Below are 72,089 nucleotides of genomic sequence, written 5' to 3'. Positions count from 1 at the left end.
CGGCCAAACCACCTCCGACGGAGGTGCAAGAGGGAATCGATATCTAGTAGGTATTCGCGGGCGACTCTCGTCGACGAGTAGCATCTCCGATTGTTGGCCGGTTAGGGATGGGTTCAAGTTCAATATACACTCACCAATCCGAAGCAAAACCAATAGCAAAGTTTTGCTCCATGGGGTTCGAGTGCTACTCGCGGAAAGCTGTTACTACACCTATTATACTTGCAAAGTACTCGGTCCAACCTAAATGGGGTTCTCCGACGCTTCGACGAACACTTCCGGGGTTCGAAAATACATTTTTTTAACGCTCAGATGTTACGCAACATCGAATCGAGTATCTAGAGTTCGATATAGAAAGTACTGTACCTGTTGTACTACAAAGTGCTTGGTCCAAAGTATGGTTTTTCGAATACCAGAACAAACATTTGCATACGTAATAAATAGTCAAAGCTCGTCGAACAGCAAATCGTCGGGTGGATCGAGTTGTTTCGAGTCCCTTTCCGTTCGAAACGTTGCCCGGAAGCTGTCAGTTCCTTGACTTCCGGCTACCTGATTTCTCGATTCGTTCGAGACGCGTTGCAACGACGCTGTTCACGGCTGCCAGATGATTACAGAATCGCGGCGATTGATATCGCGAGGCAGCCACGGGATAGTTCGGGCGAAAATCACTTAAATGGATCAGAAGGCGATCGATCGTCCGCGCGCGCCGCCCCCGGGAAAGAGGGTGGCACGGGGGATGAAAACCGCTCAAAGCGGTCGAACTTTATAGCGCGTCTGGTCTGCTACCGACAACCGGATGTCAATGCAGTCGGTAGCAAAGATCACGCTAGGTTGCGCCCGAGAAACAGAAGATATCAATACGCTTATCGGAGCAATTGTTGGCCGGCTCTGTGCTCTTTCCACCCGTTTGAGACTCTGATTCGCAAACCCCTCTGGCCACGTTTCTTCAACCGGATTTCGAATTAACTTCTTCGGTGACCAGCACTCTGAAGTTTGTTTACGAGAACCCTGACAGAACTCTGCAAAATGACAGTACACCGTTATCGGAATTTTTTTTAAATAAATTTTCAATCGCTAAACGCGATTTCACCACCCAGTTGCCGGCCGTTGCCACGCGTACGTGATTTACGTTTCGTTTATCGAACTCATCGAGTCGCGAGCTCGTCGTATTCTCAAAAATAATGTGACCAAAAAAATTGTTGAAATTTATCCCCCCTGGAATGTATTTAAATGAAAATTCGATCTTCACGCTTTCGTCCGGTGTAATCATTCCGAGCCAATCCCCATATCAAAAGTTTTTGATTCCGGCTGTTTTAAGCCAGACGAGCGGTTCAAAATGAACTCGCTGAATGAACTGTGCTTCAAACGCCGAGTCTGAATACGCGTGAATAAAGTGCCCCCCGTACTTTTGATGCCTCCCAATACGGGCGATGCGATAGTCCCCGTTATGAAATTTAAATCCGGTCGTTCGAGGAATTACCTTCGTTTTCGCCGTATTTTTCTGTTTTAATAATAAAAAGTGCAGCGAGTTGTCCGGAACTAAGTTCGTTTCAGACTAAAATGGCACCTTTGTTTTTTCCTAAAAGCTATTTACCACTTGGTATTTATATAAATCAACTAGAACATTAATGTAGAAATCATTTAACTTTATTTAACATTTACTATCTTTAATTTTAATATTAGTACACCTTATTTGGCACGTGGCTCCAAGTTTATCTAATGATAGTAAACTATGTATAGATCCCCAATGGAATCTCCACAGAATAGATAATTGTGATAGATACTCAACAATTAAGTTCGCAATTCTCGATGCTTCTTCATCTTGCGATTTTTCTGCCGTATTAAAAAGATCTTGAAGACCATCCCTCGTGATTTGTGGCTACACGAGGTGCAATAATAATTAGGGATGCAGCCTGAGCCGGGTCGTGACCTCCCTCCCCCCCTGCGACGCCGATGACACGAGGAGGGAGGTTAGACGGAAAAGGAGGAACGGCGAGACAACGCGAAGGGACGGAAAGGAGGAAAAGAGGTCGGGGGAAGGCGTGGGTGGACGAGACGGAGGTTGTAGAAGCGCGGATCGATGTGTCGCCCGCGTGTCCAGCGGTCACGAGCGCTTGCGCCCTGGCGTTCCCTGTCCTCCAGGACGTCGCCAGGCTCCCTGATTCGCCGAACTCGGTGACAGTCCTCTCTCGATTGTCACTCTCGGCGCCACCCACCCTTCTGCTTTCACCCTCCGACCGCCGGTTCCCAGCTGTGCTCCCCGTCCCTTGTCGCCTAGCAGCCTCCTTCCGGTCGGGGTCGTTCTGTCAACCAACTGCCGCCGTCGACCTGCCTCGAAACTCAGCTCGCGACAGATTCCACGCAGGGTCGCCGCCCTTCGTGGGTGTGTCCCCCAACGTAAAATCGTTCCTTCGTCCGGCGACCTTTTTACCTTCGGTTTTCCAATATCCCCCAACCGCTGCTTTCGAATCCCGTGGCCGCCATATTTGTTGCTCGAGTCACGTGGCGTTTGCATCGAATGCTTCGCGAGCCATCGCGAAGGAACAGAATCGTTTCGCTGGCAAACGATACTTACGAGTTCCGGAACTCCAAAATGGAGTCTGACTCCAACTCTAAACGTACCGTTTTTATTTTCGAGTATTGTATCATTCTAGGATGTTACCTATCCCCGAAACGGAAAAGGAAAGTTGCCCGTGGGGAATCTTCGCTTCGTGGAACGTTCTCCATGCGAACGGATCCGTTCTCGTCGAGTCGGAATATCGTGCTGCGTCTCCGCTGCAGGGCGACACCAGCGACAGCCGCGATTGGCCGCCCGAGGGGACAGGGGCGTGGTTAACCTCCATCGCTGTCTTTCGATAATTGCAACGCGTTCGCCTATGCGTCGACCTTTTCCACGTCGTCTATTTTTCTCACGACTATCGCTGCCGGCCTCGGTCCGCTATCGCCTCGATGACTTATTTTTCGTTCGTTCCGCGTCTCCGACACGCGATCCAATACCACGATCGGAAAGGAGACGATCCCTCGGATAATATTCTCCCATCGAGCTCCGATTCTGTCGAGACTTCGAAATAAAATTACTCCGAATTCGTTAAAACAATCGATGTTGCAAGGTCCTCGTCAGAAGTTAAAATTGAACGATGAAGATTTGTTCGAATTGTCATCGAACATACACGGTTGCAAGTGTTAATTTGGTCTCTTCCGTTTGATTCCCAATTGTTTCACCCATGGCGCGACGCTGGAAAAAGGGCAGCCAGGGGAAGAATGGCCACGGTGGATTCGTATCGCGGTGGAAAACCAGGCGGTTAGGTGAACGGTAATTAAATGAGAACCACGGCGTACGAAACGCAGGAACGCCCACGCCATGCATCAACCCGTGACGTGGATAGGTAATGCTGCTGCAGATGGAGAAGATGGTCCTCGAAGATATAGCCTCGGTTTCTACCTTAGTTAGGGTCAGCTATCTCGCGCGACCCATCTCCGCCTATCCAATCACACACCGCACACCGCAAGTATGGCACGCAAGCGATAATACACGGTGTCCCAATTATCCCGCGACACGGCAGGGTCCACTATCTCTCTCTCTCTCTCTCTCTCTCTCTCTCTCTCTCTCTCTCTCTCTCTCTCTCTCTCTCTCTCTCTCTCTCTCTCTCTCTGGCCTCGTGAGAGAGGATTTTCAACACGCCCCAATCGCCCCCACCGATCCACTGCACCTCGAGATCCGACCGCTTACCTGAGACAGGACTCTCTCTTTCCTCTCGAAGGTCCTGCGTCCGGAAAAAGAGGCTACGTACGAGAGGAGGCGCAAAACTCTACTCACATATACAGACACCATAGCTTCCAATTGTTAAAATGAATATCATCGCCGCCATTTCAACGATCGAAAGCTTCCACGGCCACGGTACCACGAGTTTTCTACTTATTAACAGTTTTTACATATAAATAATACGAATGTGAATTGCGAATTAATGGGAATGATTGGTCGAATGTTGTTCGGGCCTAAAAATTTGAGAATTTCATCAAATTTCGTCGCTGGTAATCGAAATAGTACTGCAATATCAAGCAAAACTTCGTTCCAAAAAAGTATCCAAGTAATTTTCTTCAGCGTCCCGCGAGGAAGATTGATTGTTCGGCTCCTCGAGCGCGTCGTTACCAAATAACGGAAGTTCTATTGTAGTTTACACGCCCGACGGTACCCCGGATTCCCGAGAACCGGGTAATTGCGACGCTCGATGTCATAATTTCTTCTTTTCGGTTTTCAGTTACACCTCGTGTTCGAAAGAGAGTCTTCGTGTCTTTTTCTAGCATCGCGGATCGGTGTGTTATTAACAGCGTACCCGGAAGACTCGCGATTTTCAGAACAGGTATCGGATGCAACGCGGGCAACCGGGTGCTAATTAATAGTATCGTCCCGAGCAGTAATTACCTTTATTTCCAGAGTATCGACATCCGCTGCCATTCTCTCGCAACAACCATCGATAGTGCCGCGAAATAGCTAAACAACGAGCCAGCTATCGATTGTTCGATCACGTATAGGCAGCACCTAACGACTTGATAACAGGAATTATCGAAAAGCACGGACCGTTATTTGCGGGAGCGCGAAAAAATTCCGGTTGCGTAATCCGCGTTACCCGCGAATCGTCTGTCGCGAAAGCGCCAAGAACTCGGGGGTTAGGAGCGCTTTGGGTCACTGGTTCTTAACCTTTCGAAACGTTTCAGGCCTGTCGTACACGGGCAATGCACTTACATTGACTTTAAGACTATCGTCTAATGGTAGATAATTAATTTCTGAAAATATCAAATGGCACGTAAAACACGGAAACCGCGTTCCACGTACACTTTCATCCGTTTCTAACGATAATCGATTGGAAATTCGACGAGTACCATAAAAGGATATCGAAACTGAAATTTCGATCGGACGATTTCTTGAAATTTCTTTTTTACGTAATTAACAGTACCCTGCCCCGTAATTTCTGCAATTTTTCTTCGCGTATTACCCCGTTTAAGATGTTCAATTATTCTTAATTGTACATCGTTCCAATACTGTTCACGTGATGGCGTATTTCCTCGGCTCGAACACTTCGCCCTTTGTGTGCAGACTTGTCTACCGTTCGCCACCGGATGCATTCGTCGAATCGATAAAACCTTTTTACAGACTCTCCGCCGATCGAAAATTCCTTCCCAAGCACCGTTTCGTTCTCCCGTTCTGTTCCATTCCTAAAGAGATCATTCGAAGCAACCGAATTTCAAGTAACAGATATTTTGATTATCAATTGTATTTAGAAAACGCCTTAAAAAACGAAGTTTTTGGAACCTATGACTCTTTGATTTTCAAACCTTCCAGAAAGAATCCGCCAGGTTTCCACCGTGCATTCTCTCACGCCTCAATTTCCCATAATTCGACGTAATTCACCGGTCAGGTTACTCCCAACAACATAATTCAACGGACTCGATCCCTTCGCGATTCGACGCGCTTTTATCTCGCGTCGATTCTATATTGGACCAGAACTAACGTTATTTATTTCCTGCGGGATGATTGAAAGCGAGCGGGACAGAATGAAACGTGGCATAACGATGCAAAGAATTAACCCCTTTCGAGTCTAATGGCAGATAATATATTCGTATCGAGAAATTCCATGCTCGATAAAATCACCGATGGAAAAGACAAAGCTAGATTCGATTTTGGTAACGAGGCGATCGAGGATCTTCCACCGAGCGAAAGATCATCGTTCACAGAAGCGAATTACACGTTTCGCTTTCCTAGAAATCACGCTGCTTATGATATTCACTCAACAGTTTTCAGATTAACCTTTAACTGGCCGTACGGCAACGTGTAATTTGACAGCCGTTTGACTCGCACCTAGTTGCATCGTGACAGGAAATTTGCAAGAAGACAGCATCCTTAAACGGCTGTCTTTTTACTGTCACAAACTAACGACGTAAATACTTACATTGCAGCGATTTGCCAGATACTATGCAACCGTTCTCTGCTACCTCAGTTGACGAGCAATATTGTAGATGGAATAAACTAAATTCGAGCACCTTGAAGCATAATAGTAGACGAGATAAATTGTACAGGTCCTTTGGAATATTATTATTTACGATCCTTACTTACGTAACCACCCTTAATCTCTTAGGCGCATTACACTCACAATTACGATTTACTTACGTTTTAATAAACCGAGCCGAAGAACAATAATCGTAGCACGCGATGAAATAATGGAATTTCCTGGCTAATTAGCTCTTTGAACGGAAAATTCGATTTCGAACAGGCAATGATACAATAGCAGCCTACACTAGAAACATCTCAATTAATTACGTAAGTTGCTCACAAAGTTTTTGTTACGATAAATTAGATTATATTTAATTAAAGCTGTGAACAATGCGGGAGTTAAACAATGTAGCGCGAACAATGTAGGAGTTAAAATTAAGCAATCTCGAAAATGGGAAAAATTGAACAATGATAATATTTACAACGAAAATCTGAAATCCTGGGAGAAAATATCGCCCGTATCAATGGCGACTGTTTTCAAGCGACGAAGCAAGAATTTTGATCATTTCCGAACATTTCTGGAATTTATCAAACGCACACTTAACTCAATCACGCCAATAAAATTGCATTAATGATATTTTCATTTGTAAACGTACATATTATATTCAGCAACTATATGTTTCAACTGTATGCTTCCAGTTTATTTAATTGTTGCTGTATCAATATGTCATTAGGAACCGAACCGAAATGCTGATAATCGTGTAATTGATACAGAGCGATTATGTTTGCATTCACTAACGAGTATCCGCATCAACGAAGTTTCAATTGCAACGTGTAAATATATTTTCGAACCCGTTTTGCGTTCTCTGGATACGCGAACTGGCTTCGAATTTCTTATTCTACAGCAATGTACGGGTTATTTCATAAATAATCTTTAATTTAAGAAAATCGAAAGTCATCTTAAGCCGTCGACAGACGGGGGTGGAACAATATACCACCGAGTCAAATTTAAATTCCTCGACATGTCCGAATAGCAGGAACTAAAATTAATAAAGTAAAAATTTGTCCCGATGATCCTTTTCTCGACGCTCTGGACGTGCCGTGTCTCGCATCATCCCCCAATTTCAGAGAAGGTGAAGGACCGCGTGGCCCGACAGAAAGAAAACCGAAATTTCCCGTCGTTGCGAAGGATAATCGAGGGTGTCGGGGGAGGCAGAGGGAGGACACGGTCGATTATAAATCACGAGGTTCACCGGGACCCTTTGACGACCCGACGGTCGCACACCCCACCAGCACAATGCTCGTTCCACACACGGCGCAAGGACGTGTGCGTACGTAGCATCCCTACCTGGCGTAGGTACGAGCACGCACATACGACACGAGGGGAGGGACGAGAGGCCTCATTAACTGGTTATTAATAGCTTAGCCGGCTCATATTAATGACAGACGCATCTGCTTCTTATATATCTACCTGGCTTATCCGTTCTTTTCCCCCCTGCCTCCCGTACACGAGGGGTCAACAATTTTTAGCGGTCGTCGAGTGCTCGACGAGGGGGGCGCAACTCGGTCTTTTTGCGTCCAAGTGATTTCTCCGTGGCGTTTTCAGGGTCGATTTCGGCCCGGTCGATCGCTAGTTCCATCGTTGGATACAGGATCGACGAAACAAGGCTACTAATAATATTATCACGACGCGTTTTTAATTTTTACAATCGTGTTGCATATCTCCCAGCATCCTCGTTAGGCAACGACCGTAAAAAGAAAGCGACTCGAACTCCCTGGCGCGCGTAGATCGCGAGCGATCGATATTATTAAAAGTATACTTAACTTCTGGATAATGCAGCAATCTTGGTGTCGGATCGGATCGGTAAGAATTCTCGCCACTTTCGCCGATTCGCGAGTTCCTCGGAACGCATCGTTCAGTCACGCTCGCATTCTTCGGCCCCGCGAACGATTCGCTCGAGGCGAGCTGTCCGGGATATTACGAAGAGCTTACGTGGATTTAGCAACAGATCGTTCGACGCGCATCAGCGTGGGATCGGGCTTCTTTCGCTTGCCACAGGTCGATTTACGAGTTCCTACCAAATACGAGCAACTTTTCGACAACGGTATCGGAAGGAACAATTGTCAAAAGAGTATTCTCCGTTCGGGTCTCATTAAACATTCGTTCGTAATAGGTGCAGCGAAGCTTAAGACACTAGTAGATCTTGCCAATGATGGATTTGGGGGCTTTGCACGCCTTTTCATAAGGATTTAAACATCTGTTACCTGTTGTATACCCAATTTTAGTCGACTCGATCTTCGTGCGTCCGCCATCTTGGTTATTCTACTTACAGAAGTCTCCGCGAGTCCGGTACCAAACGAATTCGCGTTTACCAAGAGCACCCTCGATCACGCGTTGCTAACCCGAAAATTGAAGTTGATCGAGCACGCGAATGCCTGACAATCCCGAGCCTCAAGAAGAAACAAATTGCGTTCATCGAAGGCGAAGCCCGGCCACGCTAACCTCAAAACCCAGGCCGATCGAGTTGAAAGGGTTCACGGACCCAGCCAGGGGCGAGCCAGCGGGAAGGGGCCATCGCGAGTACGATTTTCACGTGAATCAAAGCACGGATTCAAGACGTCCGTGGCGTTTCGGGCCAGTGATAAATCGCGAGACTGTCACGATCGCGGCGGCCATATCAGCAGCGATATTCAGTAGCCTCTGACGGCTGGTTCCCCAATTTAAGAGGTATTCAAGGCGACACAAAGAGGTCCGGTGGCTCATATGTCATCGTGGCAACTCTATGGTCCACGCTCGGCTTTGTCGAGCAGCTCCCGACGATAGATCCGCGGCCATTTATGCCGCGCTCCTTCCTCCTTATTTTTTTTGTTTTCTTCACGCCTGTTGCCCCTCGCCGCCGTCACGCCACCGACGAGCTGCCCCGCGAATGCTAATTGATGTTAGTGACTTCGAGTGACCCGGCCCTCGTGTGTGGTCCTCGTCCACGCTCGCCTTTTATCGGGAGCTTCCCCGTCGAGAAAACTAGGCCATTTGCAACATTCGCTGGTACTGCAAAATCGAACTGACTCTCTTCGATATATACTACAGTCCTTGGTCTTGAAAATCCATTCGAGAATTGCCGAAGAATAGTCGAATTCAAGGTTTTGTAGCTTTATTGATACGAACAGGCGATAGTAATTTTTTGTTGGTAGCATCGAAAAGTACGATCCTTAAAAAATAAGCGAAACGCCATTAAAAAAGCATGATTTTTGGCAAAGTTGCAGTTGAAATCTCCGAAGTTTCAGTGATTTTCAGAGAAAAGATTCGTCAACTGTCGTGTTCGAGTCAATAATATACCAATATACATAACCGAGCTCTATACTCGATATCCCGAACCAGTTCGCGTCAGTCAGACTCTTCGAGCAGCCAAATGAAGTTGATTCTCGGTTCTCCACGGCCTCGAAGAGGCGTACACGGGATCACGATGATCTTACCGTGACCGTGGACCGTGAATATCGGCGAATCGAGGGCCGAAATTTCCGTGGATAACGACGTGGCCAGAAAAAACGAGTACGCAACGCGCGGACACGCGCTGTTCCGATTCACCCTGGCCAGGCAGTCGAACCGAAGATTACAGATCTCCCCGGTAGAATTAATACCAAAGATCGAAGAAAAGAACGGGTGGGTAGGGACGGGGAGGGGGGAGGGGCGGCGTCTTGTAGGAAATGGCAGCTGTTGGAGAAACGCTACCAAAAGCTCGGGAGCTAGCCGTCGTCTATGCGCGAGGCGTGCTATTATTTTTTTACGACCCAGAGGAACAGTAAATCGCGTCTAATTCGACGTTTAGCGATTTAAACGTTTGTCTGTGATCACCAGGAGACGCATCTATAATCTGCGCTCCGGTTGTTCGGACATGCAACTTACCAAAACGCAGCTGCTCCGAAGGGAAGAGACCCATCGAGCTCCTTCGTTCGTCCTTTTTTCTTCTATGGGAGCCCTGTTTACCTCGGACGGTGTCGATCGACGATCCTTTCATCGATCGCGAGATTTGGACAAGTCGTAAGAAAAATTGCAGGGTACACGCTTCTTTACGAGGGTCAGAACAGACCCTCCATCGCCAGTAAAGTATTAACCCCTTGCCATGCAATGACTCGTCGCAAGTTCTTGATGTCAAGTTTCACCATTACGAGGCTACTCGTCATCTACTCTTTGTCGTGACCATTTCTTGTACGCGCAGACGAAATTAAACAGTATGCGTTTGAAAAATTACATTAAAATCGTACGTCAAGGGGTTAACGAAACAAGACCATCACCTCCACCAACGAAACTCGCGTTCCGCTGATCTCGATGGCGCCGAGAAGACACCCGAAAATCTCAAGATCCGTGCTCCAGTTCCGGGGAGGAGGGGGAGTCTGGGCAGGCGTTCTCACGAGAGAAAAAATCCGCGGGGCCCGAGCGAGGCGGGGGTCCCGTGAGAGAGTGCGGTAACTTTTGGTCCCGGCGTTTCGAGGCGTTTCGTGCACTATGGTGGCGCGGAACCTCGAGTTCCTGGGGACCGGGGCTGGCGTGATATCCTTTTTCGAGCAACGACCACCTCGACCGCTATCACCTGCGCCCTCCCCGTCGCTGGTGAGCGCGATCTCCTCTCTCGCCCTTCGTTTTTTCGCGCGTTTCGCTCGGTCGGACGGGGCCGTGATTACCGCGAGGGGAGCGTTCTAAGCTGCTGACCGTGGAGGTGGTGGTAGTTGGCGTTGGTCGTTGCCCAGCGCGAAGGAACCAAGCCACACGAAACGCGAACGTAGGAGCGAGAGAGCGGAAAAAATGAAGTCAACTGAGGAGGTAGGGGTAGGAGGTGGCCGTCCAGGCGGAGGGACGGGGGTGTACGAGAGAGCAGAGGTTACTTTTAATGTCTCGCGTCACGCAGCCCAAGGCACCGTGAGCCTCGCCTCGTCCTCCTTACTAATTTGGCGCCAATTTCCAAGCAACCTCCCAAGCAAAAACTAACCGGACCATACACGCCGGGACCCCCCTATACATACGTACACTTGCGCGCCGTGTGCACTTCAACCGGTGGGCTCTGATTAAATGCTACCCGCCGTCGCTCGCCTTCTTCCCCTTCCCGGCCTCTACCGGTCGCTTCCTCGTCTTCTGCGGTTCGTTTTTCTCGTTTTCCTTTGCTCCTTTCGTCGCTCTCCGCGCCGTTTCTCTCGTCTTTCGACCTGTGTTCCCACACTCCATGGACGCGTACCGCACGAAAGACGATCGCATCCCCGTCGCCGGATCCGCACGCACAACTGCTTCTGCGTGCAAACTCCCGGGAACCCGAACCGCCCGCTACGTTTCCATTTTTCTCCTCAAGGTCGGTGCCGGAACGATCTCGCCATTTTCGGATAGTTACTGTCACCAGGAACGCGTTAAATATCGATTCGATACGCGGTGCATTGAAATTGAGGAACCGCTATGAAAGTTTGACGATATTTGAACGGCTGTAACTTTGTCAAAAGTAATCGTACGCAGTTGTATCTACGTTTTTTGTAAGGCCAAAGCCTCCCCTTTACAATGACCTCTTAAAAGTTGGTGTACGACCTTTTGTTGTCAAGTTATTGCACTTTGAGTGAAAACCTGCGACACTTCTCTTTCAGTTATTAGTAAAGAATTTTTTTCTCGAAAGTGCATAGGATTTCGGGGGTATGTCTATTCACCAAAAATGATTGTAATTGATCCTCAGAAATAGAAATAATTTTTTCAGAACAATTTGAAAATATTTTTTTTCCTCCAGGCTTCAAAACTCGAGGGTTGAACGGATCTAGGCCCGAATCCTTCGGCCATTTTGGGACTTCCTAGTTTATTTTGCGTATCCTCCATTGAAAATGTCCTCCGTAAACGAAAATGAGGAGGGGAAAGGGTGATTCCCACGCGGGTCGCACTGAAGGCGGCAGCCAGTCGCGAGGACGTCGATAGGATCGGTCGTACGGCGTTGGGTTATGCAAATATAAGTCTCAGCGGGCGTCAATTTAATGGCGAGGCTGCAGGTTCGGGCATCGCGAACCGCGCGGGCCACGCATCTTTGAGAATGGTCGGTAGTGATGGACATTCGATTCTCTCTTGCGAGCTTTCGAGCAATTTAAATAAAATTCACGCAACGGAGGATGAATTTGCAGAACGTGGAGGATCCTCCAGATTCCCATTATTCTTCTTCTTTAGTAAAATAGGCACCATACAGAGTTGTTGACAAATCAATACTACACAGTGAGTTTACAACTTGTGTCCACAACAACGTTCGTAAATATAGCGTTAAGTAGCAGGTTGCAGTCCATTATTAGCAACGAAGTATTCGAATCTCTCGAGATCGATCAATTTGGGGGTCGTAGGAGCACTTAAGGCTCTTGAGACTCAATTTTCTGACCCGTTGGGACGTTCGAGGACGACACGGAGCGTCTTGAGTCCGTCACTGGCGGTCAACCAGACGCTTTGGTAGTCAGCCGGGGACCAGGTCGTCGAACAGAGGGAGTAACGGGGGAGAAAGAGGTCGGTAGGCATCCACGGGCAGTATATCACGTCGCAAGGATAAGTTTTTGATCGGCCCTCGCTATACGGATGACTCCCTGCTGCTTGACCTCATCACGCCACGCTATGGGGGTCTTTATAAACCACCATCGACTGCGCGTATCCTAATCACCTTTTGTCTTAAGCCTGCCAAACTATTCTTCCGAGGTCGGTCTGCTTGGTTCCTGGCTGAAGATCCGAGCCACCCGGTTGCTCTTTCGTCACCATCCTATAAAAGTAGCCAATAAGGGTCAGCAGGAATAGGTGGTAACAAAACAATTCAATTTCAACTTTAATAACTTTTATTTGCACTCCTACAATTCCATCGTAGGAAAATATCTAGAACTAGTATCGACCACTTCGTTCGTATTATTAATTTTATAATTTTACTTGGAAACTTAAAGATGCTAATAGAAACACCCCTATATGCGTACTACCATAATTGTAAACCAGACCGTAGACAAATGTCACGGAGAACAGAATCTTCAATTGTTCCTAGCCTGAAATCTCACGCCACTTTCGAGGTTACTGTAATTCCAAAGCTGAATAACAATGCTCGAGGGCCCATGGGAGCCCAGCTGGATCTGCGGAAGCAAGATCGAGGAGATCGTCTGCATCGGCAAGGACGTCCTCGCGTGGTGTACAGGCGTGCACATCGTGTTCTTCAACGTCCCCCTGTGCAAACAGAGCCTCCGTTGGTGCTGGAACCACGAATCGGGGGAGGGTGCCCACTGTCTATCGGGTCACTCCAGCCTGTCGGTCTTCTGCTTTGCGGAGAAGATCGCCCATCCCAGAATACTGGTCTACTCCTATCCTTCGATGACGAAGATCTCCGAGTGCAGCGGCGGCTGTCGAACCGGATACCTAACCACGGAGTTCACGGCTCGAGATCATCTAGTCTCCCTGGGTCTGTACCCCCAGTTTCCGCTAACCGTTTGGTGCTGGAGGACAGGAGAGGAGCTCGTCTCGGTGAGCACGTCCATTCGTGACGACGTTGGCCAGATCCTTCGCGTCACCCAGCTGGGACCGATAGTCGTCGCGCAGATGGGCAGAACCTGCGGAAGATTGTTCACGTGGGAGCTCGACGTGGCGGGGAAGGTCGTGACTTTGAAAGGTAAGAGACTTTGGGGGTCTCCCAGAGGCGTCCCAGCTGTAACTGGACTTCAAAACTTGGATTCCCAGATCACGAGGTGAAGCTTCCAAAAGGGGAGTCGATCATGTGGGTGGACTGGTCTCCGACCTCCAATGATCCCCTGCTCGCGATCACGGACCAAGATGGCCACATCTTCCTGAGTAATTACGACGGTAGCAATGTCTATCGCATAGTGTTGTCCCAACGGTGCGGAGTGTGTCTGGACATAGAGCTGCCGATGGTCCGTTGGTTTCGCGAGGGTATCGTGTTGCGTACCACCTTTTGTCAGATCCGTTACTTCAAGTGGAACGCAAGAACCGACAGGTGGCAGAGGGAGTGGTACGTCAAGTCGACTACAAAGCCGTGCTTCCTGGTGACCCACCCCTTCAGGAACGAGTGGCTCTTCTATCACACGCTGGAGGGCTACTTGATGAAGATCGATTTCTCGAAGGAAACCAATGTTCCCGCGATCGAGAAGTATCTGGAGTACGGCGCCGTCTATCGGTTCGTCGACTTCGTGTACCCTTGGTGCCATCATCTCGTGGTCACCGACAATCCGAAAGAACTGGTGGTTCTGGAGAGTTACAACGGGACCCCCGTGTCGATGATCGATCCAGAGATCGAGGGCGACATCAGTTGTCAAGCCTCTCATCCCGATTACCCGGTGACCGTTCTGGGGACCTCGCAGGGCGAATTGGTCTTCGTCAGCGTCGCTGACCCTTACGAACCGAGGATCGCTGCTCGCTTGAGGCTGCAGAGGGCCCCTCTGGATTTGATCAAGTTCTCGCACAGTGGCAGGTACGGGGCTCTGCGTTAGTTAAATCGCAATTCCATCCTCTATTGTTCTCCCCAGATCCCTGGTAGCCGCCGAGAAGAGCACCGGTAACAGCTATTGCGTCAACTTGCAACGCGACAAAATGTGCAACGTGCAGGCTCTGATCCAGCCCCGTCGAGAGATCAGTGACGCTTTGATCTACGAGGGACGCAAAAGGCTGAACGTGCTGCTGCTCCATGTCGGGGCGAAGCCGTACGCCGTGGGTCAGCAGTTGCTCCTGTTCATCGTGCCAGAGGATCGAAACCTGGTCACCGACACCACCGCCATTTTGGATTTGCCTGGTGTCTACCGTACTCTGTGGCAGGTCCCCTCGAATCCCATGATACTCGTAGGATCGCCCTATACGACGAGGCAGTTGCGACTGCAGATCATTCAGGACTTCAAGGACGTGGTCGCGGTGGATGGCATGGAGACGGGACACCACGTCAAACTGGCCAATATCTTCGTCGATAGACACTGGATAACCACCACAGCCTTCGACGGGCTGGTCATCGTCAGAGACAAGGGCGTCCAACGAATATTGACGCATTTTATGACGCACCACAGGGCAGACTTTGGCAGCGTCAAGGCGATGGTGAATAGATCCGGGAATCTGGTTGTCTGTTTGGGGTACAATGGCTCCCTGGTCGCAATGAGATCCGTTCATAACCATAAAAAGGTTCGTCTCTTTCTGTTATTGCGTTGCAGTGTGTGGCGTCACCTCCAGTACTCGCCATGAGAGGGCTACGCTCTTGTGTCTCTGGCAAGCGCTCGACTCATCCCTCCGTTCCTATATATATCCAGTATTTCGTCGTCTAAGGCAGGGGCTGCATCCCGAAATCGAATTCACTTAACTTTTTTTTGCCTCCTTTCATTAGCGTAGGAGAATCCACAGTCGCCCGATGCCCACGACGCGAAAACCATCCATCGAGTGGACTACACTTTCTACGAGAAGCAGAAGAAAAAGATACTCTCCGACTACGCTAGCTTGGATCCCGCGATCAAAAATCTGTTCGCACAATCGAGGATCGAGGTCCCCGGACCCGAGGAGGGCGACAAGACTTGGACGGAATGGAGGGACGAGATGCAGACGAAAGAGGAGGAGATCCAGTGCCGGGAGAAGAGGGCAGCTATTCTGAGAGACTTCGAGGTCCTGAAGGCCAAAGTGAAGAAGCTGCTGGACGCCAACGAGACCTGTCCAGAGCTCGAGAGGCTCCCCGTCTCGGCTTTCGATCTGGACATAGCCGGCCGCGATCACAAATTGAAGGCTGGTCGCGACGAGTGTGAGAACATTCGCATGGAAATCGAGCACAACTGCAACGAGATGAGAAAGGTGACCAATTGGATACGAAAGAATTTCTGGGATCCCCAGGTGGTCGTTGGGAAGTCCCTGGTCTCCATCTATGGTACCAAGCAAGTGACCAATTATCCTTCGGTGGCCGAGGACCCTCTGGACAAGGACCGCTTAAAGTGGGCGCATTTCTGCAAGGAGGCTGTCCAGAGAATCATGCAAGGCGAGACTTTTGAACCTTGGCAGGTGTATACCGAGGACGAACTGCAGGTGGAATTGAACAAAAGATTGACGCTGTATCGGGAGGAGGATCTGAGGATCGATTTGTTGCTCGACGACGAGGATGATACGGACGTCTCCGAGGAGGAACTGACGAGGCAGAGAGAATGGGAAGGTGAGGGAGTACTTGTTTACCTGGAAAGTCTGTTCAAACGCATTCTTCTCTGCTCAAAGGTACGATCGCCCACCAATTCATCGAGACGTCGCCCTGCTACTCCCAACTGGAGTCGTACGGTTACGATCACGTGACGATAAACAATCGTTTCCTGATGCGCGACTGCGAGGAGCTTCGAACCTACTTCAACAAATCCTTCGACGAGGTTTACGCGATGAAAGAGAGGGAGATGAACGTGATACAGGAGAGAATAGAGAAGATACGTCACATAAACTCAGAACTGAACGTCATGTTCAAACGATCCGTGCCTCACGTTCCTCCCAACCCCGAATGGCATTGGCAGGTTATTCTACATCGTCGATCCAAAGCGTTTAGAGTTTATTAAGGTTCTCTTCTGTGCGCAGGAGAGGCCGGAGAGCATCATCACGGTCCAGGATCACGAGGTCGACGTGAAACCCTACGTCTCGCCGTCACAGCAAGAGCTCCTGGACAAGCAGGCGGCTGAGGAAGAACGAATCAGACTGTTGATGCTGGCCGACGACTTCCGCGAACGCGCGCTAATGGCGATGATGGATGGCGTGCTGGAGATTCGATGGGAGGACACCATCAAGATAGACGTTCCTAAACCGGCCTGCATGCTCGAGAAAAATCCGAAGGACTACACCGCGGAGGACATAGAGACTGTGAAGCAGTACGAAAAGGATGTTCAGTTCCTTCAGGAGGAACGCGAACGCTACCACAGGATGCTCACCGTCGAGTACATCAAGGTCAAAGAACTCCTGCAGGAGGGAGTCGACAAGTTCAACGGAAAACTCGACGAATTGTTTCGCGTAGGTTCATTACTCTATCGTTCACAAAATTAAAATCCACGCGAACTCCACGTTTTCTATCTTCGGTTAACGAAATATCAATCGAAAGCAATGATCCCCATTATTAAAGTTTCCGCCGTCGAAACCAATAATTCTCAGCGATCCCACAGCTGAAGATGAACGTCGAGTCGGCCATAAATCAGATGCACCTACGATACGTTCGCGGCTGCTTGCGAAACTATTATCGAACGAAGGCCCTGCACCAGGAAGAGGAGGCGCATGAACGAATCGCGGAGAAACGGCGATACGAGGCTACCTTGAAGGCCCACGAGCAGACTTTTCAAACCGTTCGTCGAGAGCTCCTCGTTCAGCACGAGGCGCAGTGCAACCGGGAGAAAACGTTGCCCAGAAGGTTCAGGACCGAGCTGTCGATGTTGACCAAGCTGCAAACCGAGCTCATGGAGCGCCAGTACAATCGTCGACCGAGAACCAGCCTGCAAAATCTCGGATCGTACGATTTCCTGGACCTTGGTGGCCACGTGGTCGCTCGAACCAGACCAGTGTATCTGCCATCAGAGTGCACGGACTATCTGAGAGCCCTGGACCACCTGGACGTTCGACCAAGCGTCCTTCCGCCAACGATAGAGACCCACCACTGGGAGACGCTGGTCCGACTGCGTCGCCAGAAGATCAACGCGGAGCTGAAGCTCAGGGCGAAGAAGACCGAAATCATGGACGTCGAGAACATTATTTACGGGCTGAAGCTGAGGAACGACAAGTGCAGGGCCGATATAGACGAGGCGACGAGGAATTTGGAAGACATGAGGAAACGTCGGAGGATCTCCGAATTGGACGTCGAGGTTCAGCTGGTGCTGAAGATGGGGCAGGTCGAGATCGGTCTTACGGGGGACTTGAACGACACGGAGAACGCGATTCTGGTCTCACGGACCGAGATCGAGGACGTGAATAAGCTGATCCGGGCCGCTGGGGAGTGCAAAATAGATGCTTTGTCGCGTCTGTTGAACTTTAAAAGAGGTATGGTTCTTATCTTCCTAGGAACTTGAATGAAAGAAATATAAACAGTGGTGTCGAGTTAAAAATACTTATTATTTATTTATAACAGAGTCTCTGAGAGAAAGGACCTCTCGTTTATATGCTAACTATGCGATTTCCAGGTACGGCGATGAAGGAGTGGGAGCACGAGTGCGAGAAGAAGCGTATGGACGACTTGGAGGAGGACTTCCGGTTCCTGGGGTCGGTGGTGGTGACGAAGGAGATGCAGGAGTACCTGAAGAGGACGGCCAGAGGGTGGCCAGACGACAAGACCGCGGAACGGATGGACGAGGAGATCGAGGCGACGAAGCAGCGATTCGGTAAGATCATCGCGAGCCACAGGTCCCGGCTGCAGTCCATCGAGAACCAGATCGAGATCACCAGGAGCACGAACGAGGATCTCGATCGTCGGATCTTGGAGATGAACGTGGCGAGGTGCGAGATGGAGCAGCGTCGCGATCTTATCGGCGAGGCGAGGCAGCGGGAACACACAGAGTGGAAGATAAGGATGGTCATGAGGCGATCCCGTCTGATCAAGAAGGTGCAGGATAATTACGCGGAGATACTGATGCTGCAGACGGAGCACGAGCTGCTCAAGCTTCGTCGTTACCCGACCCTCCACTTCAAGACCTCGGACGACACGCACGACGAGGAGGATCGTCCGGCTCGGCGCCATTTTTGTCCCTGTTAATGAACCTAGGCGAGCTGTTTCCTCACGTGGGATTCTTTTATCGCCGATGATCGATTCAAGCGACTTCTTGCTTTAAGTGACGCGTTCGTTAAGACGTCCGAGATGGGCTGGGTTCGTTAAGATACGAGCAGCGTTAGAACTGGTTCTAGCGGTGTCCGGGGCCGACGAGACGAGCGGGCAAAGCGTGAAGCTGGAAACGATACTTATCATCGCGTCTCGCATTTTTATTGTTCCTCGTGTTCCTCCGCGGCGAGTTGGTTTAACGAGACTCGTCGCTTGGGAAACTTTTTCGATTTATCGTTTCTATGTTCTGAAAATTCTTTTTTATACTTATTACTTCCGTGTTGTTCAGAACGTTCGTGGATCGCAAAAGTAAAGTGAAATAAATGTAGTAATGGCGGTGAAACGTTATTCCGCAACCAGGTCGATGTAAATCGCAAAAGAAGTCGAATGCAGTAATTTCGATAATTACGCGGGAGCGTTTGATCGCGATAGAACTGCGCCATTTAGGGAATTTTGTAAACTCCCGCCGGTTCGAATTTGTTCAACGGCCCGGAGCGATAGATCCGCTGAATAGAAGTAGGAACGAAGTGCGCTGTTCGGTGAATTCCGGACGTGAATGCGTTTATATCGACGGGTCTTTATTAGCTGCAATTAAATTACCGCCGTTTCGATCGAAAGGACAAACTTCCGGCGGCCGAAGAGACTTATCAACCCTTTCCGTTCGCTCGAGCTAAATGGCGGGCGAGAACCGAAGCACCGTAGGAATTCCGATCGCCGCTTTTAAATTCATTTCTCGTATTTCATCTACGCAATCAGCGATCGACTGATTACCTTTCAGCCCTCTGGTTGGCATTCTGTCGGGGGAAAATTCATGAAAATCGTTCGAACGTTGCTGTAACCTAGTTCATACGTTTCACGTCTTTAACCCCGATTAAATATTCGTTTTAATTCAGCTTTCGAAGAGTTCCTCTTTTCGAACGATAATTCAAAGACTTACAAAATTTCAGATTGATGGTTCAGGTCACGGTTCGCGATTGGAAACTATTTCCCAACGTCGATGAACTATAAACGAGACGATTTCCAGTTTCCTGGAGCACCAAGCTCCGCCACCCCTCTCGTCGAAAAGATCTGAGCGTCGTTAAATTACGGACGTCGAAAGGATTTTAATCAGAGTCGCTTTGCTGGCTCTCACAAAGGACAAGCGGCAATTTGCAGCGGCGCATAAATCACACGGGGGCGCCGTGGTCCCGATACATAATAGGCGACAGCGATCTATACTCTTTTTCACCATAAATAACTGTACTAATAGTAGAGCAGGGAGATGAATGATGTCCACGGGAACGCGGGATTACCTTGTGATCGCCGCGAAACGCTCGAGTACGAATCAATTTCGGTCTGAGAAGTTCCCAGGTGGACCCGTTTCCGAGTCCCCGTCTTCAAAATCCAGAAAAAAAGAACTCCAGACTCACCCTGCGACGATTAGACGGACCTTTCGTACGCTTTGGCCCCCCTCGTTTCACTCTCGACTCATTTTTTACACGATTTGCAAATATCCATCGAACGATAAGTGTTTCACAAATTACATTAATTACCCCTTTGATCTTTGGTGTCATATCAACAGTTACCATTTCTGTTATATTAAGTCTGTCGAAACATCGAAGTTTATCTCGTGCTCTTGACCACTTTTTGCATAAATACAATGGCATCGAATCTGCGCCGATCGAAGGACCCAAATAAAAAAATAAGGGTCGAAACAGAGAGAAGAATAGGAACTGAACGACGCAATAATTAAATATCGCGTATAAATTCCGCGATAGTTGCAAAGTTAATTTTTCTAACGTAAAGATTTTACGGAAGAACTCGATCCCGAATTTCTGGGTTGGAGCGATATTTTTTTAAACGCTTTGTCCATCCGTTGCAGGAGCATCGGTAACGCGATATTCCGAGGTGGTTATTTTTCCCACCCCCGTTAAGAGGGAGGCGGGAAAGCGGCGGCGCGGAGGGGAGAAGACGCATTACCAGATTGGCTCGCGCCGCTCGCATTCACCAGTCTTTTACATTCATGAAGCTTTTATTCGGTTGATTTGACTATACGCTTCGTATTCACGGCTCTCGATTTGATTTGCATTGATTGGAGTGCCCGCTTCCCCGATAACCGGCCTGGCCTCGTGTTGTGGCACCGCTACGTCGTTATCCGGGCTAATTTCACTCGCGAAATCCGCTCGACTTCCGCCTAAATCGACGGTGCCGTCTTTGGAACGAAAGACACCCCCTTTACGATTTTTACCCTCTAGCAAGTTAAAAAGAAACACGAATCGTTCGTTCTTCGGTGCACAAACTTTATGAAATTAATATTTCATTACTACTCGATGATCATTGGATAGGCAGATCGAGTTTGGTACCAGAATTGTTGCATTTTTTTAAAACGAGGACAGTATTACCTCGATGTCAACGATGATTAATCGATCTCCGAGGTCACTACTGACGGCAACAGAAAGAGGAAACCGATGAATAACCTTTCAACCGCTATAATGTTTGGAGGGGTAGCCGCGAGAATCCCCGTCGTGCTCATTAATAAAAATCACACGATCGTTAGAGCGAAAATATTTACAGTGACCTCATGGGCTCCCATATTTTTCTCGATGGCAATTGTGTAACGATCGTGGAACACTGTGAAAAGAAACGATCGAGTAGTGACTCCGGAATCTCAAGTTCACCCGCTAGAAAAATAATCACGCTCTAAAGCTGCGTCCCCACTGGATCGGCACGGCTCGGCATTTGCCGATAGCTGCGTCCCCACTGGGTCGGCACGGCTCGGCATTTGCCGATCGGCACAGCGTTCGGCAAAAGGCGGCACGGCCGTGCCACTGCTATGCACCGCGGCAAAGCCATTTCAGTACACAAAAAATGTACAGTGACGACGAAGTAATAACTGGTGCTGCTGCAGTTATAGTAATAGCAAATGCAAAAAAAATGCCTAAAAAACGAAGATTTTGGATGCGTCCGAGTTTACGTAGCAGAAGAATATACAGGGTGTTCGGCCACCTCTAGCAAAAATTTTAATGAGCGATAGTAGAGGCCAAAATAAGACGAAAATCAAGAATACTAATTTGTTGATGGAAGCTTTGTTAAAAAGTTATTAACAATTAAATTCAAAAATTTCAAATCGTTCTGGAAAAATTATTTTCGGTTGCGGGGGTCAACTACAATCATTTTTGGTGAGTACACATACCTCCGAAATCCTATCTACTTTCGAGAAAAAAAATCGAGTAGGTGCTGAAATTTTTCGGCGAAAAAAAATTTTTCAAATCGTTCTAAAAAAATTATTTTCGGTTGCGGGGATCAATTACAATCATTTTTTATCATTACACATACCTCCAAAATCGTACGCACTTTCGAGAAAAAAATTCCTTACTGAAAATCCAATTAGGTGTCTAAATTTTTCAACGGAGAAAAAAAATTGCAAATCGTTGTGTATAGCCATAAAACAGCTGTCAAACACGCGCGGCCACTCGTCGCGTCCTAATCCGGAGTCCCGTTTTTTCTTCGATAAATTAACGTAGCCTTCGACTTGGGGAGAAAACCTCGGGCACCCTCGTTCTGGGGGTGACCTGGAAGTCTTCCTCCACCACGTTCAGGTATGAGGAAAGAGTTTTCCTCCCAAACGGGGTGTGAAAATGGGTCCTCCTTCCCTTAGTCGATGACCAATCGGTCGAGCTAAAAGTTAATACCAAATTCGGTTGACACCCCCAAAATCGCGTATCGGAGGAAGAAACGGGCTCCGGAAACATCGACTATGCAAAAATATGGGCACGAGGAAAAAATCTTTCGCCTATGACCATATTTGGTTACAAGACGGGGCTTTATGGCCCTGCCTGGGCCTTTCAGAACTGGAGGTAGCAATCGTCGCGCTGTGAAATTTTCCGTTCGATCGCGAAAGAATACCAATTTGTTGATGGAGGCTTTGTTAAAAAGTTATTAACGTTTAAAGTTCCTGTATCTTTGTATCTCGATGATGGTTTTGGAACGAAATTGACATGAAACTTTCGTGCTCTCGTGTCTTGGCACGATCTCTTTTGATGGTTACCGACATCGTGCCGATCGACTCGTCGGCATGCCGGTCGGCTTTTCAAGCCATGCTATCCAAGACGATGCAGTGTTTGGCTTTGCCGAGAAGTACTTAGGGTGCCGATCGGCCGTGCTAGATGACAGATGCGGACGCAGTGTAGACGCAATTCTCGGCTTTTGCCGATCGGCCGTGCCGAACGGCAAAAGCCGACCCAGTGGGGACGCGGCTTAACGTTTCACGTTTCTCACGAAGCCTGTAAACTATACTTTTTAAACTGATAACATCGCAGTCTCGAGTTTACTTCCGCAAAAAGTTTTGCTCCTCCGGTCACTGGGGAGGGGGTGCTTAGATCATCCACCCTCCGCTGAACACTATAATATATGCATCCCCAGAAAAACTATGCGAACTTCCTTCAGTCAAACGTCCTTACTGTCCAATCGCCGCGAGTCAGTACTCGGTACTTAGAGTCGGTTACTGTCAGTCTTCGTGCATTCCTTGTTTTCAGGACCACCTACCTTAAACATCGCTACCTAAAAATCTTCAGTTCAGTGGGATGTATATCGAAACTAACGATTTCCCTAGGAAAATTGAGCGATACTTTTTTAAAAATTAGAAATTCGTAAAAACAACGACTCTGAAGCAGAATTAGATTCCATCTTGCGCCATCTTTTGAAAAACCGTAGCCGGGTAGAGTCGAGCAATTCTCAAAAACGATTGCGGAGGCATGGCTGTCGGTGTACGTTCCGCGAGTTCTCCGGTTCGCAGTCACCGTGGTCCCGTATAAGGCGCAATAAAAATTCGACGCGATCGTCCACCGGGCGTCTCTCGTGGCCGGGTAAGAAAAACGGTCGACGCAGGGAGGACAAGGGAGGAAGGAACGCAGGCAACGGAGCCGACTTTACGACTCGCGCTACGCGAAAGGGCGAAAGGGACGACAGCGAAACTCGTTATTATCCGACCGTACTTCTTCGTGGCGTCCAAGAAGAAGACGGGCCCCGAACGTCGATGGCGACGGCCGTCCGGTGCGGCTCGCTCCTTCCACGAGCCACTTTCAGACCATAAACAGACAAAGGAGCGTTCTTCTCCTGCGGCCCGCGTTTGCCAGGCAGTAAACTCTCATTTTCGCGAGGGAGAACCGTCCTGCAACCGACGGAGACGGACGGAGAAACCCACGATGCACTTTCCGGGGGAGTACCTCTATGGTGGCGCGATCGGGGTAACTTAGAAAACCTTGGTGTCCTTCGTGGATTCGAGGGACCACATGATCAACATACCAACCCCCGAATCGAACGATCTGAACTCTCGTTGTAGGGTTAATCTGGTCTGCAACTCGAATTTTTAAATTTGTTACAAAAGTGAACTAGCCTTCTAAACGACGAATTAAATATCTATTTGCAAATTTTTTTAATTCAAGCGTACGAGAAGTAACATTTTGGGTATCTTCGAACAGCAGGGAAGAATTCGCCTAATTCCGGCGATATAGGAGCTCGGAAATATGGCCGTTCGCGCGCGAAACTTCACGCTTTTGCGTGTCCGAAGTCATAGCCGGGACTGGTCGTTTCGCGTGTCTGGCGTCAGTCATCGCGGAATTTCGAAATTGCCCGGGCCGCCGGGAGGGGGCAATTAAAGGATTTTAAGGCATAATACGGGGGCGGTTAAACGAAGACGCCGAACCACCGCGAAAAGTTGCGTTGCGTGGACCTAACGCCGTCCGTACTTCGGCGAACTTTGGTTCGGCGTTACCGACGGCCCAGTTCCGACCGTTTGTGTTTAGATTATAGTATGCTCTACTTAATTGCCATGATGGCCGTTTCGCCGTGAGAACGCACGCTCGAAGAAAGGCGCGCTCGACGTTCAACCACCGAGGTTGCTCCACCAATTTATACCACTCTTCAATTAAATCGCGCAAAGTGCAACCTTATGGAACATTGTAATCAATGATATGCAGTTTTTTAAATAGTATTTCTATAGATCGAGGGTTCTGGAACAAAACGAAGCGTCGCGACACGCCGAAAAGCACCGAAATTCCCTGTTTCCAGAGGTTGCATTATCAGTTTTGAAGCTGCTCTACCAAAACGTGACATTAATCCCCGACGTGCTGGACGTCTTTCTGCGTTTCACCGTGCCTCAGACACTTACGTATGCGCGGATCCACAATAAACGGGATGAAGGAGAACGCCACCCTCGTTCCTTTTCGGCGGATTGGGCTGAATGCCCGCGACGTTGCATCGTCCTGCCGCGATATTCAGCCAACCTCGAAAAACACGTTTTGAAACCGCAATTTCGGGGGTACACGGAAGTTTCATTCGCCGTCGTTCTTGCATCCACGAGCTTCCTCCATTTCGAAACGGTAGCGCAGAACGTTCGATCAAGTTATTTCGTTCGCCCTTATCGCGTAATATTAGAACACCGTTTCCTCGTTTCGTCAACCCGTTAGTTGCAAGTGGATTCAACGAAATTTTTCCGTCTCTAAATTTCCGGCCAGGCACGCGGAATTTAAGAAGAATTTGAAAAACGTGCATTACACACATATTTAGAAAAAACTAGCCAGAGGTTGCCGAGTACTCGAAAATAAACGTGGACCGTTTCGAGGGAGCGTGGCAAAGAGAGCAAAAGCGTACGTAAACTGGCGCACCGGGTGTTTACAGTTCCTGTAAAAATAAATCCCGAAGAAATTACGCGGGTAGAATGAAAACAAACTGTAGAAGGAGAATAAAATGCGAAGGAAAAGTTAATCGAGAATTTATTACCGCGTGACTTCGAAATCGTATAATTAACGCGTTTTGGAGCGTCAAAATCGCCGGATGAAAGTGGCTGTTGAGCGATCGACAGGATGGATCGACGTGGCGTGAAAAAAGCGTGGAAAAGGCTGGGAAAATGGGTGGCGGAGCGTGAGTTTTCTGAGCGAGAAACACAGACAGCGGTCGGATGGTATAATGACACGGTGGGAGCGGAGAAGGGCAGGATCCACCCTGCGCTAATTAAAAATCTGCCCATGAAATACATCACCTTTGCCATTCCCGGGGTCCACGGATGGAAACTGACGCCCACCACGGGCCCCGATTTGACACTTCATCATTCGTCGAGCTCGCTGGGACCCTGTCATTAAAACGAGATTAGCTTCGTAATCGTAAACCGCGTAGGGGGAGGCTCCCGTCGTCTGAACGCTCCAAAGTAGCGAATAGCGCGCTAATTTCCTGTCCTGACGCTTTGCTGACCGCAGAAGGCGGACCACCGTTCTTTCGCGTCGAAAGAATCTCGAGTCTTCGAACCAATGCAAGGATTCGTGACACTCGGTGGAAAACAATAGGTCGCGTATTAAATATATCGAGGGCACGTTTGCCCGATTTATGGAACTTTTATCTTGAAATTATTCTCAAAACACTCGCAAATCTCGAAAGACCGTGGTATACTACTCATTACTCACACCGGGCCGGAATAATCATCCTTCATCCATCGGTACCTACGCAGAAAACTAAGTTTCCACCCACACGAGACACCCACCGCACTCTGAAAATATAAATACACAAACCATCCGCGGGAAGACCAGAACATTCATCTTGTATCTCTCGAGCGGCGTGTTTTATAAAACATAGGACGAGCACGCGTGTGATTAAATAATTGTGGCCCGTAATATTGGGTTTCGTTGGTTTCGAAAAATCCTGAATTCACGTAACGCTGAACAGACATCGTCGACAGATTTAAAACAACGTCCAATGCGTCTAGAAAGCCCGACTACCGATATCGAATAATTTCAATTGAAAAAAAAATATATAACGCGTTGTTTCTAGTTTTCTCTTATTCTACAACGGTGTTGGCTCTCAATTTGTCTCGCGATGGCGGAGCCTCGGGTCCCGACACCTCGGTTATCGAACAAACAAAGAAACGAACGAACGATCGCGGCTGGTCGTGGACCGAAGAAGATCGCTTCCGCGATTCGGAGCCAGAAGGAGCTTGCGTACGGGGGACTGGAGTGCCTAGAAGTCGGCTCAATCTCCCTCCCACCTACGACAGGTACGCAGAAATATGATCGCGGTTACGTACGTACTCGAGATGATCGCGAGCCACGAACGAGCACCAAACAACGAACAACGAACGCACACCGGCTGCCTCGAGAGACTTCGGGGGCCTTGGCCACGGATCTCGTACGTTTCTTCGCTCCCCAACCCCCCTCGTCCATCGTCGATCGTCTCGTTTCCACGCGAAATCTCGGCTGCCATTAATTCAGCGCCGCCTGACAGGTCACTCGAGTAGAACAGCCCATTACAGATATTACGGGGCCGCGTAAGGCCCCGCTCGTTCCTATCAAATAATTATTATTGTTGTTTGCTTTGCAGCTCTTCCACCCGGGGATCCGTGGTGCTTCCTCCTTCGCGTCCTCTCCCCTCCCCTGTTCCCCGCCTCGTGCAACCCTCGTGGGTCGTCGGGGTGACCGGCAATTTGTTTCTAAATTTATTACCGATGACCGATATACCTCTCTCCGTAGCTCTCTTTCTCTTTCTCCGCGTCCGGTGATATCGAATTGGGATCGGGACAACGATGATTCTCTCGGTTCCCGGGGCTAGGGGTTGGTACCGGCGAGGGGTCAGTCTCGAGGTTATTGTAATAAATATCTGGAAAGCTGATTGCTCGCGTCGATGCGTTTCTGTCCGTTCCTACGTTTCGGGGGGTGCTTTATGCTCCGAGCGGAATTTCTCAGGAAATTATTGTGACGTTGAAATTTTTCGGCGAAAAAAAAATTCTCCAAATCATCCTAAAAAAAATATTTTTAGCTATAGGGGTAAAATACAATCATTTTTGGTGAATAGGCATACCCCCGAATTCCTACGCAGTTTCGAAAAAAAAATTGCTTTCCGTAAATCTAATCTGAGGCCAGAAATGGTTCCCCGAAATTTCATGCGTATGTTTGAAACATCATAACTTCTGAACGGATTGGACGACTTTAATTTTTCAAAATGCAAACAACACGTATTTTGGTGAAGAATATGTGGAAATTCCAAAAATATTCGAAAAGTTGTTCCTTGACCCTGTAAAGTGAGAAAAACCCCATGAAAGTGGTGCAATTTTCAAACAGCCATAACTCCTACAGTAGTGAATATATTTCAACGAAACTTTTTTCTGACATAGAGCTCATGGTCACGTACAAAAAAGTATTAGACAACTTTTCAATAGGGCGTCAAACAAAATTACTAAAAATCAAAAACGAATTTTTAAGAAAAATCAACAAGACCTAAATTTTTCGGTGAAAAAAAAATTTTCAAATCGTTCTGAAAAAATTATTTCTAGTTTTGGGGATCAATTACAATCATTTTTGGTGAATAAGCGTATCTCTGAAATCCTGCTAACTTTCGAGAAAAAAATTCTTTATCAAAAATGTTTCCCCGCAATGTTAGACATATGTTTAAAAAATCAGAACTCCTGAACGCATTGAAGGATTTCAATGTTTCAAAATGCATACAACGCGTATTTTGGCAGAGAATATGCAAAAATTCTAACAATGTTGGAAAAGTGGTTCCTTGACCTCGTAAAGTGAGAAAACCCCCCTAAAAATGGTCCAATCTTCAAACGACCATCATTCTTACAATAGTAAATGTATTTCCTTGGTCATCACGGGATTCAACATTTCTAGCACCGGTTGGAGATCGAGGGTTGGTCGCGATTCGTGGTGAAAGTGCGCCGATAAAGAATCAACAAGTAACGCGGAGGTCGGACGACGACGACACCCCAACGCGTGATGGAAATCGTCGCCGCGTCGGTGGCGCGTAATTTCCGTAATTCCGCGCTTTACTCCCCTTCGCGAGGCCCCATCGTGAACGGTGCAATTCGCGGGCTCGCAACAGGCGTCCCGTCAAGCACGCGAGAGCCGCGATTAGCAATTTCAATGGTTACGGCCGTCATTCCCACCGTTCTCGAGGCCGTCCGCCTCCGACTCTGTACCGAATTCCGAATAAGAGAACGCGTCATGCTTCGACCAACCTCCAACCACCCCCTCTCGCCTCCCCCTGCTGCCACGGTCGAACAGAATTTTGTTCGTACCATATTAATTCATTCGTGACGTTCGTTCCACCGAAATACTTTGTGGAAAATTACAATCGAGAAATCGAATCCTCAAAGCCGTCGATAATAATTTTGATCGAAATAGGCAAGATCCAACGAGTAACGAATAAATGCTTGTTAATAGGAGTTCTCTGGCCGGTTCACGTGCGTGGAATCTTTCTAACGACGACTTTCGGGTACTCGGACAGCAGGTAAATACGGCCAGAACGTTGAAACGAGAAAAAGAAACAGGGAGATCGAGAAGGACGAAGCAAGGAGGCAAGGAAAACGCCGGCCAAAACACGCGTGACCTGTATTTAAGGTGGTTTCGCTCGCTCTTGTTCCAGAGCTTCGGACCCGGGGCGCCTTTTTCGTTTTTATTTTTGCAAACCGCCCTCTGCTCCTCTCTCCATTGCTCCGACTATTTTCCCCTCGCCCTTCGGTTGCACGCAAAACGTGAGAACCTGGATCCCTTACGTTTGCCATGCAAACGCTGCGAGATCGTCCTAGATCGCTGGATCCATCGACTTGGATCTCCTTTTCGTGGAGTCACGAGATATTCAGACGTGGACGCTGGCACAGGGACTCTGGATGGCGTTCTTTGATCCAATTTTGGCGCCTCAAACCCTTTTTTACCGCTTTATGGGGGCAGAAACAACTATTTTAGATTCCTTTTCGCATTTCTGGATATAATTCCAAAGTGGAGGATCGAAATATTACGAGACGCTTCAATTTCATAATTCAATAATTCTATTTACCACCATAATAACCGCTATGATCGTTTTCTATAGCCCTTTGGTAATGTTGCGAGCGTCATCGAAATGATAATGGGCCGCAAAAATATATTGGATGTAACGGTCTTCTTGTATGTGTATATATCGTCTGTAGTTCTATCGTTTTAAAACTTCGATTTGAAGCATGATACAAATGGAAAGAAACTAGAAGTGACGTTTTATTAAATAGACCACGAGGTTCTAGTTTCATTAAGGTTGCACGATACAAGGCTACCTTCTGTCACAAGAAAAGTGACCACAATTACAAGGAAACCACCTGCAACAGCGCGAGAAGTGCATAGCCGTGAGCGAAAGCTACATGCGTGAAAAGTGCATCCATTCTCGCGGCTTATCGTGCGCCACCAGCAGCAGTACATCCATTACAGCCGTCGCGGTGTTCGTAACGCTACATCAATTCTACGTAATCCGCTCGTCCTCCGGTAAGAAACGTTCACAGTGTTCCCCACGAACTCCAGAACCTTCCACTATCAATCGCGGGCGATAATAGTCACGAGTCTCGGAACATTAGCAGCGGTGCCAATGTTCGACGCAATAATTACCAGCAAAACGCAGTCGACGCGTTCAAATATTCTTCGCCGAGATCTTTGCTTGTTTCCCAAGATAATTCCAGTCTTCGTACAGTGCTAATAAAAATCTAGGAATATTAACAGTGGTACGATTCGAAGCAATAATTACTAGAACGAATTAAAGTTTCATTTAAATTCATTCAGTTATTTATTTATACTCAATATTATTAATAATATACATACATATGTACGCTCATGTATAGGAATAATAAACAAAAATTTCTTTTTTTTCAATAGTTAAAATATGATCGGGGGATCTTTGAACATGTATTTCCGTAAAAAGAACTTTACAAAAATTTTCATTATGGTACTTTGTTTATGTGCGCCTACATAGATCGGAAAGAAAAATGCCTGGGCAGTCGAGAATACAAATCGTATGCCGTTGACGGGAGGTCGGATTTCAGTTGTTAAAAGCCAGAAGGCAAATGTGAGCCTTTCTCTCTCGACTCCCACGAGACGGTCCGAATTTACTTCAGGCATCTTCAGAGAATCGAAAAAGAGGGCATGTGTCAGTTTGCCTTTGTCGACTCTCCGAAACTCTACGTTCTCACGTACGCGTGATCTGGCATAGTGTGTGAAAGTAGCGAGACAAAACCAGCGCCGCCAATATTCGACTCGGTAATCACAGAAATGCTCAGCAAGATCAAAGCAAAGCACGATTCCAATCCTCTTGTCCGTTCCCATCTTTGCTTCCAGAAACTCTCTTGAACCCGATACTCTTGAACACGAAAGCTTAATCGCCGTCTCTTGAGCCCGCAGACACGAAGGACCCACGCTAATCGTATAAATGCACTCGAGTCTATCGTAATCGTGAAAGTACTCCGAAAGGATTAAGGAAAAACGACTCGAGCGATTCGTTCCTATCTTTGCTCCCAGAAACTTTTCCAAACCCGCTCTTGGGCACGAAACGCTAATTATCGTCTTTTGAAACTGGCGGCCACGAATCTAGGGACAATTCCAAACTCGGTTCCGGAGACTTGGTTAAAATAAGAAACATTTATTATCGTTTTTCGAGTCTGGAGACAAAACTAACGGTACCATCATAACGATCGTCAAAAGAACCAACGCAACAGGCTGCCATTTTCTTTAAACCGATCTCAGCGTCCAGAAACGACACCGAGATGGTGCAAAACGCTAATTATCGTCCGTCGAACCTCGATGAACAAAGTAGCGAGCAGTTCCTGCGGGAAAGACGCCGTTCGTGGAAAGGGACGCCTGGATCGGCGACGCCGTGGCACGTCTCACCTGTCCCGGTGGGAAGAAGCACGCCCGAGGACGCCGCGCTCGCTGCCGAGCGGCCCGTTTCTTCGTCGGCAGGGGCAGCCATTATATAGTAGTAAATATCGTAACGACCGCTCTTGGTGCCCGCCACCAGCACCACCGGTCGGCCTAACGCGCAACCGCCGACCACGAGTAATTATGTAATTGGCGAAGAATTACTTACCGGTCTCGATGGACCCGCGGGCCGTCATTCAGTGACATTCCGTCCTTTTTACGAGGCTCTGAGTGGTGGGTCGTTGTCTTCGGTCTCAGACCCCCTCCCCCTCCCCTCGTCGTTCCATTGCTTTAGCCGTCGCTCGTCCAGCTCTTTCCTTCGACGATCCTCCTCTCTCTCGCGTGATATCCCGACGTTGGACTTCTCGCGGTTACAGAGGCAGCTGTTCGGCCATAGGTTGTAACTATCTCGTTCCCTTGGTTTTATACCGGCACTTTTCTAATTTCGACCGCCAACCGGAGCGTGAGAGACCCGCGGGCCGAGGGGAGCGAGCCGGAGATCGTTTTACTGCCCAACGGAGAGATGCAATTGCATCCAATCCTTCCTCGCGAAATCTTTGCCCGCTTCCTACCTCCGAACGGTCTGATTTTGACCGTTTCGCTGTCTCGAAGATCTTTGGCTCGAGTAGAATCGTGCTGGATACGAGTGAAAATCGAGCACCCTTTCTCGGCGACATGGAAAGCCTCGAGATCGAGTGCTTGCGAGAATCAATAAGAGTCAGGAGACCTCTAGCGGTGACTCGCGAAAGCACCGATCCTTTGATAGAATCCAAGCTCTATTTTTGATGGAACGCGGTGGAAAATTTAATTTGCAAGATGGCGGAAGGATGGTTAGGCGGTCGGGTTAGCGGAAGGAAATCTCGGGGATCACGGTGAACGACAGGTCGTGCACGGGCGCGACGTAATCATAAGTCCGGTGGCGTAACCGTCAGCGTGTTGGTTTCGTGCGAAGCGCAAAGCTCCACGATCGTAGCCGTCGATAACGGTCCGCTATCCGCAACAGCAACAAATTGGGGCTCTATAATCGCGCTAATGCATCAACCACGGTGCACGGGTGTGACGGTAAAATTGCGGCGAGTCCTCTCGCGAAAAGGGTCGATCTTATCGGGAACGGCTTTAAGTACGCGAGAAGCATTGTACACGCTAATCGGACACAGACGGCGGCACAAAGTGCTGGCATTTTTGCGTAGAAACTGTAATCAACGAGCAATACGGTTCCACTTTGAATTAATGGTCGACGAGGGCGCGAGCAACCCCGACGCTGGGCTTCTTTAACGCGGCTCAATGGCTACCCGTTTCACACCCACCCTACAAATTTTGGCTTGAAATTTTATTAAACGTTCCAGGCAACCGGGGGGAAATTATCTCTGTAAGACAGTTAGAGATAGAAATGTCATGAGAGAAAATTAAACGTAATTGTATCCGTTTCTGACTCTATTAATCATCGGACTTCACCACCTGCTGAAATATATTTTCTATCGTTTAGAACCTGCCACTTAGGTGGGGCAATTGTCCTTTTTTTGAGGGTAGCGCCTGTTTGGAAACTACTGGTTCGAGAATGGACAGCAAATGATAGGAGACTGTAGCTTAGATGAGGTCAGGTTCAAAATTGCGGAGGCTAATGTGTATTAATAGTTTTTTAAAAAACCGAAATTCATGTTCCTCCCTCTGGAACGATTCTATTTATTTTTATGTTACGCAAAGTATGCAGAATTCGGGCTGCACAAAATTCGAACGATACGGGCGTTTATAGCGTAAACGGTGTTTAATATATTTCGTGGCTCGTTTCTTTGGCGGTCGATTTCCTCGGTAATAAATAAACGAAGTAATCGGTGCGGACGAAAGAATCATATAGGAATATATGTTTATCCTTTTGAGCCACGGGTCTCGTGCCGCAATATCAAATTATGGTAAACTCGATTTCGATGATCGATGCAGTGATTGTTTGCTAATGACTCTTAGCAGGTGCAGCGGCACCAACCGATCGGAACGCGGCGCGGGCTTTGGCCAAATAACACAGGACCGTGACCGTATTATTTTTTTCATATTACGAAAATGATACCTAAATTCGTACTTTATCAACCGTGCACGTGCATCGAACGAGACACCTTCATTACACACGTTCTATCCTTTGCGTTAACCCTCGTAATTTACCTATTACCTTTACACAAAGAGAATGCAATTTGTTCTTAAACTGTCCAAACAAAATATAAAAATGGTCGTTCCTCGTCGAAAAACGAGAATACAAAGGGCAAAGCCGATACGTACAAATTAATATTTCGAGAAAGTGATCGAGAAACGATGAAAAGAAAAGTAATGAATAGTTCCATTAAACTGTCAAAGAATTTCGTACAAAGGTACCCGCGGTAGGGGTGAGGTCGACAAAGAGAAGACGAGAAATGATTTTCGCGAGAAAGGCGACGTTCTTAAAGTGTCGAACAAAGCGATGGGCTCCGGTGAACGAACTCCGGTCGAAGGAATCGCGTGTCCCCGGCCCGATCGCCGCAAAAGGGACTCGAAAATCGCGTCGCCAGGGATCGATGGTCAACCGGAGGACTTGTCACTTTCGACCAACGACAATCGCGATGGTACCAGATGGCATCGGAGCATCGCGTGCGCTGTCAACCCAGCTGACGTGGGGTTGCACCGGAAAAGCTTTGCGGTCGAGCCTGAGAAACGATCCTTCCGAGATTTCGGCGAAATCGCGACGCGATATCCCCTTATCCTCCTCGCGGGAACGTCCCGCGATCCTCGAACTCGACGATTATAACGAATTTTCCAATCAATTTTGTTCATAATTAAATCGTTGGTAAACTGGAGACATTCTGGCGTACAGGTTTCGAAACATTAATAGTTTAAGGATAAGATTCACTCGAATATAAATCATAGACTGGACACAGAGCAAGAAAACCAATAAAATCTAGCTTGTTAAAGCATCTCCCGACGCGAGGTTATATAAAATTCAGAACGAGTGTACTCCACTTCTTGCCCTTAATTTCATATCAATTTTAAGAACGTTTGTACCGGTTCGAAGAGGGCTTCTATTGATCGAATCGCCAGAAGAACTGGTCCTTTAACAAGCGAGATTTTATTGGTTTTCTTACCGTTCGTCCAATAGTCTGTGGATTTAATGTTGATTAGCAACAAGGAAGTGATCAGTGGGGTGCAAGCAAGTACACCCTCCGCAAATATCTTTTAAATTTGTTATAGGGTAACAAGAATATTTCAACTGACGGTCACCGGTGACCGGCGGAAAACGATTCCTCGTCGATCGTAGCATTAAATTTGACAGGCAACGAGAAGGTTGCGTTCGAGAACCGGTCTCTGTCCTACGGGTGTCTAGATTAAATTATATTTCGCCCCGATACAACCGCCTCCCATATTTTTGCATCAATTTATTCCACGCCGGTGCTTCGTAATTTCCGACGAGTTGACTTTCCGTCAGACTTCCTCCGCGCAGTTCATCATATTCCCAAACAAATACCTCCTCTTCATCGACCTATATCTCGTCCCGTTCCACGCACCTTCCGCGGCATCGGCGATCGTTAAAATCGGCCGCGCGTCCCGAATTTTAATAAGAAACGGCGCAAAACGTCCCTCCGCACGAGGCCCCGTCAACGAACAAATTGATTTTCAAGTAAGTCCTCTTGTCAAAGTGATCGCTTCAATCTTCGCCCCGCCGACAATGTTTATATGCATCGTCTTTCACGGTTCGGCCGTCCGCCTTCTAATTTGCTACCGAACATCGATCCTGGGCCTGTTTGGCCGCGCGTTGCTTTCCATTTCGGAAATTTAACACCGCTTACGTGATCGCGCGAGCCTCCAGGATATTCCCAAGCCCTGGCCCGCCACGGTTTTCATCCCTCCGACCCTTGTCACTCGTTGTCAGATTCGATATCTGGAGGAAAATGAACGTAATTATTTGTGGAACAACCCCTTAAGGTAGTTGGCACTTTTTACGGAAAAAAAGTTTCCAAAGGTCAATTTCATTTCCACCCCGATATAATAATATCGGTGTTCCGAGGATCCAGATTTTAAAAGTAAACAGCGCAAGGTCTAAACACGGGATAACTGTAATTTGAAACGGGTGCCCCGGAACGACCGACAATTTAAAAGATAATCGCGAGACCAGCTTAAAATACGACACCCTGTACATGCGTGCGCGTGAACGCGTTAACGATCGCGTAATAACGATAAAGGTGGGCAAGTCTGCTACCATTAATGACCGTTAGGCTCGTTCCGAACGGCATTAAAACGGCCTCATTACGACAATAAAGATGCACCTTCCACGGGGGACGCCTGTCATCTGCGATTTCGTCGTTTCCTTCGAAAAACGAGGGGCGGACATTCACGGGGAAACGCGAACTTCTTAACCGCGTCCTGAAACCGGGGATGGACTCTTTTCGGGACGGAGCTGCCGTGGGGAAATGCAAATGTTGTTGAATAGGACCGGGGACTGCGTATCCTGTCACTGTGGTGCCCCGTTAAGTAAAATGTGCTCGATGTAAGAAGCTTCTCTTCGAGGATGTGCAGAAAAATTAACGATCGATCGTAACGTCGTTGTATTTACATCTTGGATAGAGAGGAAATAGATTTGATATGGTCGCACTGAAACTTATTGCTCGTACTCCGGAAAATTAGTGGAGGACATTGAGCATCATTCTAGCTCTGCACAGTACATGCACGCCAGACCAAAATCAAAAGTAGCTACTTAAATATTATAGAATGAAGAATATCAATTGCACAGTAGACAGATAGAATCAGTGTCTCTTTCTCCAGTAATCGAACCGTGTGTTTTTCTTGTTCCCCGATTCTTGAGTTAGTAATTTTGAGCAGTTTTTTAGAGAGCTCGATACACGAATAGTTCGAGATGCAATTTCTCGAAATTTCGTGGCGGTTTTGTTTCGGCACAAGTAGCAGCAGCTGCAACTGGCCGTCCCCCTCGGAGGAGGAATAGTTTGTACAAATGGTGGCCGCGTCTAAAAGTGGCCCGTCGATTAGAAGCGGCGATCGACACCGCGTATCGGGATCGATAGATCCCCGGCGAACGATAACGGCGTCCTCGTTCCTCCCAGCGGATCCTCGCGCGCTGACCAGACCGGATGGGACGCGACATGTGCACGACGCCGAAATTACCGTGGCGATTTTTATCTGGCCGAGATACGAGGGGCCGATATTCACGGTTCGACATGGAAGTTCGCCTGCGGCGTCTGATTAAACGACCGAGTGGCCACGCGCTTCTAACGTGTATTTAGAGCGCGCCTATACACCGAAAACGGGGGAGCGGGCCCCACATTCTGCTCGTACCACGTCGATTAATATGGTGCACCGGGGGAAGTCAAGAATTTCCTACGAAAACAGCGCGAGACGAGTCGAAAATTTTACTTCCTCGCGTTTTATTAAACGACCCAACGGTAAATCTTAAAATATAATTCGCCGACAGAAAGCTCGGAGATGATACGATAATAAAAATTCTCAGACACTAGAAAACATGAAAAATAAAGGTAAGAAAGTAATACGAACGATACGAATTTATAATGCAAAAAGGTAAGTACGAAGTTAACGATTGCACCGATGCAACGCAGATTTCTCGATCGCTTACAAATGCAGAACTCGTTGCCGGATTATTTCTTACGGTCGATCTTAAACGCACGGAATCGAACGTATCTGTGATTTCGTTCGATCCCGAGGATTCGTTTACGATCGAGTGGAAGTCATTGCGAGAAATAATTGCACGGCCGCCGACGATCAGAGGCAGTTTTAGGAACTAATAAATGCCGGTTCGGAGTCACTGCTAAATCGTTTGGAAGCTCTACGTACAATCGAATGCCAATCATTCGGACACCGATTATCCGGATATGTAATCAGAAATTCTGGTACTCGAATGTGGAAACCGTTTCGCGAGCACGATCAAACAGAGTACACTCTATCATTACACACCCGAATAATCGGGATTCTACTCGATTATTTCGGTATCCAAAAACGTAGTGCTAGAAATATTTATTTATTTAGCGAACCAAGGTACAATGATCTCGAGGCGTCTAATCTGCCGCTCTGATAGGGATCTACGGTTCGCAGGTGCGTTGACATAATCCCTGGATCGACACGAACGGTGGTACCGCGTGGCAACGGAAATTGACAGTCTTCGATGTCTGTTTTTCGTTGCGCGAAGTCGCCGTTATTACTTTGTCGTTATCGGGTCATCGACGAGATGGAGTTATAATTGCTGGGTAATTTTTGCCGTGGCGAGCATCCCGAAAACTGGTAATTTATTGTCCCCCTGGCGAGCCGCGTGCTTCCTCCAGGCCCCATCGATCAGGATCGAATTCGGGAAGAGCTTCTTTCCGCGCCCTTGTCGTCCCAACGAATTACCATTCTTACACTGTACTTAAACTGTTGCTCGATAACTGTCGCGGTTTACGTTAGATCCCTTATCCCTTCGTAACTGAATATTTTAAATGTCGCGTCGACGCATAAATTCTACGGGATACAGGCGATTGATAGGATCGAGACACAGTGGTCATCGCGAGCACGATATGTACATACATGGATCGACCACCGCATTCGATTGCTGTTTCCAAATATTTACGAGTTAATTTGTACGCCGAATGCTTCCCTCAGGGACAGTAATGTCTTAACCAGGCGCTGTTTTAATTACCCGTGCATTAAGCGGCTCCGTAAAAACTGTTACGCGTTAACCTCACGAGCAAGAAATTCGTCGATCGTGAATGGCCCCTGCGCGTGTGCCTAAAATTTAGTACCGAGTAAATTCGTCTCGGACACGGTGAACTTAAATTTAACTCGAATGCAAATACGACGTATCCAGGGAATGATTTTTACGAGTGAAACAAACGATTTTACGATCGACTCTACAAAAAGCAGAAAAATATTAAAAGTACAAACTTCCATCTTGGTAAAATAATTTTTGGCTACTTTTTACGACGACTTTCGTTCTTCAAAATAACTTTAAACTCGACCCTTGTTACGTGCAAACGTAAAATCGGTAAAAAATGATTTTCAGAGAACCCAAATCCCGCGGTTGTTGGCTGCGACACGTTTTCCAGGCTCGGAGGGATAAATCCCAGGAGTTCCATTGTCGCGATCGGTAACGCGAGCGAAGTAGCCGCGCGAAACGAATGGTGGGGTGGGTCTGAGTGGCAGTATGGTGGTGAAGGTCCTGACGGGGGTGTGCGGGGGATCGATGGGCGAGCCAACGTTAACCGAAGACCGCCTTCTCGTTCTTTCTCCCGTTTTATTCTTTTTCTTGCATCGTCCTCGGTCTTCCGTCCTCCCTATCCTCCTCTTCTGCACTCTGCCCGTCTACCCGTTTCTGCTCCCTCCCCCTCCAACCCTCGTTCTCCCACGCTACACCTGTCGTGCGCGGTCCTCCTGGCCGGAGAGGTGGTAGCAAACTTCCACCTTCGAGGGACGTTGCTCGACCCCACAACGTTCCTCGGGTCTCTCTCGACCCGTGGCCTCTTCAACGTTATCTCTCTCGATTGTTACTAAATTTACAATTTAAACCTGGACAGCGTCTACTCGCAAGATATAACGATCTTTCGTGCTCGTGATGTTGGTTATTTAGTTTTAATGCTAACCCGAGTACTCGAGTTCCTCGATCTTAGCTGACGAGTGACCACGCTCTATCGCGATCCAAGCGAGTTTCGATTTCGCGTGCACCCTCGAACGAGGCCCAAGGATTCGAAGGTGCTAATCTAATCCTGCTCGACCGATTAAAGGCACCGAAAGGAGGGTTTCTGGTCGAGGTCGCCTCTCGTACGTGTAATTAACCCTGTCGGGACACTTCTAATTACCGTGGCCCGGTGTCAGCCGTACCTTTTCGCCCGTTTGCCGTGGTTCATCGCGAAATTCAGGCAACCTCCGCAACCTTTCCCCCTCCAAGTCCCTCTTTTCTCTTCGTTCGTGGTTCTTTCGTGGCACGAGGATTGGTAGGCGTGCGCGTGCACGCCCGCGAGATCCCTGATAAACGAGCCGACGTCCCTCGTTTCGAGAGAATTTCTTTCGCAGAAAACGAGGTCGAGGCGTTCGAGGTCGTAGGCGGGGTCCACGGTTTTTCATTCTCTCCGAGGGTCCACCTTTTGCGCGGGGTATATATTTAAATTCGAGCCCCGTGTGTTTCGCGGAACCTGGAACTGGATCACACGGCGTAGGTGGAGTTCTCGATACTAGGGCCGTTTCGCGCCAAACCGATCGCTTTTCTAGGTTACGAGCGCCCGGATATTTCGACCATCGACACTGTTATGTCCTACTTTAAATAGGAAGATAGAAACAATTCGAGATTTAGAATAGGTTGTCATAGTTGGCGGTAAATTGAAGTTTCGTTTTAGAGAAAATTCATAACTTCTGAACTAATCCACTTTCCAATCAAAGAGACCCCTATATATATGTTAACGATCTGTGTAGTGTCTAAAAGTACGATTATTTCCATTTAAAAAACACGTTTTTTGATGAAGTTACGGTTATTTGAAGATTCTCAGATCGAAAAGAAGTATGTTGTATTAATTAGTGCCCCAAAATGAATATTTTATCCTTCAGCTCGATGACTCTATAGCAAACGATGTCTCTATGACGTATGATAATAATCCATGAAATGTCACCAACTGCAAACCCATTCCTTCGTCCCACGTCGAACTAGCGTCCAAATAGTCTGCAACGAAGAAAATCAGCCACGTCCCACGAAGCTGCACCAGGTGCGAATGATTAAAACTCACATCGGGCTCGATTGATTTCGATAGGTATTTATTTTCATAATGATGAGTGTTCTTTATAATCGATCTATAATATCATACATCATAGCATTCGGTTTATACATAATTACAATTGTAAATCTGGTTTCGCCCTTAGGAGTGTAATTAGTAGTGGGTTCGTCGTGTGTCGCGAGCTGCCGTACAGCGAGGCGAGAGTGTAAAACGTAGGCTCAGGCGCGTAGAAAAACGAAAAAAAAAAAAAAAATTAATAATATACATCACTGTACATTGCTCTCGTTCCCGATTTTCGGTGTCCTGGCCGTGACGCGCAGAAAATGTTCGACGCGCGGACTACTTTACGTGAAACGATAAAGGTATACAAACGTATGTACAACCGAGAGAAAGAAAAATAGTCGACGGAAGGGCGAAGGGCCGTCTGGCAGTTCCGACACTCGTCGGAAAGCGTCGATCCGCGTTCACCGAACGTATTCCGATCGACGCGCGATCGTTTCGACTCTACGAGAAGGAAGTCTCCGCGGCAGTGCCCGCTACTGGCCGCTGGTACAGTGTGTGTCGTGTAGGATTCCTAGGAAACAATAAATAAAATCTATCTATTCTCATTTATCTAGCGCGAGACGACGTCCGTCACTTTGATTCAGTGGTTGATCGGTGCCCGCTGCTTTCCTCGATCTTCCATTGCTCTCCGGTCGCTTCGACGCGATCGCTGCCCATCGAAATCCATGAAAATTTGTCACAGGAGCCGGCTGTGTTTGAGTATTCTTGACATTGGTACCCGGATATCTTTAGGCACGCTGCTTGGTTTCGTCTCGGTGGTCCATGATCGAATTTTAAATGAAGAAAAATCCATTTTTCTTGGGCTCAAATGATTCTAGAATATTACATATTTCGTGAATTATGTTTCACGCGAGTTTTCGTGGATCCACCGAGCGTTCACCAAGATGGCGTACTCAGCAGCGACCGCGTCGACGCTTACTCTTAGCTGCCGTTCAAGACCCCCAATGCCTCTTCTCGATTTCCTGGCCCGCAATCGGCCCAGTCTTTACAAAACTATCGTGTGTGTATCTCCCGTCGGAGATTCTCGTGTCGCGTCGGTCGCGTCGATAGCTTAATTGATTAATTACGCGATACATCGAAAGGTACTATGTTTATATATACAGCAGTAGCGATTGATTACTGATTAAATAGTGGCATATTTACTAAACGTTACGTTATCACAACGATGATAAAATCAGCCGGACGACCGAAACCGTGTTCGATCTATCGGCTCCGTTTCTTCCCACCGCCCACCTCTTCCACCCACACTCTCTCCCCTCTTTTCGATCGACGGAACTCGGAATTCTCGACCAGTTCTCTTCTTCGTGACACGCGGACTGGAAACGGGAACTTCCGCGACACCCAAACGAATGCACCACGACGACGTTGGAGCAATGCTCGGATAACTGCAACCAATTTTCCTTCAACGAAATTTTTACCAATGCATTTGCGTAGTCCTCGGTTATCCGACCATTGCTGCATTACTCCGTTTCGCGTACTCTTTTCCTGTTCACGGATCGGCAAACGTTACAATCTTTGAATCAAAGGAACATCGTCGGAATTCGGGGGCCAAGCGTTGCTGCGGACGAAGCGAATGAATTTTATCGACTTCAGCCCCGGTGGCTGAAGACTTCCGAATTGACTAGATTGGGAGCACCTCACGTTTATACGAAAATTAACCCGAGAACTGGGAAAGAATACGCCCGAGGATCAGCGGCTCCCAAGGGACAGCGACGCCATTACGAAAAATTCCAATCGATTGAAAGACGAAAGATATAGCCTAACCTATTTCGCTCTAACCCGATTCTAATCTCAAGTTAGGCTATATTAGGCGAGTCTCGGATTCGGGGCAAAATATACAAAGGCTGTTCTCGAAAACAACGCGTCTTCAAAACGGTTAGGAACCACTGAACTGCACTGTAGTCGGCTACGTGCCTGAAACCAGATGTTACGGTCGCGGAAGTCCATCGTGGTCCAGCGTTCGGAGGCGTCCCGTTCGATATTGCACGTTTACGTCGAACAACGGGATTGAAATCGAGATCATTGGCGATCGGTCGAATCGTCAGAATTTTGGCATCACAGTAGGGGATAGTAGTCGCGGCCGCAAAAGGGGATCGGTCACGAGCCACTGGTCGACAGAACCGGTAAATCTCGGTGGGCCTGTGGGTCCCTGGAGTGAGCGTCTCTGACGGCCCTGGAGCCGAAGACCCGATCGCAGCCGGGTACCGTGCATCTGGCCTCTTCCTTCCGATCCTCGGAACCCGGCGAGGACAACGGCGAGCCCGAGGCGGACGCGTGTCTGTTGCCCTGCTCCTGGGACATCCTGGTCAGATGGTTCAGATGCTGGTGGGTGAGCCCGTTCAGGCCAGCCAGATGGGAGGCGAACGAGGACAGGCCCGAGAACGTGGCGCCCAGGTGAGGAGGCAGCAAAAGTGGATGCGGGGGCGGTATCCTTGCGGCGAGATCGACGGCAGAGGGTAGTCCAGGCGTCAGGGGATAGGCACCCAGCGCACCGATGCCGGCGTCCGCGTACAGTCTCGCGAGGAACTCGTTGTGCAGTAGAGGGTTCATCTGTGAGTCGTCGACTCTGGGCGACAGGCTGGGCGGCAGGCTGGAGGAGAGGGGCGGGCTCGACGAGGTGGATAATAGCTTCCGATGGAGGTTCAGGTTCGCCGAGTGCCTGTCGCGCGACCTCTTCGAGGGGAAAGCGGCGTTACAACCGTCCACGCTGCAACGGTGCATCAGCTTCAAGTGCACGTTCTGATAGTGGGTCTTGACGCCGAAGTGGTTTTGAAAGACCTTGCCGCAGGCGGTGCAACGGCGAGGATTGTCCCGGTCCAACGGGACCTCCTGGGTACTGATGAAACCGCCGTTCTCGTATCGAGCATAGGTGATCAGGCTATTGTCCGTATCCATGGCCGCTGTGGAGGGTGAGGCGCTGGATGAACGAGAGCCACGTGAGGAGTTGTCCATGGTGGTCTCCTGGTGCGTCGTGAGGCTGACGGGGCTGGTAGAGCCGCGGCCAGACCTCGAACCCGCCCGCTGCATCCCGGCGTACTGCATCGCGCGACCCTGCGACAAGGACTCGAGTTGACGCAAAGTGTTGGTCGAGGAGTCGTGGGAGAGGTCGTCGGCTGTCGTCGGACGGCTATCGACCGAGCTCGGGGCACGGGAGGGATCATCGGGACGCTCACCTTCTTGATTACGCAGCGCGTCGTTCACCTCCTCATCCTCCCCATCCTCCTCGACCTCCTCCATCGGTTCATCATCGTCATCATCATCCTCCTCCTGGTGCACCTCATCCTTTAACTTATCATCCGTCTCGGACTCTTTCTTTACGGACGGTCTCATCGACTCGTCCTCCCTCGTCGTGTCCTCGCACTCGACCTTGATCCTGTCGGTCTGCTCCGCGGGGCAGGGCTCCCTCGTGGCCGCGGGAACCGCCGCCTCCGCGGAACGAGCCTCCGCTGCGTCGTGGGCCGTCTTTGGTTCCGGACTGATCTGTCTTCTCGGCGACTTGACGCTGCTCGCTCTTGAGCTCAGATCCCGAGGCTCGTCCTGAGGTAGATCATCCGCGTGGTCCTGAGAGGCTTTGGTCTCCCTGGTGCAGGCTTCCGGCGAACGGGAGCTGGACTCCTGGTCGTTGAAGCCGAGGTTCTTGGGCGAGTTCGGCGACGCCTTTCGCTCCTCCGCCTCCAGCCGGGACATCGACATGTCCTCTGGCTGACTCTGAAAGTCGTTCATCGACGTGACGGCCGCGCCGTCCGTCAGACAGCGTCTCTGCACCCTTTCCTCGTCGTTGGACGAGTCCCCGTCCGTAGACGAGGAGTGCATCTCCGTGAGAACGGCGCACCGAGTCGGATGCTGGGACTTTCTCTTCCTGACGCCTCTGTTGTGCAACGACGTCGAGTTCATGGAGTGCTGGCTCATGGTGAAGCTGTGCTGGTCGATCGTGCCCATCGAGTCGTTGTCCTCGTTGCTGTCCGGGTTGCTCACCAGGTCCTCGTCCGCGGTCTCGCCGAAGTACAATTTCGGTCGTTTCGCCAGACTGAAGTCGGCCGGTTGCTCGTCGTCCTCCTCCCCGGATCGGAGGAGCAGCCTCGAGGGCAGGTTGCTAGCGTCGTCCTCCGCCACCACCACGATGCCCCCGTCGTCGTCGTCCTCCTCATCGTCGCCCTCCGGCGCTGCGGTCGAGGCCTGTGTGGAGGGCGACACGGTGTCCACTGCGCTGCCGCTCGAGTAGGATCCTCTGTTCGTGGCGGCGCTCTGCGTTTCCGCGGCGGTGGTCATCGCCACGGTGGCGGTGGTTAGTACAGTCGTCGTCGAGAGGTTCGCGCTCGCGCTCATTCGCTGCTGGAGCGTCTCGTCGTACGGCCTGCCCTGGTTCTGGCTGGACGAGAGGTCCAGATGCTTGAAGTCCAAGGCGCACAACGAGGCTGGCGATCGAAGGTCGGGCGGCGGGGTCAATAACGGAAACGATCCAAAGGGCAGGTGATTCAGACCAGTGCCTGGGACCGGTAGCCCGACCTGGGGCGGCAGAACCAGGGCGTGGGCCATCGACGAGCGACCGTCGTGCGGCGAGATCTTCCGCCGCAGATGCGGCGAGTGGAGCTTGGGATTCGGGTTGGCGCTGTGTCTGTTCCGCGACCTCCTCGAGCTGAACATCATGCTGCACCCTTTCACGGTGCACTGGTGCATCTCGCGCAGGTGCACCGCGCTGAAGTGGATCTTCAGGGCGCCCTTGTCACAGAAGGTCTTGAGGCAGACGTTGCACTGCACCCTCTTCTTGCCGGTGGTAGGATTGATGAACGGCGTTCCGAGGTTTGGTGGTATGTTGGCCGAGCCGCCCCATTGGCTGCCCGGTCGTTTCCCAGGTGAGTGCGGTTTCCTCCCCGGTATACCTGGTGGCCTTCCCAGGGGTGCAGCCTGGAGGGGTAACGACGGATGGTGCCGGTGGTGCTCGGCGGCGTGCTTCGACGCGGAGTCGCGTCTGCTGAGGTTCAGGGCGCTGTCCGAGTTCTCGTCGTCGTCCTCGTCCTCCTCGGAGCCGAACTCGCTGCTCTTCTCGCCTCCGCTGTGCACGTCCGAGGGGATCGTCATCCCGGTCACGCACACGGAGGATTTGCCCATTGGTGGGTGTGGAAAATGAGCGGGGAAACTGGGTGGCAGGGCGCCGGAGGACACCGCCACTGACAGAGGATGTCCGAAATTGAGCGCGGATGTGGAGACTGGGGCCACCGGGGGCATATGATGCCTCTGAAGGTGATTGCTGCTCGAGTGATGGGGCGGACTGTGCGGACTCTGGGGGTTCCTCATGGATTTTCTGTTCTGCAACAGCTGCTCCGTAGACAGCGGAGGCGCTAGAGGTGTGAACGTTGGTAGACTGAGGGTGCTCAGCTTCCGGAAGTCGAATGGTTGCATGCTCTGCAGTCTGTTCAACGGCGATACCGTCAGATGGGAGTCCAGGCTTCTAGGCGGCGAGTTCGCGGTGCTCGTCACGCCGACGGAATTCCCGCCGGAGGACACGGAGTAATGCTTTTGGGCGGTCGGCGACATAGACGGATGTGAGACGGATGGCGGCGGCGGCAACGGAGGCGGCGGCGGGGGCAGAGGAGGCGGCAACCTCGAACCAGGCGGCGGAAGGCCGCAATGGAGGAGGTGCAACGAAGGCGGTAGGTGTGCTAGTGGCATCGTCGGCGGCGAAGGTCGTCTGCTTGGTGACATAGCATCCGTACCCGGCGTCCCGGCGGCCAGCAGCAACTGCTGCACGAACGGACGCGTCTCGGCGAACCTGAGGAACTGCTGCAACACCAGCGGCTCCTCTTCAGGTAAACAGATACTCCATCGGTCCAGCACCGGGCCGTTCTGCGAATCCTGCGGACAGATTGTCGGATCCCGTTAGCATACAGCTTCGTTCTGTTTTAAAATGGTCGACGTTTACGGGACAAGGTGTACATTTTGGTTTCTCGACTAGGACTATTCGAATTGGAACGATATAAGTAATTTTTAGCAAAATCAAATGCTACTTTGTTATTATCGTAACGTATACGATATTAATTGTACTAAATGTCCCCTTTAATCCTTGAAGCGGACTCTCAATCTCAACTGAATTATTTTACTTAATGTTGATTTTTACCAAATTGGTAGATGGAAATCAACTTTCCTTTAAAGCATTTAAAAAATAATGAACTAATGGAGGATTACATTGATAGATACTAAACAATCATTAGTTTGAACTAGTGGAGGGCTGTAACGGTCCCAATAATTTATTTAAGGGTTGAACAAATGGAACTAAAAGTCGAAGCAAAACGAACTCTCTGTGACAAAGTCGAGGGCGTGACTAGAGGCTCGAGAAAAACGGTGAGCTTCGAAAAAACGTGTCATGGTCGTCCGTCAGCGAAGCGTTACGCGAGTTGTCGGTTCGTGACGTATTTTATAAATTTTCAGATTGTCGAGACTCATCGAACGACATTACAAACTATGCCCGTACGTGAAATTAGTAGATACTTTCTTTGGTTTAAAAATTGTAACTGTTTCGTTAGTCATTTTTTGTGCACAGAAAGAAAAAAACAAAATTAATCGTGCTGTTTCCTAGTGTTTCTAGTTTTTGCCTCCCGATCGAGCTAAAAAAAGAGTTTTGAGGCGTAGTTGGCGCACGATAATTCCTCATTCGGATAAAAACGCTTCCGTTACTCGTCGATCGCCGGAAGGCCTTCGCTTGCGTAACGTCGCGTACAATGTACGGGACGATTAATAAGAGCGGATCAATGAATAACGAAATTAATTTATTCCCTTTAGTGGCGCGAGCAGTTAGTTCTGCTTCACTTGTCGCGTCTAGCGTCGAAGTAGATCGAGCCTGTGCTGCCGTTCCTTTAATCAATTAGGATTAAAACCTGCTTGAACGGGGAATCGCAGGCTTAGTCGTTAACAGTATCAGATATTTATGTCGCGAGACTAGGATGACGATCTTGGATAGGTTGGAATGCAAACGAAGTCGGGATTACGATCACGATTAGGTTCGAATTGGAACGGTATTGGTAACTTTGCGTCCTACCGATTAGAAGTCACAGATTGGAAATAAAATCATTGTTTGAAGTAGCGTTCGAGATAACGGTTGACGTCGTAGAACTGGTTCGCGTAAGTGTGACGATGCACGAATTCATTTAAGGCCGTTCCGGTTTCTCTTTCGCGTTCTTGATTTCAATACACCTGTTCTTTGCGTCGCAGCATCGAAAGTCAAGAGCACTTCATAGCGATCGATTAACAGGGCGTGATAATATTTTCGGTACGCGTGGCTCGACCGACGGATCGGCCGATCGATACCCGTTCCCCGCGATTGTACTTTCTAATTACCGTAGTATAATTAGCAGAAGGTTTCGTAACTAGGTGTTGTTCGATCGGCCAGCATCGCGGATTATTAATATCCTATTATTTTAAGTCTAACCGCGAGTCGATTCGAATTTTGGGGTCGAATTCGGTTCGATGTACGGTCGTGGTCCAGTTTTTCGAGGGTTTATCGTTCGAACGTCACGTATCGACTGTTGGAGTCACGGGTGTTCTTCTAAAATCGGGGTGGCCGGCGTATATAGACCGGGGCCGTAAGCTTGTCTCTCTCTCGCGAGCTTGTATATTTACGCATACCGACGGGCTCGACGTAACGCAGGACGCCCAGCGCCGCGACGCTTTTCGCCCGCGTCCCGTGTATATTTCTTCAAGCACGCACACGCCAACGCCCAACGACATACGGCCGGCGTGAACTCACGACCGACGCCACTCCAAATCCGCACGAGCGCCGAAACCGTTGCGTTATTTTTCGCGCCGAGCTGCGCCGCTGACCGCAGCCCCGAAAACCCGCGTGCACCGTAACACGAGACAACCGCCATTTTCTCTTTGTCGCGCGGACGGAAGCTCGTTCGTCACCCGCGAACGGCCCCCCGACAGTCCGTGTATAGTCTTTTGCGTTTCCACGAAAACCAGGCGTCGCCTTCGTCGTACAGATTTTCCGGAATATCGTCGACCAAGATTCGTCCGTTTATTTTTCAGAATCGTAGCCTCAATAGATACGGATAAGTGGGAGATCGATTACAAGACGCTCGAACGCAACGTTACGATTTTTATATCGTCGTTATTATTTAAAATTTTTTAATTTTATTAAGACGCCCCGTTGGTTATTACTTTATTTTTAAAAGTGAGAATTGTTGGTTCATAAATACAATGTATAATGAATACTGCTCTGTATTTAGATGTTATCTGTACAAAGGTAAGGACTCGACTAACAAATATGGCGTTGGTGATTCCCTTTTCCAATAGGTCCATTTTTCTGTTATAATCCTCAGCGGCCTTTTCTACCTGACTACGTCTCGTTAGACGCAAAGAAGATGGAAAGTCGTCGGGTCTAAATTGCGTGAAACAATAGTTTGACAAGAACCGATTTTGCTCTTCGCTATTCAAGCAATTACGGGTAATTAGTTTGTTGACCCACCTGGATGATACCACGGTTCGCGAAGATACTCTGTAATTTTGCTTCGAGCCTTGTATGATGGATTACGGGACAAGTCCAGGACGCGAGGACGCTGACCCCGCAGGAAACTGAATTTTAAGCAACAGAGTTTTAACACGGCCCCGTAAAGTGTCTCCTTAAAACATTGTTAATAAATTGTGAGAACAAGAGGGACAACTCCCGGAAACCCTCTAATTTGTGCAGCGCCAATGACGCGTTCCCCGGAATCTAAGGAAGCTCTAAACGGTGGAAAATTATTAAAATTTATCTTAATGTAGAACAAAATAAATTTTACATATAAAGCTTCGAGTAATTTTGAAGAAACGTTGAAAGAATTTTAGACGTTGATAGTACAACTAATTTCTAGCTTTATTTTTATTTCGTGTGTCGTTGATACTAGAGTTGTGGAATCGATTGAAAAAATTGGAGCAGTTAATTTTGTGGCACCGGTGTCGAATAATGGGAAAGAATTCGGGATCAACAATCGTTTCTCGTAAAAGAAACCAGACGCGGAAAATTCCCCAAACGCGGTACGTGTCGACGCGCTCGCGCGCTCAAAAATGTCGAACGGCATCGTCTCTTTCTGCGATTTGCAGTTACGTTCGCTAAATATAATACCGTTCGACGAAACCTAGCCCCGTGACGCCTGTTAGGAGCCTCGTCGATCGTCGTACGCTATTATTCGACGGGTGAAAGTCGACGTTCTAATTGCGACGCGGCCGATCGTCGCCCGACGCGCGATAATGAATTACCGAATAAGGGAATTACAGTTACGGTGTCACATATACGGCGATCCATCACGCAGGGACGGGCAAAAAATTACGCCGCGCGTGTAATCGCTCGATACGGCCAATCGAATATTTTTTAATTAACGCTCGACCCTGTATTGTGGCTCTGTTGCGAAATATATTGGATTAAATTGCGTCGATAGAAACGCATGGTGTCCGTAAGCCACTCGTTAAACTAATATTTATCGATAGCGAGCAATTATTTAAAAGACGAAAACAAAACGAGGAATACGACTGGTGGTTTTGAAATTTAAAGATATATTTTCTGGTTGTCTCTATAATATTTTTGACGCGCTAAATGTATCTAGAATTTAATATTCGTTTGCGTTTGTGGTATGTTTGAGGCCTCTCCGTAATTAAAGAAAATGGTTGCTCGATGGATTGTAACCGTTATGAAGCGATTAAATTCGCAAAGTAAACCTTCGCTTTGTCGAGCGTCGAGCAACGTTTCGACGGATAGTGTGAGCCAAGCTTTATCCGCTGAAAATTATGGCAATGACGAAGCAATAGCGTGACATTCCCGAAGGCTACGATTTTATAGTTTTTTTTTATCCCCGTCACGCTGCAAATTGACCGCAAAGAAACTGTTGTATCGCATTCCGGGCTCCTTTTCCTTCCGTCCTCTATTTTCGTTCGCTTCGCCTCGACTCGAGGTTTTTCTTTATTTAATGACAATTAACGGGAGAAGTCCCGTAATACGCGATCTATTAATTCAACGAAACGGTACGAATTCAAAATAGTAGTTTATACTTTGGTAATTAGGATTTCTGTGAGACGTTACTAAGGTTGGGAGTATTTTAATACTTCATAACCATTCTATCTAACTAACAACTATCGAAATAATAATATTCCAATTATTTGTCGACTATCTGAATCACCAAAGTATTACAATATTCTAATAATTCAGACCAAACTATCCCAATGGGAGCCTCGCAACACCGATACAGAACAATTTGGTTGACGGTTACCAATTCTGTGCAGCTACGATTATTAAATTCGACCGAGTCTGCCTTGAAATTTCTATTTCACGTTCATCGGGAAGAACCGACGCGAAAGTTGCCATTAAAGACTGAATAGCCATGGACGCCAAGACGCAGGAGCGTTGCTCGTCTCTGGGAAACCGCGGTTCCGGATAACAAAAACGTCCCGGTTCCCTGCGAACTCTCCACTTTCATCTTTAAACGATCGCGATCAGAAAAAAAGGACACTTTTTGTCGGTTTCCGGCACGCAGGGATCCAAAAACGCGGGAAGCCAGCGCCAGTCCCCGGCGCGTTCGCTGATCTTTCCTCGTTGACTTTCCCACGTGGATTTTCCTCCGCGGGCATAGAGCTCGACTACGGGACGAGTCATCGTTCGCGCGTGTGCGTGATCAGAGGCCCGCGGAGCGAAAAGGTGTTCCGCGAAACGACTAAACTGTTCGTCGTTACGCGAAAGGAACGCCAGGGACCTAAACGGTCGTGTCTGAGAACTACCGTGTGCACCGTGGGACTCGAATTTTATTCCGCACGCAAACGATAGGATAATCCTATACTCTTCCAGCCGGAGGAACTATCATCTTCATCTACTAAGTAGAATATCCCAGAAATTGTTAGTTCAGAAATTGCGTCCAACCGCTCACGATCGATTTCATTTTGTCAGAAATATGGCGACGAGTCGAATTTTTGCCTTTGAAAATGTATTCGAGGTTGTGAAATTGTTAATACTATTGATATTTCAATTACAAACGACACCATTGTTTCCGCCATCTTTTGGATCCCGCGCCGCCGTCGGCGGGAAAATTTGAAAGTTGAATTTCGTACGATCCAAGACAATGGTATTTCGTTGCGATTAGCTATCGATTCGCGTACGTTTGTAAATAATATTGTTAAAAGTAGACGCGTGGATGTAAAAAATTGATTCTTGCGAGACCGGAAACGACACTGGGAGGAAGACAAAGCACAAAAGGATCGTCGGTGATTTAACGAATGCGAAACCGAGCACGCGAATCCGCTCGAAGGCAATTGGTAATGATCGAACCCGTGAGCTCACACGAATCCGAGTGCCACCGTTAACAGTCGAATTAGCGAACTCACGCGTACGCGAGAGCGTTCATTAAATTGTTGATGCCGTGTAATCGGTAGTATCTTTCCGCACGCCAGAATGTCTCTTTTTGCACTACTTCCTCCGGGCGATCAATTTCTTTGCCTCTTCTCTGAACAGTCTTCGGAGCCTTTTCGAGGATCTAATGTCCTTTAAATTGGACGATGAACTCGAAACACGCCGTGGATCCCGTTCGTCCTCCAAACTTCATTAGTTTAAACGACGAGCGCAGCGACGGGGGCAACAAGAACGCGGCAACGATCAAATAAGATTAGTTACCGATGGCATTTAACGTATTAGAACGGACTTGACTCGGAACGAATCTCAATTTCAGGAACGCACGCAACAGAGGAATCGTAACCTCCTTTTTATCTTATTTTATTTATACTCCTTGGAAGCAATTTGCTAACAAAGAACCCTTTACGATAAAATAGTGTACCAAGATAGTCCAACTTCGAGGCGTTCGAGAAATGGTTCGAATATTCGCCGCCAGGTGGCCATTTAGCGATAGTAAGTTCGCTCGAGGACGATTCCACGGATTTGTTAGCGTTTCGGGAGTGCGGACTCGAGAAGATTAATGATAAATTATAACGACGGAAAGAAGATCCGAATGCAAACATGAAAAATTGACTACGGAGTTGAAATTACCGTCCAGCCGACAACGCCGCTGTCAGCCAGACCGTTCATGCGCCATTTGCTGTCTCTTAAATCGCCTCGGGTGCGGTTAGTTCTTGTGTACTTTATACTGTGGTCATCGCAGCGTTCAAACTCCTCTTCCTGGACATTCTTTCGCGGCAAGAACGACGCGGAAAACGAACCGCAGCTTTTTAGAACCCGAAATGAATCTTAACGATATTTATGGTATCCGGGACTTTCCTCGTTAAAAATTCAATGCTTCTGTTATATTTCTCACAACTGAATTATTCTCCTTTTATTCGGATCGTCGTATAAAAAATAAATAAAATACAACCGTTACCGCGTTAAACGCAACGCGTGGTTGTTATATTTACATAACGGTGGAAAAACTGTCGGTTTCCAACGGACGCGCGGGACTTCCAAAGTACCGTTTCTCTTTAACTTTTCCAATTAAATTTTCATAAAGTTCCATTTCGCGATCATCCCAGCAATAAATCAATCATACCGTGGACGTAAAATATGGATCAGCCGCGGAGTCGGGGCTCTATTCCCTATTTTTCTTTCGTGCAAATTAACGACACGGCCGCGCTCGCTTCCTTTCCCTACCGTGGGCGTCGATCGTGCTCGGCAATCCGACGCGTAAACAAAAGAAAGGAAACCCGGCTGACTAGGATGGTTGCTAATTTAAACAAAAAATAAATCATACGTACCGGTGAGAATCGGAACGATGCGAATCGCGTTTAACCCGTTTCAAGTGGTTCGTGCCTCTCATCCCACCCCCCTCTTGATCTTCTCACGGAAAAATCTGACGCGCTAATGAAATCGCCGAGCAATTAACATTATCGCGGAACCGCCCCGAACACCATTTTTTCTTCACAAATAAGTTCTACGCGACTGCGACGCAAATATCAATCAATTGTCATTTCACAAATAATTCATTTTAAATATCTGGTATTAAAGATCCCCCCCACACACACACACTCTAACCAGTTCACCATTTTCGAATCCTTTAAGGTGGAATTTGTGGATCCTCCTCTGGGTGTTTCTGAAGATTGGGGCGTTCAGGTTCGATAGGAAGAACAATAATAATTTGGACGTCCGCGACTCGACGCGTACTTACGTAGGCGTCGAAACGGATGAAAATGAAACGGTCGTCGTACGCGCGATTATGGCGTTGCGCAATGAAACTCGCGTTGCTGACGCCTTCGACTCGTAGCGCAATGTATTCCCATGCTCTCTCGGGGGAACTAATTTTCCGTCTGAAAAATGAATCCGGCTGATGGCGTTTTAAAGAAACCGACCGTCCGCTAATCCACTAATCAAAACGTCATTCTCCCACGGTAATAATCGAATTAATAATTTTATAACGAATGCAGCCAACGACTGTCAGTGTTTGTACCACCGACCGAGAGACGTGATACCATAGCAATTAAACGACGACGGTGGGAAAATATTGTGGTTTAGTCGCGATTATGATGCGAAAGCGTGGTACGGTTAAACGCTTTTATATAAACTTAACATAAATGGTATACAAGGTTGGAAAGGAAGTCGTTATGGGAACTTATTTTGACGCAACGTCTGACGTTTGTTTACTTTTATGTTTGTTCGTTTATCGACAAACGATTGAACGAAATAACAGTGCATACACGCTATCTTTTTTAAAACAGAATAAATTCAATTTTCATAAACCATTTCCTCCAACCTTGTAATTTGAACTTTTTCTCCCTTGATTACTATTAGTCGTAATAGTGCGAGAATGAATTTTTCTTCGGTGGAATACATGAAAAATAATTAAGTAAGCTCGTGGTTATTCATCAAGGTTGATATTATAGATAAAATGGAGTTTTCAACGCTCCTCAGAAAGACGTATTTAATTGGTGTTAATAAGAAATAAAAATGTATTGCTACAAGAAAATGTGGAACCCCATCGTGGAAAGAGATTAAGTAAACCTATAATGGTAAGTGTATATCAATGAATAAATGAACGAACTTTTTGAATAATACATAGCCGTAGCAGTAAGTACGAGAAACCTACAAGAAACCTAATTAAAGTAAATACAATCTACTTGCATGCACGCCTGCAGGAGCCACCAAGTGTGTAGAATCGAAGTTTAAGTAGATTGTACGATAACCAGCTGAGAATATAAGAGTGGCCGTTCCGACGTTAAATTTCTTATTTATACTTCGCTATAGATCGGTTTTGTATATTTCTTCATCCACTTATATGCGTTTACCATTGTAACATTTTTATGGATTCAAAGTCTACTTCCTTTTCACGTTCTCACGTATTACTATTTCTACGTACACGTATAAACTTTTTTATTTATTCCCCGGTTTTCCTTTCGATCTTTTCACAAACGTCATCGCAAATACAATTATAAGACTCGTCTTAAAATTTTGTCAGCAGCATACGCGATCAACAAATCTCGAGCAATATCTTCCATTGTAAACTTTTCTGGGTGTTTGGATCCTTACATTTATTTATTCAGAAATATTAATGCAAGTTTCTTCTAAATAAGAAGCTTGCTAAATGGAATTTATCCAACGATGTTTGTCGAATATTCGTAATAATTCGAACAACGATGTGAAACTATATTTTGTGCTCGTATTCCTCGTTTAAAACCCGAGTTAAAGAAGAGTAGACAAAATGGACGAAAGAATGTTACGATTCCATCCGCTGGAAAGGGTTCCGAGGTTGCATCGTCGAAAGAAAGCCGACGGTTGCGTGAGCGCGTCGCGCGCGAATTACAAAATCGCTTTCGATCGAAACTCTCGGGTCGCGCTCTCCTTTCGACGTACTCGCGCGTGCACGCGCCGCGACTCACGCCATGCTAGTGGTTTCCAAACTCTTTGAAAGGTGCCCCCACCGCCCTAAATAAAAATCGACAGTTTCTACGCCAAAGAAAAGTGGCACGTTCGGTACATTAACTGCCAGATCGAATCCGAGGAATTTCCAACTTTGTCCTCGAATTGGCGATTACATCAGTAAAAAATCGTTGCATAAAAATTCCTACAGCTACATCGACCGTCTACAAACGCGTCTACGAAGTTTTAAATTTACACGTGTGCTCGTTTCCTTGAAAAAAATTCTTGAAAATTCGTAGCATTCTTAACTACAGTGGCGAGTCGTCCGTATTTTCTACGCGAAATAAGTTTTCTTTGGTGTGATTTTCGAATTGTCGGAGCTTCCCCTCCCTTCGTAGAGGTCACGCCCCCTACTTCGCGACTCGCCTAGCCGTAACCTAACCTAGCCTAACGAGTGAACGGTCTTTTGGTTCCAGTGGCTGGTGCCATCTGTCGGCGCGATCGCCAACCAGTCGAGCCGTGGCTTTTCCCTTCGAAAGGAGAGACAGCGATCGCGACGGCAATGCCATCCGTGACTGGATACCGCATACGATTTCACGGCCGGTGCTCTGCGCGTCTTATTCGTGTGTAGAAATCGTGAAGATCTCGCGTGGATATCCGCCTCTAAATTGGATTGCAGCTACCTGCAGTCTCTCTTTCTCTCCCCCCCCCCTCTCTCTCCTCTCGCACTGTTTCTCTCTCTTGTCGCGTTTCTCCTTCTCCCCGGAGACGATTGTTTCGCTCTTTTCGATATTCGATCCGGTTCGCCATCGGTATTCGCTCCTCGTCAGTTTCTATTAATTCCGAATTTAATTTCAAAGCTCCTCCAAACGATTTCGAATGCCGATTATAACGTCCAAATGATTTATTTTTATTTTATACGTTCGAAACATCAATTTGGAATTTGTTGCATCGTTTTCAGCGATAGTAATTTACAGTGATTGCAATCTTTTTCAATAATCAACGACACTGACGAATCAAACCTTTAAGATTGATTTATTTCCGTTTTCTGGGCGATTTCAATGCCGAGTATGGCGAATAAGACATGCACTTTTGTTCCCGCGAGAAGATAGTCGTACTATCTGCATCGATAGCAATCTATTTGATCGTTTAAAGACTAAAGAACCTCGATATTGACGCGTAAACAGCGTTATGTTGGTTTATTTTGACAGGGAATGTTTTCCGAGAGATTTCAATGCCGCCTGCGGCGAACAGGACATGTCGGAAAGTTTCTTCTTCTCGGAAGAGTATAGTCATACCCTTTCTAACAGTAACAATTTATTACTTTGCGATTTTATCTTCGACAAATACGTCTTCAATAATTTTTAATAAATGATTGATTTATTTCGATTTGAAAGGCTCTCCTAGTGGTTCGAATGACGATCGTGGCGTTTCATTTACAGACTGATACAAAAATTCGTGTGATTTTTAGAACGAGAACCAACGTTAAAACATTGCATCGAAACTCGATAGGAACAATAGTCTCAGGCAGAAATAATTGGTCATCTGTTAGCCATCGAACGAGAAACTGTTTTGAATACCGCGAGTTCAACTCTGTTATTTTGAACCTGGTACGTTTCACGTCTAAACTATTTGCGTAGGCACCATTTTTTTTCTCGACGTTACGCGCTCTTGAATGGCATCGCGATGATTGGGATTACGATGTCTAACCTTGCATTGTGATAGCCAACGTTGCTTTGGATATTGTGTTCGATTCACGCGTCGAAGCAACGGGGCTTCGAACAACCACTCGAATCGAAAATAACATTTTGTGATATTTTTGCAATTTAATTAAAATACAAGTATTCAATTGAATACTTGGATACTCTGGTAGCGAGAGAATTCCCTGTAACGATATCAGTATTGGCCTGATCCTCGCGACCGGGACATAAATTAGTCTCCGCGCTGCCCCCATTACAGCAGTTCAAACAAATCGAGCCCGGGATCGTCTCTAATTAAATAACAAGAAATGTTTGTTTTCCTCTTTTTCCTCAAACAACTATCGGATGACACGTTGTTAAACCAAGTATATTTATTAGACGTTGGAGCAACGGCAAAGGTGAACGTGCTCAAACGTTAACGTTCCGATCTCGTGGAAACGAATTCCGTAACATCGCCGAGTTACGAATAAAAATAGCAGAATTGCACACGAACCTTTAATATACCGATCATCGAGACGCAACAATCGTACGATTTTTCCTCGTATTGTTCTCGACCCGCCACTTAGTTTCTTTCGAGCACAAAAAAGTTTCGAAAACCTCAGCCTCCACGTGGTCGGGGCACCAACTACCGTCCAAAAGCGCGTTCACCTTCTCCGTGGCTCTAACGCCCAATAAATATACTTTAACAGCGCCTCTAATTAACGTCCCGCTTGAAACAAAGAACTGCCAAAGCCACAAACAGTCGCTCCACCCCGGGGACGAGCGTTCGTGCGGATAATGCCCGAGCCGAAATACACCCAGGTTGCCCTAGCTGGGGCCACAATCCACGAAACTGTACGAAAAAAAACCGATTCGTAAGGTCGAAAGTGGCAACGGTAAGTAGACGCGAGGCGGAGAACGGAAACTGGCAAAGATGGTAGCTCGGAGCCGATCGACCTGTCATTACTCCACCTCGATGGAGGGAAGCATGATCCAAAACCGTAAATTACAGAGCATCCTGGGGAACAGACGACGCGTACGCTCGGGGGATGGGTGGCTGGAACGAGATAGAATCGCGAAGGGGGCAAGGGGGTGGACGAGAGGGTCTGTTACGAAGAGACGAAAGACGAGGTGGATCGTTCGAGCGGAAAACGCAACGGTGGCCAAGCGCGATCGGGTCCAGGGGGAAATTAAAAACCCCGACGGTGGCATTTACATCCGACTACCGATCGTACGCGCGATGGAGGGACGCAGAGACAGAATCCACGAGGAACGAAAGGGAAAAGAACGAAACGGGCCCAGAAATCGGAAAAAATTACGGGGTGCTACGGGGGCCAGGGTCGAGCCCTGGTAGCCATTCGTGCTGCAAATCGTTAATCATCTCGATTCCGATCCTCCTGGAGAACGCAGAGTCCGGGGGCAACATTTTATTCGAGCGATAGACAACCGACGCGACGGATCAATTTGTTCGATGGAACGTGGAGCAGCCATTGAATTTCTTCGAGAGAGTGAGAGAATAGCTAAGAACAATTGGGGAATGTAGCAATAGCGTAGTGATACGAGACTATTTTAGAGAGACAACAATAAAATTTTTTTTCAGTGGCGTCGCTCGTTAACCCATTTATGTCGAATATTATTGAATCAACAGTACCATAAATAAGAAAGATTGCGACAACGGTGTATAATTTTGAAGAATTCTATTCTTAAGAATTATTTTTCCGTGTGTTTTCTAATCACAAATTGGAATCGTAAATATATCACTCGGTACGGAACCGAGGATATATGCCGTTTGATTCGTTTCGTTAGCGTGATCGCAGTGACGATTGCATTAATGTTACCATGCGAAAACACCTGTAACGGGAACTTTGGATTAAAAAGAGCATTAATAAAGAACGATTTTCTTAAGCTCTCGAATCGAAATGCCGTACGTCACGCTCGGAACCGGAACAAACGCAGCCATCTCCTTTCAGATCGCTTGTTAGGCCTTACTTTTGACATTAATTGCGCTCAGGACACGATCAAGCTGTAAAATCAAGAGGCGGTTAATGTTTTTTAAATACGGAAAGAACCTCTTGCACTGGCTACCATTTTTGAAGTGCCAACAATTCGTCGTTGCATTGTTCGATACAAAAATGCAATTTTTAATAGGTTGAATATTTGTTGTAACGCGACGGTCACATATTTTAGAATGTCTCAAAGCTCGGTAATCGTTCCTCTTAATTTTTTTGATAATCCCTGGGCCTGATAATTCTTTGGGCTTAATTTCACGAGAATGCCCGGCGCCAAAAAAATTCCACAGGCTGCCAGAATCGTTCGAGGGGCCATCAAATTCGCGGAACCTTCGCGCGATTCACGGCGACAGTCTCGTTTTATTGGTCGGCGAACGGTGTAACCAGTGGTCGGTGGATCCGTGTCGCGGTGTCTCCGTTGCCTGTCAAATATCGCCACGCCCCCCTGCCTGGTCCGAAAAAACACGTTTCGTATGTAAATGGGGGGACCCGGGCGGCCAGCGTCTGAGAAAGGAAGTCTCTCCGCGTACGATTCACGGGGACGATTTCGCGGCGAATCGCCCCGGGGCGACTGGAAATTATTATTAGTCCGCGATAATGGCAGCGTTAAACGCACGGAACGGCCCGATCAAAGTCACATTGTTCATCTTTCGAACGACGGAGCCGTGCCTCGCGGTGATCGCGAGCGGAGTCGCGTCATCGGACGACGGAAAAATTGAATGGCCCGATGCTCATCGTTAATGGTTGGTTCTCGTGGCCAAGGAACAACAGGACCCAGCAGCCAGTGGCGGATCTAAACATATCGCCAGACAGGGACTGAATTTTATTTGAACGATATGAAGTTGGTAAAATCAACGTGTAATAATGGAGGTTTTTGATACGGCGGAATGGATTCCTGGCGCGAAATGAAACCGAAAAGTCCTTTACCGTTTCGCGATCCAATGCTTCGTTCTCGAGATACGCGCGATCGAAGTTTACCGACACGCGCCATTTGTATTCCGGTCAGCTGATCTCGCGGCGCCACACGCTCACACTGACGCGCGAGGAACGCGTGTCCGTGAGCGTTCTCGTGCGCGACAACTTCGAACGCCTGTATTTCGAGAACGATGCCTCCGATCGCGAAATGGCAAAGGACTTTTCGATTTCATTTCGCGCGAGGAACTCGAATATTCGATCTTGCCCAAATTCTATGTAGTACTGCGGAAAGGAACAAACTCAACAGTGCAAGAATATCATATTATTGTGCCTGGTTTGTTAGCAATAAATTTGCAGAGATTAAGTCGTAAATAAAATTAGGAATAAACCGGCAGGTTATTTGCGTAAACCATCCCGTTTCTCGACTCCGAGAAGCAGTTATGTGAAAAAATGAAGAAAGGAGTTATTTAGGGTCCCTTTTATACGGAGGATCGAAAGCTGAAGCTTCATTAGTTCCTTGCTAAATCCGCCCCTGCTATTGGATATTAACGATCGAGCGGGGGCCGATTCGGTGACCGATCGATAACGCTAAGAGATTTTTTCTTAATGTACTAATGCGTAATGTCAGTGTTTAATACCGTCCGCGTGTAATTACGGTGTTTCCCCACGCCTGAAACTGATTGAAAACGCGTCTTCTTGCTATTCAGGCGTCTCGAACTTGAAATTACCGCGTGCTGGATAAACCGTGTACGCGCATACGCGTTTCTGCGGGGGAAAAACAATTACCCTTTCTTTCGTTCGTTTTCTTTCTCATTTTAAAGATGCAGCTACGCAAAGTTTAAAGAGTCGAGCGCCAGGAGCAGCGATAGAACTTACGTTTCACACGCAAGGAGTCGAAATGGCGGTCTTTCTGCGACTGAAAAAATTACAAAACTCTGTTTCAAGGCCGATGAAGACACACCATCCGCGAACGAGCTTCCGGTTGTGGCTGTAGAGACGCGAAACTCGCGACCGTTCGCGGAAAACATACTTTCGTCCTTTGTTCGCGAGGAAACGCGCGCGGAACCGTCGACGATCGGCTCGTCGCTTTCGTTTTCCATTCGAATCCGTCCGGAGAGTTCGCGGATAGATTCGTCACGGTCGACCGCGACCCTTTCACGGCTGACGGGGGCCTAGGGGGAAAAATCGCCGTCGCGTCGATGAATAGTCGCGCTAATAAGAAAAAGAAGAAAAAATATGTTATACAATTATGGCTGTCAACGGACCTCGAGGATAATAAACCGACGTTCTCGATCGAGCGAGATATCATCGGGGCTCTCTGCCGCGATCGCCACCTGGACGTACGATTTATTTGACTTTTAGATCGGCATGATTCACTTAACCTTCGTCGTGAACCGATCTTAACCTTAAGATCGATTCGCGATGACTCGTTTTCCCGAACGAAACTTTCCTTGCAGTTAGTTCTGCGTCAAGTCGAAGGGAAGAAAAATAGTATGCCTTCAAGGAAATCTAATTATGCAAGAGTATAAATATCCTAGAAAATTGGAACTGTCGTAAAGTGACAACGAGGATCGTAAAAATAATAACTATCAAAGCGAGAGGTGAAAGCCATGAAAAATTATGTAATCGCTCATGACTGAAAGTGAACGTTTCGATCATCCTGAATCCGAAAGAATCGAAAGCTGAAAAATATCCTAAGAATTCTTTTTCGTTCGAACGAAAAGTCCCTTGTATCACCCAGTGAGTTGAAATCGGGTTATTAATTTTGTTAATTCCCCTCCCCGCGGAGGAATGACTCGACTCGGGAGCAAATCCTTTGCTAGAAGGGTTTCGCAACATGAAACATTAATCCTCCGCAGACTTCGTTTCTGAATATTCGAGACAGCGAGGCGAGCAAAGCTTCCGGCGCTCTCGTCTCGAACTCGAGCTCCGGTTCAAACGATTCCCGAGGAAACCGTCGATGAATCGAGACTGCAGAGCTTCGACAAAGGGCTATCGACATCGTTCGAAAGTCTACCGTCTCCTTCCCTTCGGGGCCAGAGCGATTCGCGACGCGCTCGCTGGCGCAGAATTCGCTCGTAAATCTGGCACGGCCGCGACGCAGAAGGCGGTTTCACGTTCTAAAGCGTTCCGTCGAGGCATCCCGCAGTAAACTGCAACGCTTCTTGGCTCCCAGCGAAACCCTACCGGATTCCACGGGGCCTGTATCGCCGGCTTGTCGTGCGAAATTGGCTTCCACTACGCGAAACGTACTCGATACGGACCGACGCCGCGATATGATTTACCGTTTCCACGTCCGCGACCTCCCCCTTCCCTCTCGCGACTAGATACCGCGATACCCGGGTCCAGGGAATGGGCCTCCAGTCCCGAGAATGGAGAAGAATTCACTTTGGACCACTCGCTTTTCCGGAAACCCCATTCGATTTCGTTGCTTTTCGGACTTATTCTAAAATTGAAATACTACGCGGGTCTGTGGACGAGGGAATATACTGTCTATAATACTAGTAGAACTTTGAAATGAAAACAGATGGAACGAGAAAAGAGGCCCAAAATGAAATTCAAAACCCCTCGATATTTTTCCAGAGACATCACGATAGAATATTTGAAACTAACTACTGTTTGACTCTAAAACCAGTAGAACTTATTTTGAATTGAAAATAGATGGGACGAGAAACAAGGCCCAAAATGAACTTGAAGGTTTCTACTTTAAATTTTGCTATATCCTGCTATGATTCCTCGTCCATTTTTTGATCGATGCTCCACCTGGAATATATGGGGCTCGGGACGAGGGAAGAGGCCCAGAAGAAACATCAAACCCCTCCAATATTTTTCCAGAGACGCCACGATAGAATATTAGGAAACAATTACTGTTTGATTCCAAAACTTATTTTGAAATGAGAATGGACGAGAAACGAGGCCCAAAATGAACTTGAAGGTTTCTACTTTGAATTCTGCTACATCCTCCTATGATTCCTCGTTCATTTTTTATCGATGCTCATTTCAGGGGCCTTAATATCTCCCATAAAGGATTTCAACTGCGACGGAAATTACCCGCATCGGACGATTCACGGGGACTACCGTCGACTCGGATTTACTCCGTACTAATGTTCGGTTTCACACTAATGAGTCCAGTTGCGAATAGAGACACTGTCAACGTGATTGATTGCATTCCTCGATTCTCTAGAATTCGTTGCACTTTCTCCTTGCTCCGTCGCTTGTTATAATTCTTCGCCGGCCTCTATTCGTTTTCCATGCAAGTATTTAATTTTTCACAACCGTTGCAACTTCATTAGGGGACTTCGATCGAGTCGATCCGCAAACTCACCGCGTACTCGGGATTCACATCGACTCCTCGCATTGTAGACTTGATTGATCGTGCTCGCCGTATCTACCGAACTTCCTGGATCCATTTTGCGTTCTACCGAGTGTTCTTGCAATTCTACGAACCTGTTTCTACCTAGACGTATCACGAGAGCCTCCGATGATTTTAACGAAGGTAGAATTAAAAGATCGATTCTACGAATGGAAAGATTGCAAATGCCTGATAAAAGTATTATCGATGAATTCGGCTAGATTGCTCGCAGGGAATTCCATTTATACGATTCCAAATGAATGATTTAGAAACGTTTTCGAATCGCGCGTTTGTAACGAACGTCTAACGTAAAAGTTTTGTTATCTATCAAAAGCACTCGACCAGCAATGAATCTATTTCACATCAGAGGCGAGCCTTCCCCCGTGGATTGTCAAACAACATCCTTCACAGACCTCCCGTGTGTCTGTCACGACGAAACAAATCCTCCTTGATTAGTTATTTTAGAGAATTCTTGGCGTTTATTTGCCTGTCCGGCGCGAACGAGAAGCAAACGGAAGAACCTTCGTCGAGACGGTCGATTATGCTAAATCCGTCATTTAATGTAACCAACGTGACCAATCCCAACGTCCACTTGTCCGTCGTTCGAACGACGTCGCCAAATTTTGCTAGAATTTCGCAGCTGGTAATTCGAGACTGCAAGACAGTGAATGGAATCGTCAAGCAAACTGTGTCCAAACTCTTTCAAGGATGTCCCCCATAAAAAGAGAGAAACATCGAGACCAGTGGTAGGTTTAAAATAATATAAGAAAAATGCCAGAATCGAACTTCGACGGCCTACGACGAGAGTCGTTTAAGAATCACATTTTTCTATCATTACTTTTAAAATGTTTTGGGAAACTCGAAAGGGAATTAATCGGTCCGATGCAAAGAAAATATACAACAGCGGAAAGAAACGTTTAAGTTATTCGCATGAAACATTTCTTCGTGAAATGTTCGTTTTATAAGAAAGTTTCTTTTCTTTGAGGACGCCTCCCAGAAGGATAGGAAACTGTTTTCGTCGGATTTTCGCAGACTAATGCAATTGTTCCCCTGAAAAAATGCATTTGCACCGGCGAGGCTGGTCGATTTTAAGTGATCCACAGTGAAAGTACCGAATGTAACTTCGGTTTCGCGTGTTAAGCCTTTATAAATATATCCATTGACTTTCTCGTTTGGACGGTAACATCGGGACGCATTATTAGCGCATCTAGCCAGTTTCTACAACACCGTCGAGAAGAAACGTGTCGGGCAACCGCTAATACGCCATTACGGGGTTTAAAAAGCGTTACCGTGCCCCTCGAATTTTCACTTCGCGAGTTCTGGAGCGAACACCCAAGGGGATACCGTCTTGAATCCACGTGAAGTACAAAAGAAGACTCACGGGATAGAAAACTGTCGTAAAATTGTGGTAATCGTGTAATAAATCTTAATTTTTGTATTTTGTACGAATAAGAAAGCAATGGTTTCCGATGGGTGGATTATTCGTCGGAATGGCGAACCACCGATCAACGTAGATAATTATTTATTTATTACACAGAAGCATGTCCTGCGATGCACAAGGAGTGATTACAGCACGATATTCTATCGCGAAAATTGCAAGATAGAAAGTTTACAGAACTCGGATTTAACGTTGGCTGGGTTACGTATTCTTGCAAAAGGGTCGATATCGAGGTTAGGTTTAATAACAGCACTTTAGCTGCTGTTCGTTACGCACTTGTACAGTCTACACCTCGTATACGTAGCACGGATGTTTAATATTAAAATATTAAATGAAAGAATTCCCGATACGGAAACTATTCCATTATTAGTATCTTTTATGAGATGCAATCTATATTTAAAAAGTCTATTCGACGATACACACTGTTATCAAGAAGATTTTTAAACGCAGTTGATTCAATGAGAGTATTCGGATCTACGATCATTGGATGTCGCCATCTTTGAAAACGATTTATAATTACGGTTATCGTAGGATATCGGCTGACCCCGTTCACGAAACATGTTCTTTTTATACATTTATACATTAGAATCTATGCTGTATCGATGTTGTATCTTCTGTGTGACGTTTTCTGTAAATTGCGAAGCAACGATAACGGTCTGTATTTTATACAATTTAGTGGAATGAAAACAATTATATAGAATTTAAAATAAATACACAAAGAGGAGGCACTGTTATTAGCCTAACGTTACCTAAAATGGCCTATTAGGGGGAGTTAAAAAAGTTGTACGAATAAATCAGTCGTACAATATAGGTCAGTATTTTCCACTCGGTGGGAGAAAATGTTGAATATAAAAAGGGCGTGGGTAAACGTTTCATTATATTAATGTCGGGGTATATTTTTCTCGAAACGTTCTAACCTGCCACTTACCACGGACGCAAACTTTTCTATTTTTTTTGTTATTTACGGAGGCGTGTTGAAAGAGGTTCGAAAATCACTGACGCGATCGAAAGCTCTCGATTAGCGGCGAGCGTTTTATTAATCTCGAGTCGCAACGAGAAGAACAGAACTTCTGGGAAAATTGTCGCCCCGCGGGCGTCGTAATCACCCATTATCGTGATTTCAAGTACGAGGCGCCCTCCGGGTTGGCTCCGACTCCGGAGAAAAAACGAAGGGCGACACGGCCCTTGGCATTCCGGGCACGTTCTGCCACTTTTAAGTAATCGTACGCGTTTCGCACGACCTACGACACCCGGGAACATTATCCCTCGGTGTAGGTGCAACTTAAATACCGCAGATCACGCGCAACAGCGATCGTAATATTTAATATTCCAGTGTATTAAACGATAATAAGCAGTGACTTGGATATTTGGTGATAAGAGCTTTTTAAATGTAATTACACATTTCGTACGAGTATACTCGGTCAGCGGGTCAAAAAATGACACTGCAATAACCGAAATATTAGTGCCAGGTACGTATGCATGACAGGGCGACACGTTGACTGATTAAATTTCAGTGCTCAGGGAACCTTGGCGTACGAATCAATCAAACGATAATAACCAGGCTGTCAAAGGTGAAAAGAGCCTAGGATTCCTTCTACCCGGAGTAGATTTCGTTCTGCGAATGGTTGGATCCTAACCATCAAGGACGACGATCTTCCATCGAACGTATTCGAAAACCACGAAGCATGGTGTCTCAGTTTCTCTTGTAGAAAACTACAATTTACAAAAATCCAGTCGAGTAAATTTTTTACAATTATTGTTAATTACGAATAGGTTGGGTGGTTTCGAGCGTTGAATACCGCGACCCCAAGAATTACTGTTACCATCAAACGTATCCGAGAACCACGAATTATGGCGTATCTATTTCTCTCGTAGAAAACCACAGTTTGCAAAAATGCAGTCGAGCAAATCTTTTACGATTATTATTAATTACGAGTAGTTGCGTGGTTTCGAGCGCTAAATATCGCGACTCCAAGAAACTCTGCTCCCATCGAACGTATCCGAGAACCACGAATTGTGGTGTATCTATTTCTCTAAAAATGCAGTCGAGCAAATCTTTTACGATTATCATTAGGTTTCGAGTGCTAAATATCGCGAATCTGAGAAGCTCCGTTGGCGCGTAAATCACGGGCACGACAATTGTCCGGGGCGGTCAAAATAATCGTAAAAGTTTAAGACTCTGGACGCCTCGTTCGCTTCGATCGCCATAAAGAATCAAGTTCCCTGGTGCCCGGAGGTGACTAGCGCGACGATCGTCGCGAAACCTGTCCCACGGAGCCTATCCTCTCTCGATTGCAACCGCGATCGTTCGCGATTCCTGCTCCTCGCGCGCGTTCGAAACCCGCTCGGTCGGTCAAAGATCAAGACGATTTCGGCTGCGAGCGTTCGCCGCGCGAAACCTCTCGTCGATTATAATTCCGGGGCGTCGCGGAGAGGCACGCGGAGCCGCGGACAGCGCGCACGGTGCGTGTTGCGCTCACCAACGGCCGGGAAAACCGGTTCTCCATACGTTTTAATTTCACGCTGACATCGCCGCGATTCAGTTTACACGGATACTGGCCATTTTCTAGCGCGGACCGCGAGATTAATGTCCAACCGGTGCGCGTTTTCGCTGATCGCACGTTTCCCAGGAAACGTTCCTTCTTTTCCTCTTCGAAGTTTTCGATCTTAATCGTCCGGGGGTACCCGCTAATCGAGATCTCGTCCACGACGCTCTTTCTTCCTTCTGACCGATGAACGCGATAATTACCGCGAGATTGATTTCTTGTATCGACCAGTCATCGTGAGAATCTGCACGTCGGGTCTTGCCTACTCGAAACGATCGCGACACTTCGTTTGCGTCACTGTCGTCGTTTGTCCGTGTCTGTGTCGTCCGTGGTGTTCGAGTCCAATCGAGGGTTTTCGCGGACGCGCACCTCGCGAACTGAAAATTCGTTTCGACACAGTGTAGCACTTGGGCGCCAAGAGTCTCTTGGAGATCGATCCTCGTGGAACGGAGGTGGATCGTCTCCTTTCGCACTGGAGCACGTCAGGTGCTTTTTCTTAATATTCTTCTGCACGTTGTAGGAGCACAAATGTCCCCGAAACTAGGTCACCAGCGAAACACGGAGGAAATCATCCCCTTCAGCGATTTTCTCCGAATGTTCCTCAGGAAACTGTCGTGCACACCCAAAGTGTAGAAAAATCGTCATAGAAGCCCCGTAGATCCTTTCGATGGATCCAGTTTAGCAGTTCCTTTTCCAATCTTGCGTTCCACAGGTAGACTCGCCGAATTTCTCAAAGGGAGTACGTTAGATAGTAGAGTTTGACAGATCAGAAGTCCATTTGGACAGGTTCAATCTTGCAGTAATATCTAAGGTTCCTCAAAACTGGAATCCATTTGACAGATCACTACCCAATCAAAACAAAAAAAGTAACATCGTCAACAAGGCCACGAGTCCTTCGAATGGATCGAATATCACAATAGCGAAGTTCAACAGATAGACATCCCATAAAATCTATCGATCTCAGAGTCAGATCCAAGAGTGCTTCTTCCCTTATCATTTTTCTGGACATCGTCGCAAAATCAATTTCTTAACACCCCCAACTGGGCTGTTTAAACTTCACTGGAACCATTTGAAGTCATCAGCTTTTCAGAAACTCTGGAACTCTGTGGGAATCGGTTTGTTCGCAAACAAGATCCAACGAGACGCCGGAGTTCCCATTCCGACTTCCATGTGACCGCACCAGCACTCCGTACCAGCCTCGCATCTTGATCCAACGGGCACACAGAGCACTTCTTCACGATGCACTATCAAACACAGTTCCTCGAAACGTCCTCACTGTCCTTTCTCGATCGATGACAGGCGGGACATCACACTCCGCGACGTTCGATCGCGCGGCAAAGTCACTTCGTCTCGATCCCCGATTTTATAGAATATTATACGAAGTCTTCTAAGTTAAGGATTTAGAAAATCGTCCAAGTTCGATAGCTGTCCTACGGTGCGCGTCCCCTACTACGTCCAACGTGTGCAAACCCAAACATTTAGACTATCTGTCGGTCCGTCACCCTTACCTACACTGTCACTGGCGTCGTCCCGTTCCACGCCGCGTCACCAACTACGCTACCCTTGCTAGTCACAAAACTGTCACTGTCGCGTCTGTCAGAGTCCTCGGGTCACACCCCGTCTGTATGTCGCGTTTTCGTGAAATGTATCGACTCACCTGCAGTATGTATCCCCGCGTGTAATCCTCGTACGTCCAGCCGAAAGCGGCTAGTAAACGTGTCACTTGCGCGTGCGGCAACTGGTTGAACAACTGATCGAGCAAGATCTTAAGGCGTATCGGCAGTGCGCGCGAGCCGTAGAGTACGAGGGATGCGACGTCAAACGCGGCCGTCGGCTCGACACTCTCTGAAGCCGGTGGCCTCTCCTCCTTCTCCGCGACATCGCCGCCCCCACCACACGCACTGCCCCCACCACCGTTCCGCTCCCCACCCGTTGACCCCCCACCAACGGTCGTCCCCCCACCATCGACACTTCCATCGCCGACACGGCCGCCACCTCCACCACCGCCGCCACCTCCGCAGCCGCCTCCTTCCCTCGACGCGGTCGTCGTCGGCGTCGTCGTCACCGTGGTCGTCGGCGTCGCCTGCTTCGCCCTCCCTGCGCCGCTTTTGTCCTCCCTTCCAGTGCCACGGGGGCTGGAGACGACATCCCCACTCCGTTGCTGGCGGAGGCCCGACAGTCGCGCCAGCGCTGGAACAACAGAGAAGAGAGGAGACGGGGTTAGAGAGAGAGTCGTCTGTTTGGCCGCAGTGCGCGCCACGGATTAGCGCGTGTGTTGGTGACCGTGGACAAACGGCCACCTCCCCCCCCCCACCGCCCCACCAACGCCGTCATCGGTCCTCGGGCACCTCCCACCCCCGCGTCTCGAGCTCCCACCACCCAGGACCGTGCGCCACGCTCTGTCCTTTCGTTTTGTTTCTGTCTCCTTTCGCGGCCTCCAGCCTTCCACCGACTCGCTCTGTCGACCGTTCCGTGTGTCTCTCTCGCTTCTGTCTCTCCGGGTATCGTACGGACGCAACCTAGGGTCGCCGTGGCACCGAGGGTACTTACTTACCCCCCACTCCATCGTCGCCGGACGCACCCCCACCCCGTAACCCGCTACCAACACACGTGACCGTCACCTCCGACACACCGATATCCCGCCGTCGCTACCAATACTGTGCGAGCTGGAATGCACGGGCAGTCGCGCGGCATCCCCACCAACAGGATTTTCTCATGAGACTCGGCGTCCATCAACCTGCTGCTGCCGCCACGGTGTCGCGGCTTAGACGGCGATCGCCTGTACTACCAAGCGCACGCCAACGCGACCAAATCGGCATGGGGTGTCGGATGGACAGTAAAAAAATTCTGTCGACAAGGTAGAAACGGCCGTATGATTACCAAATTATCGACTAGCGTTCTAGATCGTCCATTCGAGCGTCAACGCATCTTTTGTTCTCTGTACTCGAGACCGTTGCGATGCAAACAGATACAATGAAATACATTTAGTTCTGTTGTATCTAAAATCCTTTCACTCCTTTATAATCCCAAAATAACAGGGGGGTCCAAATTTCGAGTTCAAGGGACGCTGCAGGGACAATGTAGGTGTTTGAGAAGGTGCGGTGAGCAATCCGCCAACTAACGAAGGTTTGCGGCGAAGCGACACTTAACCGGGTATTTTTATTTTACGACGTCCGGAGTCTACCCGGTAAATAATTAGAATTTATGAAGAGGCTTCTTAGGGTGATCAGATTTATAGATCCGTACCACTTCGAAGATCCTTTGATTGCTCGGCTACCTTTTCTGGCTTATTGAAACTACCACCGGCTCTAACCAACCGTTGAAGGGTTTGGCATACATGAGAAGCTTTTGATTTTCGTAACGTAAGAGTATCAAGAAGTTCTCTGTCGCGCGAAGCATATTATGTTTCTATTTGGTTCAGGAATACCCCTTTATTATTCGATCTTTCCGTTTTAAGGACACTGGAAGTTAGGAAATTGCTTCAATCAAAATATATTGCAACGAACAATTTGATCGTAGATGATATTTGGGCATGTAAATTTCCATCGACCAAACCGTATTAGGCAAAACAAATTTGTCCGCAAGCTCTGCGCTCACGAATATATTTCCACAAAAATTGATCACGTTTCTCGTAATTAAAGGGGTTAATTTAGCCGCAAACGGAGCGCGTAGTCGCAGGGTTCACGGTTCAAGGCTGGGGTCCCGGAGTTTCGCGAAGGGAAGACGCCCGCGGACACGGTGGGTCGGGTTGCTTTCTCAGACACCGACTGGTCGACGTACATATATAGTCGTCGGAACACCCGTAAGGTCTCGGAGGCACTTTCCCTCCAGAACCGTCACGCTTTTCGCACCTGACGATTCCTATCTCGAGACACGAAAGTTTATGGGCCTTCTTACCGCGCAGACACACTCGACGATGCTATCGGTCGCCGGGGTTTCGCGTACGACGAAAACATTAATCGAAACTGTGCACGTTAATCTTTTCTCTCTCTATCTGTGGTCCCATCGATCACGGACCATCGGCGAATTTATCAATCAACGACGATTAACCCTAGAAACACCGAGGGGTAACCGGTGTACACTCTTGGCCGAAAAAATAAATCTCAGACAAATTGTAAACACTATATTTTTGGTTCGATAAAAATCAGGGGGAAGCAAGTTCGACGATTTAACGAAGCACGTCGGGGTCGGGGGCCGTTCAACCTAAACAAAACTGGCCCCGAAACGGTCCCCCCGCCTCCGGACACCGGGAACATAATCACTCATTGTCGTATCGAGCCGATGGGAAAATGGTCGGTGTACGCGTACGCGGGAGGATCCATTACGCGTTTTTTTGTTTGGGCGATAACATTAAGGGGGCGATGCTGTGGCCAGGGCGATGATTGTCGTTGTAGGTGCCACATCGGGGCCCCTTGGGGACTCCGCGAGCGGTCCGAACCCTCGCAGCGGTCCCAGCGTGGGATCAATAGAAATCACGGAGTCATCGCGATTGGGCGCCACTTGTCATTAATGACTATCCGATTTTCGATTTAATTAAACCGCGATGACGATCTTGCCACCTAGACGTCGGGGGCCACGTTGCACGGGAATGATCGGGGACTGAAATCGTATTCTGGAACGAGTTCCCGAGGACCGTTCACCGACGATGGGCTTTCTCGCGTCACGTGGATTTGTCTCTTTCGTTCTCGAAAGTCGAGGGGCGTGGTTTTTGGTGACCAGGAGGTTTCTTTTATGCGGGGACTTCGTGTCGTACCGGCTACGAGGTTATTAAGGACGGAAGGGATCATTTACATGAAGCTGATGACCCTGGAGCTGGGAAGATCGGAGGCGGTTGAGAGGCTTTGGGTTATGTAGTTTGGGAATTCGTAGAAGAAAGTAAAATAATTGTGATAAATAATTTTACAGGAGTCTAGGACAGTAGATAAAGTAGGAGAGAAGCGAAACGAAAAGACAAAGATGGCCGTAGGAATTCTCTCTTCCTCCTTTCATCCCATTATAATCCCCTGAGAATTACTAAGAAATATTCTCAAAGCTGATATAGCTGTCGTAAAAAACGTTAATATATGCAATTAGTTAGGGTCACGCGACCCGTAGTAACAGAAATAAATCTCCACCATTGAAAGTTTAAGGTTAAGTACGT

The 72,089-nt window shown here is 47.9% G+C and overlaps 2 protein-coding genes across 2 annotated transcripts; one reads left to right on the top strand and one right to left on the bottom strand.

Annotated features, from left to right (window-relative positions):
* Nucleotides 1-13,064: 13,064 nt before the first annotated feature.
* On the top strand, nt 13,065-18,696 carry LOC122401546 (cilia- and flagella-associated protein 43-like). Its single transcript, XM_043403747.1, has 8 exons — nt 13,065-13,626; nt 13,695-14,442; nt 14,498-15,137; nt 15,342-16,143; nt 16,203-16,486; nt 16,548-16,973; nt 17,123-17,987; nt 18,128-18,696. Exons 1-8 carry the CDS (start codon nt 13,065-13,067, stop codon nt 18,694-18,696), a joined length of 4,896 nt encoding a protein of 1,631 aa, XP_043259682.1.
* A 23,594-nt stretch (nt 18,697-42,290) lies between these two features.
* LOC122401502 (zinc finger protein basonuclin-2-like) lies at nt 42,291-45,968 on the bottom strand. Its single transcript, XM_043403676.1, has one exon. The coding sequence runs from the start codon at nt 45,923-45,925 to the stop codon at nt 42,320-42,322; it is 3,606 nt and encodes a 1,201-aa protein (XP_043259611.1). The 5' UTR covers nt 45,926-45,968; the 3' UTR covers nt 42,291-42,319.
* Between the last annotated feature and the right edge of the window lie 26,121 nt (nt 45,969-72,089).

The sequence above is a fragment of the Colletes gigas genome, unplaced genomic scaffold (genome assembly GCF_013123115.1).
Source record: "Colletes gigas isolate AHSC1104 unplaced genomic scaffold, ASM1312311v1 Colletes_gigas_Sc00025, whole genome shotgun sequence".
Classification (NCBI taxonomy): Eukaryota; Metazoa; Arthropoda; class Insecta; order Hymenoptera; family Colletidae; genus Colletes; species Colletes gigas.
This window is presented reverse-complemented; position numbering and strand designations above follow the sequence as displayed.

Coding starts and splice junctions, on each gene's coding strand:
- LOC122401546 (XM_043403747.1), top strand. CDS start 13,065: ATGCTCGAGGGCCCATGGGAGCCCAGCTGGATCTGCGGAAGCAAGATC. Junction 13,627..13,694: donor GAAGGTCGTGACTTTGAAAG/GTAAGAGACTTT, acceptor TTGGATTCCCAG/ATCACGAGGTGAAGCTTCCA. Junction 15,138..15,341: donor CCGTTCATAACCATAAAAAG/GTTCGTCTCTTT, acceptor TCATTAGCGTAG/GAGAATCCACAGTCGCCCGA.
- LOC122401502 (XM_043403676.1), bottom strand. CDS start 45,925: ATGTCACCAAGCAGACGACCTTCGCCGCCGACGATGCCACTAGCACAC.